This window comes from Trachemys scripta, chromosome 3, assembly GCF_013100865.1.
Source record: "Trachemys scripta elegans isolate TJP31775 chromosome 3, CAS_Tse_1.0, whole genome shotgun sequence".
NCBI classification, from domain to species: Eukaryota; Metazoa; Chordata; order Testudines; family Emydidae; genus Trachemys; species Trachemys scripta.
In genome coordinates, this window is record NC_048300.1 from 194,916,682 (window position 1) to 194,988,501 (window position 71,820).

Genomic DNA, 71,820 nt, shown 5'->3' on the forward strand with positions numbered 1-71,820 from the left:
GTAGTAGGTAAGGTGGAGCTCTTCTTGAGAAGGTTTTTGAGAGCCAGGAAACGGAGACACAGCTTGAAAAGAAATGAGAAGATGACTAAATCAGTCAAAAACCTGATAAGATTCAGCCTTTAAAGTCAGCCGCTGCAAAGTATCAGTTCACCTATGGCAGGTGGGTCTGTCAGTTCAAAGGGAGTAGGCGATATTTGCAGAGTATGGCCTGTGGACTAAGCGGATACATATTTCCCTTGCCATAAAGCACCTCTTCAGCAGATCTGTCCCTCAACCACCTCACCGGCTTGTTCCTGTGTCAATGGCACACAAATGGTAGGAGCACATTCTGAGTCCAAGGCCACTGACAATCTAGTAAGGAGGCAACAACTCTCAGAAACAACTACCAGCCTCCGTAGCCTCCAATACACAATTTTCACACCATAGTAATGACCCTACCAGGAGTTTTCCCTGAGTAAGAACACCAATATTTGGCCCATTGTTCAAGGAGTGGTGTGCTCACATCCCAGAAAGAACATATTCCTATTGCCAAGTGCAGTTGACTTACAGGAGTGCAGTGCCATTGACATTAACGTTGGGGTACATCAGTGCTGAATTTAGCCCTTTCTTCATGGTTTTAAATACAATTAATGGATGAGGTCCTGAGGTTTGCCTGAGTCAGGACTGAATTTAAACTGAATGAAGACCTCAGGTTGGTGTCAGGAGAAGTTACCTGCTGAAAAGAAACTGGTCAAACCTTCCTAAAAAACTAACAGCCTAGGCAGCTGTATGCTGTTCCTTTTACTGAGGGAGATAATTAGGATTGGTTCTCTGCTTATCTTCTCCTTCCCCCATTTCTTTGTTTCTTCCATCGGCTGTTGTCTCGTCTTAAATATAGATTTGATTTGAGAATGGACTGTCTTATTATTATATGTGCGTACAGTGCCTAACACACTGGGCCCTTGATCCCTGGTTGGAATCTGTCAGGATTACCAGGATAGAAATAAGAGTAGTATGTAAAATAAGGTACATCCTATAATTTTATCTGGAAAAGTCTTCTTAGGTCATCTAGTTCATTCGCCGGCTCCACTGAAGGATGGTTTGCTACGGTACAATCAATCAATCGCCAGTATTTTGCCCAATTTAGTTTTAGATGATGCACATGAGGACGTTTCTATCACTTCCTCCTGGAGATTCTTCCTAATGGTGAGGTCTTTGGGCTGTGGAAGAGTCCCCAGATATTGAGCCTAAATTGTCCTTTCCTCCTTGTTACACCATTAGAGGATCATGCCTTCTCTCCAGTTGTCGGTGCTGCACCCTTGAAAAATTTGGCCCTGAGCAATTTTGAAAAATCTGGCCCTAAATCTTGGCCATATCTACTCTGGATATAACTCCACGGCTGCCAAATGGGTTACAGGGATGAATTGGGCCTATTTAGTTCTTTTAATCATTTCTCCGTTTATGGGCATCTTTCTGGTGCTGAGACTCCCAGAACTACACCAAGTATTTCAGGAAGAGTCTCACACAGACAGGGCCTACAGCCTTTCTACCCCAAGACACAATATCTGTGTGAACCACAATTCAGGTGAGAGGAAACTGACGTTTAGGCAGATGAGGCTGTATTTTATTTTCCACCCCTAAGACAGTGGCAGTAACCCAGGATCAAATATACTGTACTAGGAATTTTAATACAGAACCAGCATCACCTACAACTGAATTTCCTCATTCACTTTCAGCCATAGACCAATGAAGGTTTTAATATATTCAAATAATGAGCTTTCAGATCAACCCTTCTCTCCCATCTTTTTTTTGTCCAGTTTTCCTCTGACAGTTTCAGTGCAGAGAAAGTTCACCGGTGACTACAGTTCTTTCTCATTTTACCAGAAGCACCCAGGAAACCCAGAAGCAATCCATGTATAGCAAGCAGAGGCAAAACTAGTGCAAGCTATTCCTGGGCTTGGTGACCTAAACTGGATTAATTTACACACGGGGACTGTTGGTGCAAGATCATGCTGGACCTGCCAACACTCAACACTTTGGCAGCTGAACTAAGGATTTGTATAGTGTGTGCATGCGCAGGGCCGGCACCAGGCACCAGCGGAGGAAGCACGTGCCTGGGGCGGTACCTGCTAAGGGGCGGCATTCTGTCCATTTTGGGGGCGGCACAGTCTGGGTGGCTTTTTTTTTTTTGCTTTGGCAGTTCGAGAGGCCTTTTTTTTTTTTTTTGCTTGGGGCAGCAAAAATGGTAGAGCTGGCCCTGTGCATGGGGGGATGGGTTTTCTCCACCCTGAAAGGGTGCTTGTTTTATGCCTATGAGGGTGGAGGGATAGCTCAGTGTTTTGAGCATTGGCCTGCTAAATCCAGGGTTGTGAGCTCAATCCTTGAGGGGACCACGGTAGGGATCTGGGGTGAAAATCAGGACTTGGCCCTGCTAGTGAAGGCAGGGGCCTGGACTTGATGACCTTTCAGGGTCCCTTCCAATTCTAGGAGATAGGATATCTCCATTTAAATAAAAATAACTTGTCATCAAGCTGTAGATTTTAGTTTTTTCAATTACATTTATTTGCAAAGCATGTTCTGACACTTTCATCTGAGTTTTCCTCCCTCTTACCGTTCTCAGTGGGGAGAATTCTCTTTTGCTTGATGCAGGAAAAGGTATAAAACAGCATTCATTAGCTCCCCCACCTCTAAATATACTATTTAACCCCCCATTACTAAGTTCAGGGAAAGGATTCAATGGAAAAGTCCATTTAAAAAATAGTTAAAAATCCATTCTCTTTAAAAAACAATTGAATTGTGAAAAATGGTTATATTGGTTAACCAATAACAGGAAACACGGTACATAATCTCTCTGCCCTGGTAAGAGGAAAATAAATTATATTATTAGTATTACGGTAGCGCCCAGCAGCCTCCAGCTGAGATCAAGGTCCCATTGTGTCAGGTGCTGTATTATTTGTATTTCTGTAGCATTTAGGGGCTGCAGTCAGAGATCAGGTCCCCATTGTGCTAGGCACTGTGCAAACAGAGTAAAAGCTCCTGCTCTGAAAGCTCCCCGTCTAAATAAAGACAAAGGGCGGGGGGGGGGGGGGGGAGAAGAAGTATTATTTATCTCAACTGAGGCACAGAAAGATTAAATGACTTGACCCCCAGCTCACACACAGGAAATGTGTGGCGGAGCCAGAAACTGAACGCTATTCCCCTGAGCCCAGTGCCTTAACCATTCGACACCTTCAGCCACAAAGCACACCTTTTACACAACGGACATTATTCAGTTAGCGGTAGCATAGCCTTTAACAGTATACGGTCTGTTTTAGATAAAATATAAACACACACAGTGGGGAATTTACTTAATTTTAAACACAGCAGGACTTTAAACATCTTCCACTTATTTCTGCCTTTTTTTATTTTAAACATAAAGACCTTTCTGCAAGAAAGGAAAAATAAAGCCACCCTTCCCATCCACATGCTAGTCAAACTACACCATGTGACAATTTCCTAGCAGGCCAGAATGAGTACAAAACGCTGAGCAGATTATCGCTCTCAAAAGGTGTTGCTGAAAGATATTCACCCTGTCTGCTGCAGAGCTAATCGTTCTCAATTAGAAGCCAGCTGCAATAACCGAGGCATTCTGGGAAACCCTCTGCTTCTCTGCACAGCTCCTGACCTATCTGTCTCTGTATCAGCCCAGAGGCGGGAGAAGGGAAGCTGGTGAAAACCTAACGTCCTTGACTCTGCGGATGCTAAATGCAGTGAGATGATGATGGATCAGGGGAAAGGTCTGATGCTGTTTTCTAGGAAGAGAGATGAGAACCTACCACACTCATACTGACTCAGACACACAAAGACGGGGCTTGGCTGTCCTCTCACTTTCGCCAGCTTAAATCAGGAGTAAACCCTCTTTAAATCAGTGGAGCTACCAAGGGTAAAAAATCAGGTCCCTGATTACTTCAGTGGTGTTGTTCCTGATTTCCACCAATGTAGATCAAAGCAGAAAACTCAGGCCACTCACACACCACCTCTCTCTCATACACTTAGGCAGGGGGCCCCCTTCACTCGTGCTGTGTGGCTATGCTGGCCAAAGGGGCACAGGGCAGGAGAAGAACCCTGCAGCGAATATCCCTGGCGCAGGAGACCATGGTGCCAAGTGCACACCTAGGTCCACCAGGAGTCTTGCAGGGAGGGGTAGGAGCAGAGTAGAAGCATGTCAGGGGCAGGTGGGGGCATGATTACACATGCAGAGTCAAACCATGTGGATTCTGCACCCATGTAGTGGCCTATAGGGGCCATTTTAACAAGGGCATAAGTTGGGCTAGGCCTGGGGTTGCCAACTTTCGAATGGCACAAAATGGAACACCCTAGCCCCGCCCCTTCCCCAAGGCCTCGCCCCCCCGCTCACTACATTCCCCCTCCCTCGGTGGTTTGCTCTCCCCCATCCTCACTCACTTTCACTGGGCTGGGGCAGAGGCTTAGGGTGCAGGAGGGGGTGTTGGCTTCGGCTGGGGGTGCAAGCTCGGGAGGGGGGCCAGGGATGAGGGGTTTGCGGTGCAGGAGGGGGCTCCAGGCTGGAGCCAAGGGATTCAGAATGTGGGAGGGGGTGAGGGTTCTGGGATGGGGCCAGGGATGAGAGGTTCAGGGTGTGGGAGGGGACTCTGGGATGGGGCAGGAGGTTGGGATGCAGGGTGGTGAGGGCTCTGGGCTGGGGGTGCAGGCTCTGGGGTGGGGTCGGGGATGAGGATTTTGGGGTGCAGGAGGGAGCTTGGTTGGGGGGGGGGTCTCAGAGCTGGGACAGGGGGTTGGGGTGTGGGCTTACCTCGGGTGGCTCCCGCTCAGTGGTGCAACGGGGCTAAGGCAGGCTGCCTGCCTCTCCTGACACCGCGTTGTGCGCACCCCAGAAGTGGCCAGCAGGTCCAACGCTAGTAGGTGGGAGGGGCGGGGGAGCAGCACGTGGAGCCACTTGGCCCCCCCACTTAGGAGCTGGACCTGCTGACCACTTCCAGGGTGCAGCGCAGTGCCTCGACAGGTAGGGACTAGCCTGCTTTAGCACCACAGCACCACCGACCGAACCTTTAACGGCCCGCTTGACGGTGCTAACCGGAGTCACCAGAGTCCCATTCTGGTCAAAAACTGGACACCTGATCACCCTAGCCAGGTCTCAGGGATGGCCTTGCCTGCTCCAGGGGATGATCTGGCCCCTGGCAGCCCCTGAATAGGGGAAGGGCAAGTCACCTCCCCTGAGTAAGCTTCCCCAAGCCCAGTACCTATACCCAGCCAGCAGCTACGCAGGTAGAAAGAAAGAGACCCAAATTCCCCCGGGGGAAGAACTGTGAAGAAGCCTGTGAAGAAAGGAAGCTGAGTCCACGCTCTGGCTGCTGGAAGTTCTTCCCCCAGGGCAGATTCGGGTCCCTTGATTGTTTATCCCTGGATCGCAAAGCCCCAGCAAGGCAGGTTGTTGTTGTTGGTTGCCAAGAGGTGATATTTGTTCTGACACATATGAGAAAGCCGGGCCATCCGTGCAGATGTTGCCCGGGGAAGCTGAGGTTCCCACACCGAATAGGAAACAGGGCCTCACGAAGCCTGGACTGGGAGCGAGGAAGTGGCAGTGGGGCTGGATTTGCAGTGGCAGGCTATCCAGGGATGAAGGGAGAAGAGAAGCCAGGCCTTGGCGGGGAGGGAGATGGGGGAATCTATTCTTAGAGAAAAAAGGGGGGGCGGAGGGGGATTTTATTGTGAGACCTTGTTTACACTGAGAAATGAATGAATCAAATGACCTTGTTTATTGTCAGCCGTCTGAATGGACGGCAGAGGGAGAGGGAGGGGTAGTGGGGGGGGGGGGGTTCTTTTTATATTATTGTTAATTTGGCCATTCACAAACTTCTTTTTTCCCAGCATACACGGTGTGTATTGTTGCCAAGATGAAAGAATAAAAGGTGAAACTCTATTCCTTCCTCTCTCTGCCTCCACAATATTCTCCAGATCCCCAGACAGACATCTATTATGATTTCTTAAGTGCCAATCCCACAGCCCCAGGCAAGACACAGAGCCTGATTCTGCTCTCATTTAATCCACTTGTTTGGATTTTTAAACTCTAGAGACTTCAATGGCGTGGCTTCCGGTTGCTAACAGAGCCAGGGACACACCATCCCTTTAATAGCCACGAAGAGATAGGGCCACAGTTTCCCCCGTGGTCTGAAAGTTAGCACAGTGATCCCTAACTCTGTGGTAGGACATGGGTTCATTGCTATCAGGGAAGACGGACCCCTCGGCCAAGATTTTCATGTGGTGACAAATTTGGGGTGCCTAATTTGAAGCAGCTTAAGAGGGCCTGAGGCTCAGAACAAGCTGAGCACCTGCCCTCTGAAAATGAGGCACCTTTAAGGTGTTTCAGGTTGGGCCCCCCACAATCATTGCAAACATCTTGGCCCTAGCTCCTCACCATCACTAAGGGTTCTGCATGTTGTTCCCATCCAAGGACTGAACAGGTTTAATGCTGTTTAGCTTTACAAAGGCAAATAACTTCACTGCCTGAGTTAGCAGACAGGTTACCATGACCACACAGGGTTTGTTGTTCTGATTTAGGTCTCAGAGCCCGGGACATGCATTAGAAAGGGACAGTGGATTAAGTTAGCATCAAGTTGACATAAGCTTTCTCCCCTTTAAGAAAATCCTCACCTGCTTTGGACAGGTGGAGCCAGGAGGGATGTTTCCCAGTTCTCTTCCCTGCATGGCACTCAAGTATTGATCACAACAGCACAGCTCAGTTTCTCACTGGAGTCAGCCCCAGGTGTGACTCACGCAGGAACTCATGACCTCATGTGTCTCCCTAGAACCAGTCTCTTGATGTCTCTCTCTCTGGTTGAATGGCTCAAAGGCATTTCAATTTTGGTAGCATTATGTTCCCAATTCTCAGTGGGTTTTAGACAATCTCCGTGAGTGTCACACCTGACCGGATGCACGACAACCTAGTCTAAGGTTTTCCTCTTACTTAGGGTGACCATATTTCCCTGTGCTGAATACGGGACACCTGGTAAAATTACTCATATTCAAATGAGTTCAGCAGCAATCAATCAGAACTATGCAGTACAAACGATCCAATGAACATCAAGTTGACTGAGCCCCCGGTAAAAAGAAATACTGCATAGTTGGATTCTTTTCATTCACCTTCTTATCTGGAAGGCTTTAGGGTTCACACAGGGAGGGATGACAAACATGCATCTTACCCCCACACACACACACACACGTGTGTGTGTGTGTGTGTGTGTGTGTGTGACTGACTGACCTGACCCTCCCTTCCCGGTGCTCTTTGCCCTCTATGCTTGCCTGGGCCCCCGGGATGGACCCGCCTCTCCTGGTACCATGTCTTCCCAAGGCAACACGTGGGGGGATGCAGGGTCACATGACTCCCCCTCACCAGATTTCTGCCAGGGTTCACACCACAACATGGCCAGCAGCATCCTTTCAGCACTGTGCAGGAGGAAAGGGACAGGAGCTGCTTCCAGCCACAGGGGAGGAGGAGGTGGGGAAGGAATGACCTGGCCCATGTCTTTGCAGAGCTCATCTCTCCTGTCTCCCCCCGCTCCCCTCCCCTGTCTCTTGCTGGCTGCACAGTGTGGAAAGACAGGTAACACCTCCAGGCTGCTGCTGGCCACTGACATAACCCATCCTCCTCTGGCTACAGCTTGGGCAGGAAGGGTTAAGCCCTAAGGCTGCATTGTGCACCAGGGCCCAGGGAACCTGCCTGCAGGGGCTTCAGCGAACCGGGCCAGAGAGGTGGCTCAGAGGGGAGAGTACCTAGGGGATGGAGCGGCAGGGGGGGTTGAAGAGGGTGCTAAGCCCCTGCCCCAGGGGCTACTGTGGAGCCTGCAGGTTCAGGACTCGGCTCCTCCTGGCCTGCGCCCTGTGCTGGTGGGTTTGGGGCTTTCCCGGGGTGCCAGTCCAGCTGGAGGGGGAAGGAAGGAGCCTGCCGGCCAGGCTGTTGGTGAGCTGAGCGCTCTGACCAGGGGCTAGTTCTCCGCACAGCGCTGGGAGCAGGGGGGTATGGAGGAGCAGTGAGGCTGGGTGGGGGGGACAAAGCAGGGAGAGGACAGTGGGAGGGGGAACACACAAAGGGGTGCTGGGTGAGCAGCAGAGGCGACATGTAATGGCTGCCGCCTGGCACCTATCTGCACTCACCGGCCCCTGCAGCACACAGCCAGTGCCGGCCAGAAACGGGGCAGGGCCCTGCTGGCCAAGAGCCGGCACGCAGGGGGGGTTGTGCAGCCGGCCCCGTGTGCTGCCTCTTCACCCCATCACCAGCCTTACACACCCATCCCCATCGTTGGCCACTGGAACCCCCCCCACACACACACACACACTCACTCCTGGTGGGCGGGTGGCTGGCAAGCAGGGATCCGGCCAGCAGCAGGACCTGCCAGTACTGATAGGGGAAGACAGAAAATATGGGACTACAGTATTTGCCCATTTTGAAGAAAAGTCAGGACATCTGCAGGAGGGCTTAAATAAGGGACTGTCCCTTTAAAAACAGGACATCTGGTCACCCTACTCTTACTCCAGCAGCCTTCCTCACAGTCTCATGCACCTTTCACTTGGTGATGGAGTTTTTCCCTAACCAGAAACATTGGTGCCATTGGAATGGCTTTCAGTTGGAGCAGGAACTGTTTGGCCCACGGACCCGGTTTGGCTTTGCCTGTCTCCTCCTTTCCCAGTTCAGACGGGGTGGCCTGAAGAGGCCCCTCTTGGCTCTTTTCTAGCATTATGCTCGCAATGAAACACATCATCTACTTGGATTGCTGCCATCCCCTTACTTGCGGTTGCTTCCAGGTATTCATGGCTTTCTCCTCTCATCCCAACTGTGAAGTACCATTATCCCCATTTTACAAATGGGGAAGCTGAGGCACTAGGCTTTTAAGTGACTTGCCCACAGCACAGAATTACTGGAGATTAAACCCAATTTTTCAGAGTTCCAGTCTAGTGCCTCAGCCACAAGACCATGCTTCCTTTCTGTGTAATTGTTAATTTAACCGAGCTAACAAAGAATGAGGCTGTTTAGGCCTGTAATGTTGCTAACTGTCTGAAGGTTGATACTTAAGTAACTGATTGGTGGTTATCAGTCAAATTCCGAGCGGTTGTGTTCCAAATACCATTTGATGAAGTATCTTTTCATTTTCTCTTGGTTTCATATTGATTGTTTGAACTGTTCTCTGTATAATGAGGAATAGTCTTGGACTGGAAAAAAAGAAGTTTTCTATAACTTTAGTGCCGATTAAACATGCCAGCCCGACACCTGTGGAGACTGAGGGCCTCTAGGCAGAGACAGCAAGAAAGCAAGCTTCCCTACTAACCTGAACCAGGATACCGAGCTGCAACCAACAATGGGAGTTGGACCATGTGAGAATGCACAAAACATCAGGCATGTGGAGGGGAGCAGGGTAATACAGAGCTGGGAGAGAGAGGGACACGTCGCCCTTCTATCCCCAGTTCTCTCAGAGGCTGTAGCTGTAGAGATGGGAAGATACCATCGCTCACCACAACTGATCTCCAACCACCTAGTATTCATCCTCCCATTCCTGAGCAAGGCAGCTGAGAATCGCTCCCAGGTCACATCCAGCTCCCCCAAGCTGGTGCCAGTATCCTGGACCCCTTTCAGTCAGGCTTCAGGCCAAGATGGGAACAGCAATAATGCTCTTGGCCCCGATGGGGGATCTCCTCGTGGCCCCGGACAAGGGCCACACGTCCATGCTCATGATTGGAGCTCTACCCTGGATCTGACACAGCTGACCATGGACTCCTGCTGTCCCTCCTCAGAGATGGGGCAGGCGCTAGGTGGACAGCTCTGAGAGGGTTCAGCTGTTGCTCAGACCCAACCCAGTGAGACGAGCACCTGCTTCTCCTCTTCCAGAGCTCCTGCCCGTAGAGTCCCACAGAGATTCATCCTCCCGCCAAGACGGCTACAGTCTCCATACGGAGCCACCAGGGGAGATTGTGAGAAGACACGGTGGTGACACTCAGCTCCACGGCACCTGCCCATCAGATGCAAACACCATCTCCCAGCTGAGGTCAGCGACTGGATCAAGAGCAGCAGGTTGAAGCCAAAGGAGACATGGGGTGGGGGCTCCCCTTGGTGATAGATAGTTCCAAACTCCCACCCCTTGCCTTGGGATGGAGACCCCTCCTTGTTGCCTTTGGGTAGGCAGGAATTCACCCAGAAATCACCCCACCACTGTGATCAGCAACAGTCACGTCCATCAGCGCCAAGCAGACCCTCAGTCACGGAGGTGGGGCCTCCTTCTGGCTGATCCTCACAGTCACTGTGGTGCAGGCTCATTGGGGCCTCATGGTCAGACTGCTCCCTGGGCCCAGGCCACAGCCCAGAGCTTGGACGCCGGGCCTGCTGGCACTCTTCATGTGTGCTCTCAGCAGCCCATGCAACTGCAGTTCCTTCTCCCATTGCAGGAGAACTCGCAGCAGGAAACAGGACCGGGATTTCCTGCCTGCTCTGTGAGGCTGGATTCTCCTGTCTGGGCAAATCCTGCCAGTAGGGCTCCCTTGGAGTGGGGGACTCTGTAATAATAATCATACAGGTGTTACATAGACCTTTTCATCACTAGATCTCAAAGCACTTCACAATCTTTAATGTATTTACCCTCACCATGCTGCCGGGAGACAGGGCAGTGCTGTTATCCCCACTTTATAGATGGGAAACCGAGGCACAGAATGGCTAAGTGACTTGCCCAAGGTCACACGGGAAGGTTGTGGCAGAGAAGGGACTTGAACATAGCCTCTCACAGGCTAGTGTCCTAACCACTGGCCCGTCCTTCCACCTGCAGTTCACAAGATGACTGTGCCCTGTCTTGGTGAATTTGGACTTGGCTGTGGTGATCATTTGTGACCTCTGGCTCTTATTACTGCACATTATTGAGCTTGACTGTGTTTGCTTAAGGAGAGAGGAAGTATAATTCCCTCCCTGCAGGACTTGCTGGGCGGAATCCCCCTCACCTGTGCTGTGCAGGTGCTCAGACTAGACAACTATCATGAGCCCTTCAGGCCCTAACATCTAGGACTCTATTCCTGCAAATGTAGGAATAAAATTGCCAACCTTAATAATAAATAAATAAGTGACAGCTGGTTCAGATCACAGCAGCAGCACATCTGCTCTGGCTCTGCATAGAATACTGGGTCACATTCAAGGTTTTGGTTCTCAGCTTCCTCATCATACATGGGATTGGCCCAGCAGGTTCTCAGAAGAACCACCATAGCTCTGTTCCACTGTCAGCCACCAGAGTCAAACTCCCCTGTGCAGGAGTAGAGCTTTCTCAGAAGCTAGCTGACAAACCTGGGTCTTGCTCCTGGGAGGCCACGGGATGACCCAAACCTCAGCACCTCTACAGCAAAGTGGAAACCCACCTCTGACAGTCTCAGGAACACCACGTTAGAGGTAAAATAAATCCAGAAAGGTGTGGGGGGGAAATGCATAAAACCAGGTCAAAAATGAAATCCCCGGCTGCCCAGAGAAAAAGAACCCTATACCTCTGGGGGATGTTCAGATACTTTGGAGGCCATGGAAAAGCCCAGGTAGATATTTCATTCGGAATGGCCCATTCACCCCACCAATCTCTGCTGACAAGGCCACTGCTGGTGCTAGCGGTGATGTAGACACTCGCCCACGGGGGAATGGAGCCAACCTCTGAACTCATTTCACAAAGGCCTCCAAACCGCTCTCCTCAACCTGCCCCATGGCACTAAGCCCTGTACAAACAGAGACAGGGACAGTCCCTGCCCGTAAGAATTTACAATCTAAATGGGGTAAGCAATTTCTGCTATAACCTTGGTTTCAAGGTTCTGCGCTTGTCTGTAATTTTCCATAATGAAAGTGAGGGGGTCACCAACTGTAGGTGGAATGCAGGGTACTTTGGCCCTCATATAAAGGACACTTGAGATGTGTGCACTAAACCATCACTCGCTAGCTTAGATCTGGTGAATTAAAGGAGAAAAGACCTCTAACCCCAATAGCAAGCAGCTGAGCCACCTACTCTCAGACTCCATAGATATATATAAAAAAAAAATATCTATTATATCAAACATTCGCTTGCAATAAGCTTAGTTATGCCGAATGGAAGTGAGCAACTGCAGACAATAAAGCACAAAAGAAGGAAACTCTGCCATCTAGAGTTCATATTCCTCAATTACAACCATTAATTAAAAGGGTCACTGCCAGGTGGTTTGCCCTACGTTTATGGATTAAAAAATAAGCGTTTACAAGATGTAAGGCCAATAAAAACATTTATTTGAAATGACCAAATAGACATATTTTTTCAAAAGACAAAATAAACATTCCTGGCAATGAGACTAACCGGAAGGTTGTAGTGTGGAACTAGTAAATAAGAACCTGCAAGAGAAACTGACAAGTCTGTTTTCATTTTCCAGACAGAGGATCGAGAGATTTTAAAATGCTTTCAGTTTGAAAAGAAATGATCGCTAGAATTGTATTAATCTCCGGCCACATTTTGAAGGGTTCAAAACCTACAACTGGGGGCCAGAGTTTGAACAGAATTCAGCTCCCATTTAGACACCTAAATGAGGGCCAGATTTAAAGTGTTGTGCAGCCCACATCTCCTATTGCGGCATGCGATGACCAGATTCTCAAGACAGCTCAGCAGCCAATGGGCCTGCGTGGCATCTATGGCCTGTACTATGCACACGATCAAACTGGATGATCATAATGGTCCCTTCTGCCCTTAAAAATCTCTTCTGCCCTAGCACGGTTGAACATCTGGATTCAGTTGTGATTGCGGAGCCCTTCTGAACATTTCAGCCTCATTGAGTTGGGGACTTGTGCTCTTAACGGAGATGGAATCATCACATCCCGTAGATCACGAGATACAATGCAAAAGATTCCTTTTGTATGTCGTACGAAAGGCCACTAACAAAACAAAATTTCAGGAAGCACTTATGTGGACACATGCCACGTTTTCAGTTCATATTGTTCATATGAATCTCTGGCTGGAATGTATCTAGCAATGTAACCAGTGCATCAAAAGCTACTGCATGTATTCTCATCACATATCATATGGATACTAGAGCAGGAATGGTAGATAGGACATTTAGTCCATATACCAGCCAGCACAGTATATTCGCTAATGCTTTATCCAGCGTAATTTTAAAAACCTCAGGTGATGGAGTTTCTAGTGTTGACAGTCTAATAGCTCTCCTTATTAGAAAGCTTCTTGTGATATACAATTTGAAGTTACTCGTACTCAAGGGATGAAATGGCTTTTCTTCATTTTTAAAAAAAATTTGCAATTTGAAGTTCGATCATCCATCTGCTCTGAGAGCAGATTTTCAAGAGCGCTTTGGCAGCAGATTTTCAAGTGTTCAGCACCCATAATACACGGCTAAAAATCAATAGCTCCCCAAACTGGTAGAAAATTAGCAAGGCTGTCATGATGTTCACACGTGGCTATCGCAGTTGTCTAGAAAGAAAAAGAAATCGCTCCGTGCAGTAGCATTTGTGAGTTACTTGCTGTTAAAAAAAAAAAAAAAAGGTTACAAACGCTTTTTAGCAAGGCACTTAGCAAAGCTTCTCTGGTCTGAGAGCTGCTAGAATGAGCTCTGGGTCAGAGCTAACAGAAAACACCTGAGGGACCAAATGACAGATTTAATGTCTGATGACTGAGCCACCAAAGCAAAAAGTGAATGGCTGATACTACCCGAGAGCAGAGTATCTGAGCTTTCAAGTGGTATAAAGGATGCCACAAGAGGCACTTGATACATCCCTATATAGTAAGTGATGCTGCTCACTGCTGCAGCAACCAAGTTATTTGCACCTGTAACCCTTCTGCCAGATAGAGATGGCAGCAATAGAAGCCAGGTTAAGTAAATCTAGGGGATGTCTTCTAAATGGAATGAAACATGGCTTGCCTTAAGTCTCCTCCCAGAACTGCGCTCCCAGGTCTGGCACCAGGAAACTACAATGCAACCACCCCCCAGTTACCTTTCCAGCTCAGGAATCCCCTGGAATGTGATGTCACCTAAGCCCTTTATTTGGGGAAAACACAGCAAGTGGATATTTACAGAACAATAAAAATCAGCAAAACCCAACTAGGGTACACGGGTAGGGCCTTAGGCACCAGGTTTGTATAATTTTTGGTGGTGCCCAGAATGGGTCCAAGCAGAGCCGTCCCGTCCATAGGACTGACCGGGGCAACTGCCCCGGGCCCCGCGCTTTGGGAGCCCCGCACTTCAGGGGGATGCAGGGTCCAGGGCGGCCTGGAGGGTTAATGGGGGGCCTGGCACTGGCAGCAGCAAGTGACCCGGCCCCAGCCTGCCCTCCTCCGCTCCGCCCCACCAGCATCACTCGGGGGAGGGGGCAGAAGCCAGAAAGAGGCGGGGCAGGGGTTTGGGGGAAGGGGTGGAATGGGGGCAGAACAGGGGTGGGAAGAGGCAGGGTATGGCTCCCCAGGCTATCCTGGATCTCACATTCCCCTGAAGCGTGGGGCCCCCCCAAAGCGCAGGACCCAGGGTGCTTGCCCTGGTCCATCCTATGAACGGGATGGCTCTGATTAAATATAAGCCCAAACATTGGTGGAGCCGGGCCCACATTCCTGCATATTGGTGGAGAAAGGGCACCACGGGCCCATATAATTTGCTGCCTATGGGTAAGGCCCACTATACAAACTCCATCACACCTACAGCTCACTCATAACCCTGAATAGATCTAGTGGTGGTCAAGTGGATGATGGGAGGCAGCTCTCCCAACCTGGGTGCTTTAGTCTAGAGTCCAGCAGCAGAAGCTCCCACTCCACTAGGGCAGTCTTGCAGAGTCAAGTCTATGCCACTGCTAGTGTGGCAAAAGAACATCTCACAGGGTTCCAAAGCTCTGGATAAAAAACCCAGTTCCTAGCAGAACCCAACACAGAACCTGAATCTCTGAATCTTGTCTCCCAGATTGAATCCATCCATTGTCTCTGTTTCCTTGAGTTTGGGCCACTCACTATCTTTTAGAACAGGGTGACCCACTTTTTGCCAGGCTCTACCTTTCATAGTTCTCCCCCATTAAGTACATAGAAATGTAGGACTGGAAGGGACTTTGAGAGGTCTTCTAGTCCAGTCCCCTGCCCTCTTATGTTAATATGCACCATGTCCTATAATTTCCAAAACAGACACAACCAACCTCCAAACAATACACATAAAGCACTGAGCAGGAGTGTGCTGGGGTGAAATTACAATATGTAAATTAAGCCTGCCAGAGCTAGCTTTTCCCTTTTCTTCCACAGGGGGGCAGTAAAGAGGTCTATCCCTCTAGGCCTTGTCGCTCTGAGGCTTACACACCATTATTAGCCTTTTTTCAGTTTCACTGTCTCTCCTGTATTGCCTAGGCTTTTCTATGCCACAACACTCTAGCATGAGTGCCAGATAAACATTGACGGGGTTTAGCTTCACAGCAGGACTCTAAGGTCAGGTCTACACTATAAACTTACATTGGTAAAACTTACATTGCTCAGAGGAGTGAAAAATCCACACGCCTGAGTGACAGAGTTATACCAACCTAAGCGCTGGTGTAGACAGTGCTCTGTTGATGGGAGGGCTTCTCCCCTCAACCTAGCTACCACCTCTCATGGAGATGTATTAATTATGCCAATGGGAGAAGCTCTCACATTGGCATAGGTAGCATCTTCACTGAAGCGTTACAGAGGCGCAGCTGCATCGGTGCAGCATTTTGAGTGTAGATGTGTCCGCAAATAAAGCAGACTTGTTATCCCCATTTTACAGACTGGAAAGTGAAGCAGAGAGAGCTCAAGGTCCATCCAGGATAGTACTTAAGGATATGGATAACTTTGAGCATGAGGGGTCTCATTAGCAGGTACTTGTGTTTAAAGTGATACATGTTTAAGTGCTTTGCTGGACTAAGGCCTTAAGCTTGGTCTATAGTCCCAACTTAAGTCGGTATAACTGTCACTCAGAGGGGTGGAAAATCCACCTTCCTGAAAGACCTAGTTATACTGACCTAACCCCAGTGTGGACAGCTCTAGGTCAACAGGAGGGCTTCTCCCATTAACATAACCTCTTGGCGAGATGCAGTACCTACACTGATGGAGACAGCTCTCCTGTTGGCTTGGTGGCATCTTCACTAAGTGCTACAGCAGCACGGGTGCAGCACTGAAAGTGTAGACAAGCCCTTAGTTACTTGCCCCAGGACCTCTGTGCCAGAGGCAGGAAGAGAATCTAGATCTCTCCAGAGTCCCACACCAGAATTACTAGTAAAGCAAAGCTCCTACATATTTAACATTTATAGAAAGGCCCAAAGCGGAGCATCTTCCACACCAGTTATCAGAAGAACAAACCTGATTCTGCTCTCATTGGCAAGGGTTTTATAGTGGTGTGACCCCATTGTCTTCAGTGGAGGTACTCCAGGTTCACACCAGTATAAGTGAAAAGAGACCTAGTGTTCCGCCAGAAGGTCACTTAGGGAATTGCTGCTGTAGCATGAGGTAGCAAATTGCCCCTTGCAGAAACTTCTTGCCAGCTGATCATTCTAAACACCACCTTGCTGCGAATCCAATTCCCTGGAGTTGCTTGAGCAGCTATGATGAGTGTTTAGAGGTTTCCACACACCTACAGTAACATCAAAATGTACGGCGCTGACTTTCACTTGACCGATGGACGCTGCCTGCACAATCTTCAGCTGCATGTGATAATAGCCGCAGCCCTCTCTGCCCCATCCACCGACCTGCAGCTGCAGGGCTGAAAGGTTTCTCCGTGCTCGCACCCACTTACTGGTCCTTTAATAACCTGGGGCTGAGCTTCTCCAGAGTATACTAGTTTCTCCAGTTACCCAACTGGACTGTCAGGCTGGTATGTTTCTAACGAAATGAGGAACACACGCAACACTACTGCCATTAACGTCTGACTGAGAAAATACCGATGAAGTATAAACACTTGACAGTTGAAACATAAAAGATTGTCCTTGCCACTAAACTAGTTTTTATTGTCTGTAACCCTCAACGTGACCAGGAGTGTTTGGTTCATCCCAGTAGGAGACAGGTGAACTAGATAAGTTCATGGAGGATAGGGCCATCAATGGTTACTAGCCAGCAAGGGCAGGGATGGTGTCCCTAGCCTTGGTTTGCAAGAAGCTGGGAATGGGCAACAGGGGATGGATCACTTGATGATTACCTGTTCTGTTCATTCCCTCTGGGGCACTGGACATTGGCCACTGTTGGAAGACAGGATACTGGGCTAGATGGACCTTTGGTCTGACCCAGTATGGCTCCTCTTATGTTCTAGGTGGGAACAGTGCTGTGCAGGTAACGCAGGAGCAAAAGCTGTTGAAGCACAAGCAATGGGCTCCCAGGCAAATTCTTGCTCTTGGACATGTACGGCCTCGTCCTGCAAGAAACCAGCTGCAGAGGAGAAAGGGAGACCTAACTGAGTTGCAGTGGATTGTGTGTGAGGTCTGCAAAACCTCTGTGCTGTGCTCACCGCAAGGGTGAAGGGAACAAAGTTAGCTGGAGTAGACTGGTAGTTCATCCACACCCCATTCATCCACACTCATCTCATTGACTGGGCATTGCAGGGGGTCGTGCAGTTGGGTCCGACTGCGCCATCTATTATTTGCGATGTACTACTCAGGCATGGCAGGTGCAACAGCATCTAGGAGCCCTGCGCCGGTGGGGCCAGTAAGAATGCCTGCTTTGAAAACTTGCGTTCCTTCCAACTCCGTGCAGCAAAAGGGTGGGCTCCGGTTGGTACGTGTAGCCCTTTGGCTTCCTGATGCACAGTGCATGAGCCATCATTTGCCTTTGCCAAAAGTGCTCTTTATATAGCAACAGAGCCGGCCTGCGCTCATGTAATGTGTGATTAAAGTCAATGTTCCTGCTAAGGAGATGTCGTCATGGTGATACACAAGCGCTATTCTTAGCTCCTCAGGGCTGCTCAGTCAAGTTGGCTGCATCTGAAGTTCTGTTTCTTCCTCTCAACTGCTATTCTTTGGGGAAACTTGGAGGGGAGAGGGGGCATGAAAGGGTAATCTCTTTTTGGCAGGGGGAATTTGCTGTAGAGACTAAGTTCATTAACAGTTTGGGGCAAAGGACTGTTTATCGGCTATAGACGCCCATCAGAGACCCTTAAAACTAGCATGAGAAGAACAGCCTGTTTCCCCCCTTCCCCCTTTCTGTTAATGCATGTGGTTTCTTATGGCTTCCTCTGAAGCAGCAGCAGGTGCTGGCCACTGTCAGAGACAGGATGGAACAAGCATCAGATCCAGTCTGGCAGTCCCTGTGTTCCTTTCAATATCACACAATAGGAAAGCATAACCTTAACTGGGAGGAACAATGCAACATCATCAACAGTAGTGCACCATTGTCAGGAGAGGTACCAGCCGATATTTCCATTGGAACATATGGGTATGGGACTTAGGGTTGCCAACCCTCCAGGTTTCGCTGGAAGTCTGCCGGAATCAGGCCCTATCTCCTGCAGGCTACTGAAGCCAAACCGGGAGATTTTAGGCCGCTAAAAGTCCAGCGGCGCAGCGGGGCTAAGGCAGGCTCCCTACCTGCCCTGGCCCGGAAGCGGTCGGCACGGCTCTGCAGCCCCTGGAAGGAAGTAGGGGTCTCCGCATGCTGCCCCCACCCTGCGTGCCGACTCCACAGCTCTTATTGGCCGGGAACTGCGGCCAATGGGAGCTGTGCGGGCAGTGCTTGCGGCACTGGCAGCACGTGGAGATCCCTGCCACCCCCTGCAGGGGCCGCAGAGACATGCTGGCCACTTCTGGGAGCGGTGCAGGGCCAGGGCAGGCAGGGAGCCTGCCTTAGCCTTGCTGCACCACCGCCCGGGAGCCGCCTGAAGTAAGCACCTCCCAGCCAGAGCCAGCACCCCCTTCTGCACCCCAACCCCATCACAGAGCCCCCTCCAGCACCCAAACTGACTCCCAGAGCCCGCATCCTTCACCCCCTCCTGCACCCCAACCTCGTGCCCCAGCTCAACCTGGAGCCCCCTCCCACACTCTGAACCCCTCGGCCCCAGCCCAGAGTCCGCACTCCCCTCCCACACTCTGACTCTTTGCCCCAGCTCAGTGAAAGCGAGTGAGGGTGGGGGAGAGTGAGCGACAGAAGGAGCGGGGATGGAGTGAGAAGAGCAGGGCCTTGGAGAAGGAGCAGGGCAGGGACAGGGCCTCAGAGAAGTGACGGGGAAAGGGTGTTTGGGTTTGTGTGATTACACAGTTGGCAACCCTATATGGAATGTGCCCCTCGAGCAGAGAGTGGTGGCATCAGGCAAATAAAACTTCACAGGTAAACATTGGACCAAACATCGCAAGCATGGCATGGGGAGGGGAGGAGGACTTTTTTGGCTTCCGTGGGAGTTCTCTGTGCAGAGGGCTTATGGGATCAAGCCCACTGAAACCCTTTGGCCTGGAGGAAGACTGTCTCTTTGGCACACGATACTCACTGATAGAGCCATTATGAGGCATCAGGCCATATAAGTTTTGGGAGCCATGATTCATCTTGAATTCAAATACAGAGTCATACAGTGTGTGGGAGAGAGAGAGAGAGAGAGAGAGATGCTATTGTGCTAGCATGCATCTTCATAGAATCATGGGACTGGAAGGGACCTTGAGAGGTCATCTAGTCCAGTGCCCTGCACTCATGGCAAGATTAAGTATTATCTAGACCTTCCCTGACAGCTGTTTGTCCAACCTGCTCTTAAAAATCTCCGATGTGGAATCTCCATCAACCTCCCTAGGCAATTTATTCCAGTGCTTAATCACCCTGACAGGAAGTTTTTCCCTCATGTCCAACCTAAACCTCCCTTGCTGCAATTGTTCTATCCTCAGAGGTTAAGAAAACAATTTTTCTCACTCCTCTTTGTAACAACCTTTTATGTAATTGAAAACTTATCATGTCCCCCCCAGCATTCTCTTTTCCAGACTAAAACCCCATCTTCCCTCATAGGTCCTGTTTTCTAGACCTTTAATCATTTTTGTTGCTCTTCTCTGGACTGTCTCCAATTTGTCCCCATCTTTTCTGAAATGTGGCACCCAGAACTGGACACACGGGGCCAGTGCAACCCATTGGGTGACCTAGGTGGTTGCCTAGGGCACTAGCATTTGGGGGGGAGCGGCATTTCAGGTCCTTCGGTGGCGACTGTGGCGGCCAGATCTTCGGCCGCCCCGGTCGTCGTCGGCAATTAGGCGGAGGGAGCTGGGGCAGGGGGGTGCAGGGAGGGCCACCTGCAGCAAGCAGGGGGGCGGGAGCGGCATGCAGGGGAACTCCCCACCCCAGCTCACATCTGCTCTGCCTCCTCCCCTGAGCATGCCGCCCCACTCTGCTTCTCTCCCTCCCAGGCTTGCCTGGGAGGTGGGAGAAGTGGAGCAGCGACGGTGTGCTCGGGGAGGAGGCGGAGCAGAGGTGAGCTGGGGCGGGGAGCTGCCACAGGGCTCGGGGGGGGGGGGGGCGCAAGGTGGAAGTTTCGCCTAGGACGCGAAATATCCTTGCACCCTCCCCATGGACACAATACTCCAGTTGAGGCCTAATCAGCACAGAGTAGAGCGTGGATCCTCTGCAGAAGCGACACCTTTGCTCAATGGTTAAAGTAGATTGACAGGGAGGTGGGGGGGGGCCTCTCCCTCTGCTTTAAACAGGAGGAGATGCTATGTCCCCTCCCCACAAAGTCCCCCTTACTTTAACTCCTGCCCTTGTTCTTTCTAATGCTGAGAACTGTGATGCTATCAAAAGGGGATTCTTCTGTCCTTTAGCAAACCTGGGAGAATCGTTTTGGGAAGAGGATGCCATCTGGTCATGCAAGGCCATAGGGCCTCACCCAGGCTGAAATTAGCAGATGCCTTTGGACTCACTGGCAACTGTAACCTCCTCCGTGGAGGCTGCCAAGTCATCAGAGGGTCTTCTATCATGTAGCAAAGAGGCAAGAGAGTTGCCTGTCTTAAAGAGCAATTAAGTGGCTCTATCTATTGGGTTATTAATATAAGGCGTAGTGGTGGTTTTCAAATTCTGGGGCCTGATTCCAAGCGTGGGAGTTATTTCAAAGCCTGGGAGGCAGCTCTCTTCAGCAGGGACCTGTTACGCCTTTTTAAAAAAACAAAAAAAACAAAAAACAAAACAAAAAACACACGAGCATTTAAAGTCACTTTGCAAAGCCCTTAGACGAATTCGTCTCCCGAGTGGGTGCACCAGGCTGGTTGGAGGTTGCTAGCAATGTGCCAGTTACATCTCTGACACGGGGTGAGGTAGCTGTGGAATTCGGGCGGGAACTGGTGTTGTACCAGGCAGGTGAGTGTGATAGCCACCATCTCAGCCAGCGTCAGACAGCTTGAGCTGGAGAGCCGTGTTCTGTGGGTGGGGGCTGTAAGAGTCACATCCTTTGTGGATCAGGCACAGGGGTGATAGAACCCACATTGGCTTACGTTACACAGCCGTGTATATAAGTGCTTTGCAATTCTGTATGTCCCATTATGCAAATAGAGCCAAATCTAGGTTTTACCTCTACTGCAGTGGCTACATTGGTAAATGCAAAGTAATGCACATTAGAAAGAATAATCCCAACTATACATATAAAATGATGGGGTCTAAATTAACTCAAGAAAGAGATCTTGGAGTCGTTGTGGACAGTTCTCTGAAAACATCCACTCGATGTGCAATGGCAGTTGAAAAAGCGAACAGAATGTTGGGAATCATTAGGATAGGGATAGATAACGAGACTGAAAATATCATATTGCCACTATATAAATCCATGGTACGTCCACATCTTGAATGCTGTGTGCAGATGTGGTCACCCCATCTCAAAAAAGATACATTGGAATTGGAAAGGTACAGAAAAGGGCAACAAAAATGATTAGGGGTATGGAACGGTTTCTGTATGAGGAGAGATTAATAAGACTGGGACTTTTCAGCTTGGAAAAGAGACGAGTAAGGGGGGATATGATCGAGGTCTATAAAATCATGACTGGTGTGGAGAAAGTAAATAAAGGAAGTGTTTTTTACTCCTTCTCATAACACAAGAACTAGGAGTCACCAAATGAAATTTATAGGGAGCAGGTTTAAAACAAACAAACATTAGGAAGTATTTCTTCACACAACACAGTCAACCTGTGGAACTCCTTGCCAGAGGATGCTGTGAAGGCCAAGACTATAAAAGTGTTCAAAAAAGAACTAGATAAGTTCATGGAGGATAGGTGCATCAATGGCTATTAGCCAGGATGGGCAGGGATGCACCCCATGATCTTATTGTTCCTAGCCTCTGTTTGCCAGAAGCTGGGAGTGGATGACAGGGGACGGATCACTAGATGATTGCCTGTTCTGTTCATTCCCTCTGAAGACAGGATACTGCACTAGATGGACCATTGGTCTGACCTAGTTTGGCCATTCTTATGTTCTCACTGGCCACACCTCCTTTCCTTGAAGCCGCAACTTCCTCAGCCTTTCTGCCAACCCCTTATGCCACCCCAGCTACGGCACTGTTTTTTGAACCTCCAACAGTCAGAGCGGATGCTGCTGTTCCAGACAGTGCTAGTTCTGAATTAGGTCACAAGCCATCAACTCCAAAACTAAGGCAATTTATTAGTGAACCAAGGAAACCAAAGAACACATAGGCCAAGACCTCAGAGTGCCCACCATGGCACTGTTAGCCAAGGCTTCCATTAGAAGCCTTGCATACAAGAACTCCCTTTCAGTCCGGGTCACAGTCTATCAGTCCTACCTCTCCAGCAGCTTTCTTTAGACTGCTTTAACATTCGGAGCCTTCCCAGGAGGTCTGCAGCTAGCCAGAGTGTAAAAAGCAGCTTCCCTCTCTAAAGTTACTCCCCAGCCAGCCTCTTTCTGGTTTCCTCTTTCCTCTTCCCAGCTGATCTGTGTGGTTCCAGTCCGCCAACTAAGAGTTTACAGTCCTCTGTTCTAACCACCACAATGTGCAGCTGCCTCCTAGCCCATATGGGAGCAGGAGTTAAGGATGGAATGGGGGTGCCATTCAGATCCACAAGGGTAGCCCCTGGATGTCCCAGTCAAGAGCCTATTGTGTTAGGTGCTGTACAAACACAGACAAGATAGACAAAACACAGGAGACAGGGAAGTATTATTATCACCATTTAACAGATTGAGAATTGAAGCACAGAGAGGCTAAGTGCCAGATTCTGACACACCCCCGCGACACCCATCCTACTGATAAGGATTTACTCATGTAAGCTGTCCCATAGACTTCAGTGGGAGTGCTCGTGTGAGGAACTGCTCACCAGTGGGAGTAAGAGATTGACAATCTACCTGTAAGAGATTTGCCGAAGATCACACTGGTAGTCAGTGGCAGAGACAGAAATTGAACTCACACCTTCTGAGTTGATGTCGTTCCCTGGCACAAAACCATCTGCTCCTCTGCCCACGTTGTGCCCCACCTTAGAGACATCGGCGCTGGCTCGCTTTTGCTTAAGTTGTGCCTAATGGCCACAGAGAATTCTCAGAAACAGCACCAATTTTTAATCCTTGAGAGAGACAACATGATTTTTACGTTCCAGTTGCATCCTGAAGTTCAGACTCTACCAGAGATGCCACATGTAATACGTTCCACTGCAACGACCACCTGCTAAATCACTTAGCAGTCAAAGTCACAGTGTGCTGAAGAGCTCTTGAAACAAATGCGTGACATGGCAAAGAGAAAGACCAATTGCAAGAGCAGAGGATGCCAGTAAACACAGCCCTCTCCCAAGGAACAGTGCTTCACTGAGTCACATTAATGGCTGGTACAGTTAAAACAAAGAAAACGAAATATTCAACCTGAGGAACTCCCTCATGCAGGATGCTCTCAAGCAAAATGACATGGGCTGAATAATTGTGCAAACCGTAATAACATTGGTAGTAATATATACCAGTGTTAGAGTAACGGAGAAGCATGGTCTAGAGGATACTGGCCAGAATGTTGATTAAGGACCTTTTAGGTTTGCTCCTTGACTCTGCTATAGATTTACTGAAAGGCCTTAGGCAAGTCACTTAAGCTCTGCATGCTTCAACTGAAAAATGCTAATGCTTTCTTCACAGTGGTGTTTTGAGACTTGCTTCGTAACAAATACAAACATTTTCAGACAAAGCACCTTTGTGCTTTCTACCTTTCTAGGGGGAGGGATGTGCTTTCTAGGGGGAAGGATAGCTCAGTGGTTTGAGCATTGGCTTGCTAAACCCAGGGTTGTGAGCTCAATCCTTGAGGGGGCCACTTAGGGATCTGGGGCAAAATCAGTACTTGGTCCTGCTAGTGAAGGCAGGGGGCTGGACTTGATGACCTTTCAAGGTCCCTTCCAGTTCTAGGAGATAGGATATCTCCATTAAATTAATTTACCACACTGCCCTTCGTAACAGACACATTATCCTGCAGCAAATCCCTGTTTAAGACTCTACTTTGACATGATGCCGCCACAAAATTTGACAACAGTTCAGCTGCTGGTGTGCAGAGACCATTGCCGATCATGCCATTGTCTCTCTCATTGTCTACTTGTATTCCCCTCTCGGTCTGTGTGTATCAGTCTGCTGGCCCATGTTTCATACTTAGATTGTAAGTTCCTTGGGACAGGGACTGTTTTTTGTTCTGTTTGTAAGAGACTAGCACAATGGGATCCTGGTCTGTGACTAGGTGCCATATTAATACAAATTAATAATACTTTATAATGGTTACAAACTGGTTTGCAATTGTCAGCTACAAGGCTCTGTGCAAATGAGTGGTATTAGGGCTCACTGAAAAATTTCAAATGAAACATTTCTCCATCGTACAAGGGGGTTTTGTCAAAATCAAAATATTCTGCTTTTGAAAACTCCATTTGGTGAAATTGTCCATCAAGAAAATCGTAATGTAACATTTAGACATTTCTGAAGCCAAATTTTTCAGGAACTTTTAAATTTAAGAAAAAGTGTGGCTATTTAAGAGTAACAGCCGTGTTAGTCTGTATCCGCAAAAAGAAGTACTTGTGGCACCTTAGAGACTAACAAATTTATTAGAGCATAAGCTTTCGTGGACTACAGCCCACTTCTTCGGATGCATATAGAATGGAACATATATTGAGGAGATATATATACACACATACAGAGAGCATAAACAGGTGGGAGTTGTCTTACCAACTCTGAGAGGCCAATTAATTAAGAGAAAAAAAAACTTTTGAAGTGATAATCAAGCTAGCCCAGTACAGACAGTTTGATAATAAGTGAGAATACTTACAAGGGGAGATAGAGTCAATGTTTGTAATGGCTCAGCCATTCCCAGTCCTTATTCAAACCGGAGTTGATTGTGTCTAGTTTGCATATCAATTCTAGCTCACCAGTCTCTCTTTGGAGTCTGTTTTTGAAGTTTTTCTGTTGTAATATAGCCACCCGCAGGTCTGTCACTGAATGACCAGACAGGTTAAAGTGTTCTCCCACTGGTTTTTGAGTATTTTGATTCCTGATGTCAGATTTGTGTCCATTAATTCTTTTGCGTAGAGACTGTCCGGTTTGGCCAATGTACATGGCAGAGGGGCATTGCTGGCACATGATGGCATATATCACATTGGTAGATGTGCAGGTGAACGAGCCCCTGATGGTATGGCTGATGTGATTAGGTCCTATGATGATGTCACTTGAATAGATATGTGGACAGAGTTGGCATCGGGGTTTGTTACAAGGATAGGTTCCTGGGTTAGTGGTTTTGTTCAGTGATGTGTGGTTGCTGGTGAGTATTTGCTTTAGGTTGGGGGGTTGTCTGTAAGCGAGGACAGGTCTGTCTCCCAAGATCTGAGAGAGTAAAGGATCATCTTTCAGGATAGGTTGTAGATCTCTGATGATGCGCTGGAGAGGTTTTAGTTGGGGGCTGCAAACTAGACACAATCAACTCCGGTTTGAATAAGGACTGGGAATGGCTGAGCCATTACAAACATTGACTCTATCTCCCCTTGTAAGTATTCTCACACTTATTATCAAACTGTCTGTACTGGGCTAGCTTGATTATCACTTCAAAAGTTTTTTTTATTTTTTTTTCTCTTAATTAATTGGTCTCTCAGAGTTGGTAAGACAACTCCCACCTGTTCATGCTCTCTGTATGTGTGTATATATATATCCTCAATATATGTTCCATTCTATATGCATCCGAAGAAGTGGGCTATAGCCCACGAAAGCTTATGCTCTAATAAATTTGTTAGTCTCTAAGGTGCCACAAGTACTCCTGTTCTTCTTTTTGTGGCTATTTAATCATTTCTCCCCAATTCAGCCCCAAAACGAATGTTGCAATTGTGGAATTTCTCCTGGGAGGCCCATTTTGTTTTCCAAGGAGTTCTAATTGATGCACATTACATTTCATGCTTTTGGGTGCAAGATGGGCACTTGCAGGAGCTGTTTATCCCGAGATGTATCATTGCACAACCAACTATAAAAGACATATTGAGCATTTTTGGAGCCTCAGGAATCGACCAATTCTAGGTTATTAGAGTAGAATGGCCAGTTGTCTGATCTATGGCAAACCTTTCATTTTCAACTGGGCCTCCCCCTTTCCGCCAAGATGACACTAAGCATGAGGCAGATACCAGAAATCAGACTGAAAACTATCAATCTGGCAATAGGCAACGAGCATCATTGGTCTGGATCCACATTCAAATTAGCATTCTGGAAGCCTCCCATCCAGATACGAGTCTTCTGAGCTACCTCCAGTGCTGCCAGCGTCCCTACAGCACGGCAGTAACGCAACTAGACAACCAGGACTTGCATTATCCTCTCCAAGGACAGAATGAAGGCGTGCTCAAAGCACCAGTGCAAAACACTGGAATCAGAGCGGCGTGACTTGAGGATGGCCATGACAATTGCTACAATAAGGGCAGCCTCCAAGAGATAAGTGTTAACGGAAGCCAAGCCACTTCTGGGCCAGAAGGCAAAGCCAACACACTTATGCAGTGAAGAATCCCAGGGAAATGCACAGACGCTCCTTACTATTGTGTCTCTGGAAGGATTTATGAATGTGCTTGTTCGGGGTTCGCTAGGAATGCCTCTCTTCCAAAATATGCTCAGTCCCATGTCTGGGACACCTCCAGATTTCAATCCATCCTCCTAAGACAATCAATCCTACAGACTGGCTGTGATGGTGCGCACTCCCCTCTCCTGAGCGCCTCCTGGTGGGTGTGTGCGAACCTGCACTCTCTCTGCTCATGGTGCCCCCCCATCGGCAGTTGGTTCCCTCATCAGGCGAGTCTTTAGTGGCTCAGTCCTTAGGCCAAGTCACCCACAGTCAACATGCACCAACAAACAAGGTCCAACCGAGCTTGTCCCTGTGTCGCTGGTAACATCTGCAGCCCTGTCTCTGGGCTCCGTTCTCAGCCCCTCCTGGGCTAGCTTGAAGTCTGTCCCTGCCCTGGTTTAGAGCTGTGCTCCCAGAGCTTCCTCCCTGGAGACAATTTGTCCTCAGCGGTTCTCACTGACCCTGATTAAACTCTAGTCCTGTGGTTCTCAAACTTTTTGAATTAGTGACCCCTTTCACACTGCAAGCCTCTGAGTGCGACCCTCCCCGCTAAGCATGGCAGGACTGACAGTGCCAGCTCTGCTGGCTGACAGCGCACAACCCCCACGTAAACACCTTGTGACCCCTTGAGGGGTCATGGCACCCAGTTAGAGAACCCCTGTTCTAGCCCTTTCCCCAGGCTCTTGGTACTGAGTCTTATCCCCTTCTTGGGGCTTTGACCGCTTCCCCAGCAACTGGTGGGGGGACCTGGGCCCACCCACTACTCTGGATCCCAACCCAACCTACAAATAGCAGCCACGTGCTGCTTCCTTTAATAGTTGTTGCAGCAGCTGCTGCTGCTATTCCCTGGGCCCACAGAGTCCCTTTCACTTCACCCTTTCCTCATTTCACCCTTACCTCAAGGCTGAAGTTCTCTGTTGAACAGGTCTCTCCCAGGCCTCCTCACCTGAAGGATCTCACAGTCTGCCCCACCCTTCTGGTCCCAACCAGCAACTGGCCTGGGCAATCCCTGCACCTCCTTTTAACTGAGCCTGGTGCACTCTGATTGGCTGCTTCTCTGCAGCCTTTCTAGGCAGGCCTGGAGGACCCAACTTCACTGCTCCTTCTCTGGGGCAGGGTGTGGTAGGACTGTGAAGCCTCCAGCGAGGAGCCTCAAAGGGCCCAATACACCCCGTCACATTGGCATTCTTCATATTGCCTTGCATTGTTAAATATCTACTGCCCTCTGTCCTAGAAGTGGCTTGGCTTCAGTCAGCATCTCTCTGTTTGGTCAGTACATCTTGATGATCATCTCAAGAGAAGTGAATGTCTGGTGATTATTCTCATGCTTACAGATGGGTAAACTGAGGCACTGAGCTGCTAAATGACTTGCCTGTAAGGTCACTCGGCAAGTCAGCGGGCAGACACAGGAATAGAATTTCTCTAGCTCTAACCACTTGACAACATTCCCTCTCACTTTCACCTTAGATTATAAATAAAATACAGGGCTGCCCTATTAGTTTTAATATATGAACATGTGTCCTTTATGATTCGATGACAATAGTCTCGCAAACTGATGGGTTTAAGGAGGGTTGGGGGCAGGGGAGGCATTTTCCTGCTGGAAAGGAATAAGCGCTCTGATATTTGCTCCTGCTGAAATAAAATCTCTATGCTGTGTTCAATCAGCATAGTTCATTTGTTTTATTTGAAAGTACAATGGGAAGCTGCTGTTGAAGAAACAGACTGAGCGTGCTATGGGCTGGCTTTGTGTCTGTGGGGCAGATTAGCGCTCAGAGGAACAGAGAGACATCCGGGAGGGAGGGAGGGGGAATTGGAAAAAGACATTTGTACACAGTCAGGGAAAGAACAGGAGTGTTTCAGTATTTGTCTAAGTGGCTAAGGGCCCAAGCCTGCCAGCGCTGAGCGCGCCCAGTGACTATTACAGAAGGCCCTCAGTATTCATCCTGGTCAGGTTCTGAGGCAGGGTTGGACTGTGTCCTGTCCCTGTGTGGATGTGCAGGGCAGGGAAGAAGTCTCCCCTCTCTCCCACATTCCCTGCACAAGGACAGAGTACAATCACAGCCGCATGCTCTCTCCTAGAACCCCCAGAGCACAGGCTCCCCAGAACGGGGTAGGGAGGAGATGGGGGCCAAGCTCCCCTCCCACTCTGCACTGGCCTATGAAGCTGACCAGATGTGGATAGCCACAGGCGAATTGCCATAAGGGGTCAGGCCATTGGTCCATCCATCCAGTATCCCCATCTCTGGCAGCATCCCTGACCAGCTGCTTCAGAGGCAGGTGGAAGAAACACCACAGTGGACAATTCACCTGCCTGTAAGGGAGGCTTCTTAACACCTGGAAATTCATGGCTGGTAAATCCTTGAAGCACGAGAATTTACATCACTAACAGAAACCTATTACTCCAGCTAACATAATTGTGGCCATTCTCGTTATTCACAGAGATGTCCAATCCTTTTTGGAATCATATTAAGTGCTTGGTCTTCTGGTGATGAGTTCCATAGGCTAATTATACAGTCTGCAAAACAGTATTTTCTTGTCTCCATTTTTAATTTGTTGCCTTTCAGTTTCATTGCCTGTCCTCTTGTTTCTATATTATGAGAAGGAATATAGAGCAGAGCCTGGTTTACCTGCTCTATACTATTCATTATCTTGTATGCCTCTATCAAGTCACTTATAGAAGTGCAATTCATAGAATATCAGGGTTAGAAGGGACCTCAGGAGGTCACCTAGTCCAACCCCCTGCTCAAAACAGAACCAATCCCCAGACAGATTTTTGCCCCAGATGGCCCCCTCAAGGATTGAATTCACAACCCTGGGTTTAGCAAGCCAATGCTCAAACCACTGAGCTATCCCCCCATGGTCTCTTTTTTAAACTAAACAGTCCCACTCCTTTCTAATGAATGCCTCCCCGATCTTCTAAATCATTCTCATCACCTGTCTCTGAATCCTCTGTTTCTGCCATCCACTTTCAGGGATGGGGTGATTGGAATTGAACCTGGTTCCTAGATGGCATGATAATAGAATCATAGAACCATAGGGTTAGAAGGGACCGCAAGGGTCATCTAGTCTAACCCCCTGCCAAGATGCAGGATTTGTTGTGTCTAAACCATCCCAGACAGATGGACATCCAGGCTCCTTTTGAAAACCTCCAGGGAAGGAGCTTCCACAATCTCCTCCCGCCCCCACCCAAGCAGTCTGTTCCATCGTCCTACTGGTCTTACCATTAGGAAGTTTTTCCTGAGATTTAATCTAAATCTGCTATGCTGGAGTTTGGACCCATTGCCTCTGGTCCTGCCCTCTGGGGCAAGAGAGAACAACATCCTTCCATCTTTTTTTTGTGGCAGCCTTTCAAATATCTGAAGACCACTATCATATTCTCCTTAATCTCCTCTTTTCCAAACTAAACATACCCAGTTCCTTCAGCCTTTGCTCGTATGGCTTGAATTCCATCCCTTTGATCATCTCTGTCGCTCACCTCTGGGTCCTTTCCAGTTTCTCTACATCCTGTCTATACATTGGTGACCAAAATGGGACACGGTTTTCCAGCTGAGGCCTAACCAGCACTGTTTAGAGCAGTTCTATCACTCCCCGTGGCTTGCATGCTGCGTCTCTGTTATGCAACCCAAAATTGCATTTGCTTTATTTGCAACAGCATCACATTGTTGACTCATGTGGAGGTTGTGATCCACCCAACTCCCGGATCTTCTCTGCGGTGCTGCTGCCAAGCCAATTTCCCCCCCTTCTGTATTTGTGCATTTGGTTTTTCTTCCCTAAGCGTAGCACCTGACATTTGTCTTTGTTGAATTTCATTTTTCCAATTTATCAAGATCCCACTGAATGTAGCTCTATCCTCCAAAGTGTCGGCAACTCCTCCCCCGCAAACCTTGTGCCATCTGCAAACTTGATCAGTACACTCTCTATACCTACCTCCAGGTCAGTAATAAAGATGTTAAACAACACTGGACCCAGAACAGACCCTGTGGAACCCCACTTGAGATCTCCCTCCAATCCAACATCATTCCATTAATAGTTACTCTTTGTTTGCAGTTGTTTAATCAATTATGTATCCACTTAATGGTATTCTCTCAAGGCTGCATTTCTCCAGCTTACTTATCAGAATGAAATATAGTACTGTGTCAAAAGTCCAGGTATATTATGTCCCCCACAGTCTCCCTATCCACCAAATCAGTTACCCTGTCAAAGAAGGGTAATGATGGCAGGATTGTTCTCCATCCCATTCCTTAGGTACCCTAACTTCCAGGACCACCGTGCCAGCCAATCGCACCAGCCCGCAGGGGCCCCCCAAAGCACAGGGCCCGGAACAGTCGTCCCAATTCGCTGTCCCCTAGCGACAGCTCTGCCTGTGTGAAGAACACATGATCTGGCTCTTGGCGCTCAACCCTGGTAGAGATAGGTCCAAAGCAAAACGCTGGGTCTGACTCTCCCGCTCCTGCAGACTTTGAATCTACCTAGAACTCAGGTGTGCTGGGAGCACTGTGGAGTGATTTAATTGGCCATCTTAATATTTCACCTGCAATGACCAAGAAAAAAAAAAACAGCAGTTGCTTCAGAGCTGGTCGGAAAAAGGATTTTCCATTTGAAATTTGTTTTCGGCCCAAACCAGGATGAAAACTCAAAATCTCGAACAATTGTGTGGAGTGGAAATTCTGAAATATTAAGTCAGAAACAGCAAACCGACCTTATCAAAACATTTCAGTTCGATAATGCCAACGTCCGATAATATGTGTGTAGAAGATTATAATCTATAGATAGCAAAATTACATGTATTAATCTGATACTACAACTAATTAGAAGGCAGAACTTTAAAAAAAAATTAAAAGAATGAAATGAAGTCAAAATGAAATACTCCATTTCTATTTCAAATCAGTAAAAACAAAATTCTATTGAACATTTTTTGACAACACTGCGTTTTCCCATGGAAAATTTCTGTCGAAATTTTTTTCAATCAGTTCTACTTACCACGCAGAGCTATCTGAGATACCCACAGATTTCCCTGATGCTTAGAGCAGGGAACACCAGAGATAACTCAGCCATATCTGTTGGTCAGAGTGAGCTCTGTGATATTATAGACTGAGAAAAGACACCACTACTTACTACCTAAATAGCCATTTTCATCTGTGGAGTTTAACATGTATTGCCAAGGGGCTGAGTATCATCATCTCCACTTTACAAATAGGGAAACAAACGGAGGCATGGGGAGTTGATGTGACTTTCCCAAGGTCTCTCAGTGAATCGGCATCAAAGCCGGGATTAGAACCTTGATTTGCTGTTTCCAAGGGCCCTGCTCTAAACACTGGCTCACATTGCTACATCCTTCATTGTTCTTGTAGTTGCATAGAATTGTAGATGTTAGAGATGGAACGATCTACCGGGTTAGCCAATAGCTCCCTCTAAACAAAGGATTCTTCCATGCGGTGTGCTATAGACTAGCACTTTATGGAACCTCTCCATAGCAATGACACAAGCGATAAGCCTTCCATCATGTCCCTTGGGGAAACAATTCCACAGCTGAACAGACTGCAGCATTAGGAAACATTGCTTGACATCCAACCATGGCTACAGCTTCTATAATCGGCTGATATATTATTAATGGGAAGCAAAATAAATACTGGTATTAATGCTAGTGGACACCACCGTGTACTAATAGCTGTTAGAGTAATGTATTCCCCTTGTTTTTAGCTTCTATTAGTCTTTTTATAGAGTGTTACAAGGCCCTTGTGAATCCATTAGCCAGTCAGCCATGTGAAATTAATGTAGAGCAATTTTCATAAGCGTTACTCAGTACTAATAATAATTAGGCATTATTTTCCCTGCAGATGACACAGAAAATAAAGTCTGACTCTTATGCCAAGATGGGTTTGCATTAGCTTAAGGTGGATGAATTAATTCTCATTTACAAGGCTGCTCGCTAGCGAGCCAGAAAGCACCCAGGTAATTAAAACCAATTTGCTTCCCACAATCCTATTGCAGAGTTTTGTCATGGCTGTAAGTCCTTGGGCTTTTATAGTGTTGCAAAGGGTGGGATATTGAATAGCCATTACTGCATGACTAAGCATTCTCTTTCAAGATAGCTCAAGAGAATCTAAGAAAGGTCTCAACATTGAAAGGACCAGAAATCATTTTGCAACATGCCTCTTTGAGAGGTAAGGGACAGATTGTGTGAGGGTTCTGAATACCTCCTGTCATGTGTTGATGTAACCCACAAACCTCCAGGGTGTGGTGTTCTGTCCCATCTAGTGGCACCGAGACACAATAGTGAGTGAGGTCGTGCAGTAGAGACTCATGCACTAAGCTCTAGAGGTCTTAGGTTCAATCCTGTCCAACAATGACTGGGGTCTGTCGGTGTTACATTGAGCACCTTCAACTCTGATTTGTTTCACTGGGAACTGAGAGAATGCAAATGTGCTTAAGAGAGATCCCTTAATATAAATAAAATGCTATTCACTTTTGCCTTCCTTTGTGCGATGATCTATTTACCTGCAGTAGATTATTCAGCCACTAGATGTCTTGCTGTGTTGCACAGAATTCCCAATAGGGTGTAATCCCTGGTAAACAAAGGAGACAAAGCTGGGATTCAAGGTTTGTTGGTTGAGCTCTTTCTTTGAACCTGCGGTTAGTAACTGTCTTTTTTTTAAATACCATAATGGATGCCTTCTTTATACGGTGACTAATGGGCAAATCGCAGAAAGTTCTCTGCTACCTTAAATTTTTCTACAGCCACCTTGTACCAACTAAGCCCAACATTCGAAAGCAATGAAGGTGAGATTCTGACTGGTTAGTCATAGGCCAAATTTCAAAGCATCGTCAGTGGCTGCAATTGAAAGTCTATTTACCGGCAACTTTTCCTGCCATGATATCTAAGGCACCACTGTATTTCCTGGTAATGTACTTAGACTAGGAAATCACTGCTTGCTCTGATGCAACTGTTTGGGACGTGCTGACTTTTGAAATGGTCAGGACTTTTGTTTTCCAGATTTTCTATGTTTATTGATCTAGTCTTCGTCTGTCTCTCTGCTCTCTCTATTGTATCTCTAATCTATTACCCACCACATTGGCATAAGCTCATATCATTAACATGGAGCTTAACTGGATGATCCCACACAAGAGCATATTGGTAACTGGTAATTCCCAGCTCCTCCACACACTCCCTGTCTGACGTTAAGCAAGTAACTTAGCCTCCTGATGCCTCAGTTTCCCACCAGGGATGTTGTGAGGATAAATCCATTAAAGACTGTGATGTGCTTTGAGAGCTACTGATGAAAAGTCTCTATAAGAGACAGGTGTTATGCAGATTTCTATAAAGGAGAGGAGAGTTGGGATGGTGAAATCGATTTTTATTATGATTTAAAAATCATCACTAGCAAAATAGTAACATAGAAAAACAAAAGGAGTGAAGAAGCCGGAGGTGCAGGCTCCTTCCCAGCGCTGGAGCGAAGCCGCTTGGAAATCATGATGTTATCCAGTCCTTGGGGGATGAAAGGCTTCCCTTCCCTGGCCGTCTCCACCTGGATCCACTCCAAGTAGTTGAAAATGAAGGTGTACATTCCGGGGTGCTGTTTTTCCCTGCAGCCTTCTCCCCAGCTGACTATGCCAAGAGCAAACCACTTCATGACGTCTCCATAGGTGCAAACCAAAGGTCCCCCGCGGTCTCCCTAGAGGTTAAAAAGAGAGCACAATGGGATGATGAACAACATCTTTTACAGCAGCTGGGTCCCAGAGTTAAGCCAGAGGTGGGCTTGACTGGGGAAAATCAGATTTTCTATAAGGTGGATAGAAAGCTGGCTAGATTGTCGGGCTCAACGGGTAGTGATCAATGGCTCCATGTCTAGTTGGCAGCCGGTTTCAAGTGGAGTGCCCCAGGGGTCGGTCCTGGGGCTGGTTTTGTTCAATATCTTCATTAATGATCTGGAGGATGGCGTGGACTGCACTCCCAGCAAGTTTGCAGATGACACTAAACCGGGAGGAATGGTAGATACACTGGAGGGTAGGGATAGGATACAGAGGGACATAGACAAATTAGAGGATTGGGACAAAAGAAACCTGATGAGGTTCAACAAAGACAAGTGCAGAGTCCTACACTTAGGACGGAAGAATCCCATGCACTATTACAGACTAGGGACCGAATGGCTAGGAAGCAGTTCTGCAGAAAAGGACCTAGGGGTTACAGTGGACGAGAAACTGGATATGAATCAACAGTGTGCCCTTGTTGCCAAGAAGGCTAATGGCATTTTGGGCCGTATAAATAAGGGCATTGCCAGCAGATCGAGGGACGTGATCATTCCCCTCTATTCGACATTGGTGAGGCCTCATCTGGAGTACTGTGTCCAGTTTTGGGCCCCACACTACAAGAAGGATGTGGAAAAATTGGAAAGAGTCCAGCGGAGGGCAACAAAAATGATTAGGGGGCTGGAGCACATGACTTATGAGGAGAGGCTGAGGGAACTGGGATTATTTAGTCTGCAGAAGAGAAGAATGAGGGGGGATTTGATAGCTGCTTTCAACTACCTGAAAGGGGGTTCCAAAGAGGATGGATCTAGACTGTTCTCAGTGGTACCTGATGACAGAACAAGGAGTAATGGTCTCAAGTTGCAGTGGGGGAGGTTTAGGTGGGATATTAGGAAAAGCTTTTTCCCTAGGAGGGTGGTGAAGCAGTGGAATTGTGTTACCTAAGGAGGTGGTGGAATCTGCTTCCTTAGAGGTTTCTAAGGTCAGGCTTGACAAAGCCCTGGCTGGGATGATTTAGTTGGGGATTGGTCCTGCTTTGAGCAGGGGGTTGGACTAGATACCTCCTGAGGTCCCTTCCAACCCTGATATTCTATGATTCTATGATTCTAAATACCGAGCCCTTCCAAGGATGAAAATTTCACAGAGCAGGCCCAGCTCTGTGAGATCCCCTGGAGCAATTCAGCAGGGAAGGTGCTTTCTCAGTGTAAGATCAGGATGCCGTTCAAGGATCATGGGCAGCAGGAATTCAAGCTACCCCCACACCACCCCATCAATGTGCTTTAACCTTAAAAGACAACCTCTACGAGAGAGAGAGAGAGAGAGAGAGAGAGAGAGAGAGAGAGTAGCTCAGTGTATGGGAGAGACCATTCAATGCTTGGCCCTTCCACAAAGACTACTAATGAGGCCAGAGGCGGATTAAGGTTTCACGGGTCTCTGGGCCAGAGCAAGTGGGGAGCCCCTCCCCACCCCTTCTGCCTGCAGCCCTGCCCCCATTTCTCCCCTTCCACCTGTGGACCTACCCAAGGCCCCACCCCATTCTTCCCTTTTCCCCTGAGGCCCGCCCCCCCGTTCCACCCACAGTTCCGCCCCATTCCACCCCCCCCACTGGTGTAATGCAACCTATTTGCTCCTTTCTGCCCCCCTCCTCACTGTGGTCCCAAGACTGAAGAAGCTCTGTCTCTCCTCTCCCCAGCCACGGTCCCAGGGCCGCAGTGGGGAGTGAGAGCTCCCCCAGCCCTGAGGCCGTGGCAGGGAGCGAGAGCTCCTCCAATCCCGGGGCCACAGCGGGGGTCTGGGCCCTGTGGCTTCCCCCACCCCGCCCCCCCCCACCCACCCAGTGCTCCTTCCCCCGCCCCGCCTGCTCGGCGCTTCTGCTGGGGAGCGGGTTGGGGTGTCCCTTTTTATGGGCACCCCCAATTGTCCAGGGCCCCTGGGCACGGGCTCAGTCAGCCCATTGGCTAACCCACCATTGAAGGAGTGGGGGCCAGCTAGTGGCCAGTCATGGCTGGTGGGGGTGGGGTTGAAATGCCATTTCAGCAGCTCATTAGCAAACTATGAATAATCAATCCCATCAACCCTTTCTGTAACCCAGCGAAGGGCACGGAGACCAAGCTCCCATTTACAAAGGAGACCAGCTGAAGCACACAAACCTCTACCCTGCATTGCACACAAACCTCTACCCTGCATTATTGACACACTGAAAAGGCAGGTGCCTGGGTTGGCTAGTGTGGCCCGAAAGAGAACGATTTGTTGAGTTTCCAGTACAAATGTAGCCAGACACCCCGGTGTAAGAGAGAGCGAACCACCATGCTGTACTGATCAAAAAGCACCCGATAAGCTACAGCCTCTCTCTTGTAAATTTCATACGACTTCATTTCAGTCTAAGTGCTTTCAAGGCGATGCTGTAAATATTCCAGACGTAGCTCTCTCACCAGGCCCCACCATTTTACTGCCTTGTCTCCAGTAACTGAGGTGGCGTGTAAGGAATGCAATCGGAACATGTTTCCACGGGCAGAGCCGGATTTCCTGGGCAATGCTGTCTCTCGCTTCCATCCCCATTTGAAAAGTATCTCTGACGACGGCACACGCAGCCTCCTCCATATGCAGCTCCCCAGAACCGCTCCCTTGGATTCACTAATGAGCAAGGAAATGGGCTTGCTGCTCCCACCGAAATCTACAGCCGAGATCCTTTCGGCTTCAACGGATGCAGAGTTCAGGCCCACAGGGCGTTTATATATTTTTTTCAGGGTGCCTTTTAACTGCAGGGAAAAATACTGCTAAATGTGGAGTAAATGTTGCATAAACTCATTGTAGTATTTATTCATATTCATATTGCAGTAGCACGTTGGAGCCTCAGTCACAGACCAGGGTCCCATTTGAGCTGGACACTACACAAACATAGAAGCCAAAGACGGGCCTTGTCCTCATTTTCACCATATAGTTCAATGGGTCGTATTGATGCTCTCCTTGCAATGACCTCTGACTCATGCGCTCTTACTAGCCTTAGGCACAATGTCCCATTTGACCACACCTCTTCGAAGGCCCACGCGCTTTGAAATCAATGGGTACTTTGCTAGCGACTTCAGCAGAGGCAGGCTCAGGCCCCGCATGCCTTATGCTGTAGCAATGAGGCGGCAAGTCGTGCATCCTACTGCAGTATGAAAAGCAAAGCTCGTTGAGTGGGTATAATTTACGAGCTATATCGTCTCAGAGGGTGCCTGCTAACAATGGCTTACATTTATGAAGGGTTTTTTACAAGAGACCATCAGAACTGCTTGACCCAGCTTAGCGGGGTAGGTCCCCCTTTTATAGCTGGGAAAACAGAAGCAGAGACATGATCTGGTTTGTACAAACTAGTGCGTCAACGGCAGCATAGGGAATAAAACCCAGGAATCCAGTATTCAAAGTTCTAGGTCACACAGCCAAGGCTGCAGCTCGTAGAGTTTTCATTTTATCCTGTCGCTATTTCCCCCCACGCCCCCAATTAACGATGGTGCATGTTTGTTTCCTTTGCACTGCCTGGTGTGCAGCTGGCATTCAGTCAGTGCTTAGGTAAGGAGAGAGAGCAGGGTACAGCCTGATACATCAACAGCAGAGAGAGGCTCCTGAAAAGCTGCATGTATAGAAAGCTAGGCAATGCCCTGCAAACTCACTGGATGGACACAGATCCGTTTTGCCTTACCTCCTTCCTGAGAGCCAAATCCCGCCTCTAATCCCTTTCCCAGTGGAAAAGGCTCAAGGTACCAGATTTTGAAAGGCATCTAGGCACCTAAAGAGGCAGATAGGGACCTAGCAGGATTTTCAAAAGGCCTAAATGCCTAAAGGTTCTCCACCTAAGGTGCCCCGGTGCTTTTGAAAATCCCACTAGGCACCTATCTGCCTCTTTAGGTGCCTAAATCCCTTTAAACATCTGTCCCAAGGTGCACCCTTCCTATGGGCGTGAGAAGGACCAAGTCCTGCTGAGCAGAACACTGTCCCCAAACCAAGCTCACTGCAACGTGACTCATTCCACGAGTATTTTTGGAGACATCTCTGCCCCTACCAAACTCAGCTCCGGGGGAACTTTCAGCTTCCGGCCTGCTGTGGAGGAGTACATTTGCTGCTGCTAATTAGTTAAAGCACCCAGTCCCAGGGCACTGAGTTAGCTAAAAATAGCCTCTTTGCTTCAGTTGTTCTGCATTCCAGCTTAGGGACGGGTAAAAACAACCACGTTAAATCAGATCTCAGGCTTAATTCATGCACTCCGTGTGAATTCTCTCATTCAAAAACGAGATGGGGATGGCATATTTGCTAGTAAATAATTTTAAGTTTTGGCAGAAATGGCCCTTAAAAATGGCACCTTATTTCTTGGAGGCATCCACCTATTATCTCCTTTGTCCAATGTCCATTGAGGTCAATGGGCTTCCATGAGGCCCCGAGTCACTTTCCCCCTTATTTTTATTCATGCCGGCAACATTGTAATTTATCCAAACAAACACATTCAGGCGTCTTTTTAGGTGGGAGAACAACCCACCTGCTGCTTGTTGGCTGATTTAGTTGGGAATTGTCCTGCTTTGAGAAGGGGGTTGGACTAGATCAGTGGTTCTCAAATTAGGGCCGCCGCTTGTTCAGGGAAAGCCCCTGGCGGGCCGGGCTGGTTTGTTTACCTGCCGCGTCCGCAGGTTCGGCCAATTGCGGCTCCCACCGGCCACGGTTCGCCGCTCCAGGCCAATGAGGGCTGCGGGAAGCAGCGTGGGCCGAGGGATGTGTTGGTCGCCCTTCCTGCAGCCCCCATTGGCCTGGAGCGGCGAACCGCAGCCAGTGGGAGCTGCGATTGGCCGAACCTGCGGACACGGCAGGTAAACAAACCAGCCCAGCCCGCCAGGGGCTTTCCCTGAACAGGTGGTGGCCCTAGTTTGAGAACCACTGGACTAGATGACCTCCTGAGGTCCCTTCCAACCCTGATTTTCTATGATTCTATGCTTCTATGGGTGAATACACAGCCTTTGCAAGTCATAGCTGGTTTCATTTCCGTGTTGGTCTACACATCGACAAGAACCAGCATTTGAAGCAATGACATTTGCCATTGGCAGGGAGGGAGGTAAAGGCCTTTGTGAACAGGTGACTGTCACAATTATTTTGTTTCTGAATGCATCATCTTTAGGGAAAGTTGTGGGGAGGGGAAATCGAACCCGCCACGCAAATGATATTTTGTAACATGTGGACAGGAAGGATTGATCTAGTGGTTAGGGCACTAGCCTGGGGCTCATGCATTCGGGGTTCCTGTCTCAGCCACAAACTCTCTTTGAAAGCCTGGACAAGTCGCTTCGTCTACCATGTGCCTGAATTCCCCATCTGTACAATGGGGCTAATAGCACTGCTCTACTCACGAGGATGTTGTAAGGACAAAATCCACGAGGTGCTCAGAGGCAATGCTTAATTTGTGCCAGGGCTTGCCAGGGTTGAGCCCCGGCACCTCTGGGCTTGACAGTTCCTAGCCCCGGCACCTCTGGGTGTGCTGCATCAGTTATGAATGTAAAAAAATTGCTTGAGTCCCGGCACCTAATTGCTTGACCTCTTTCATTATAAATTAAGCCCTGCTCAGATGCTACAGTAATGAAGATCATGTAAGCTCCTAGACTAGATTTCACAGAGAACACCTGGAGAAAGAGCTCATCTTTGAGTGCTTTAGGATCTAATAATGAAAAGGGCTATGTAAGCGCTTGAGAGTAGCTAGATTCCAAGGCCAGACAGATCATTTCAATCAGCTAGTCTGACCTGCATGACATGCCTCTTATCTGACTTCCCCGAATTAATTCCTGTTTGTACGAGAGCAGATCTTTCAGAACAAACCTCCAGTCTTGATTTGAAAATTTCCAATGATGGAGAATCCACCCCAACCCTTAGTAAGTTGTTTCACTAGTTAATTATCCTCACTGTTAAAAATCTGTGCCTTATTCCCAGTCTGAATGTGTCTAGCTTCAACTTCCAGACGTCGATTCTTGTTATATCTTTGTCTGCAAGACTGAAGAGCCTTCTATTATCAGATTTCTGTTCCCCATGTTGATAGTTGTAGACTGTGATCAAGTTGCCCCTTAACCTCCTCTTAGATAAATTAAATAGATTGTGCTCCTTGAATCTTCCACGATGAGACATGTTTTCCAATCCCTTTATCTTTCTTGTAGCTTTTCTCTGAACCTCTTCAGTTTTTCAAAAGGTATCATTATCATTGGTTCTGGCCCCGACCTGTCATTTGCAGATTTGTTACTTAATGAATATTCCCTCTTTCACAAGACTTTCTGTTCCATTTATGTGCCAGCTCAGTTTGACGCAAGGTGTTGTGGGTCTTTGCCACTTGTGGGAGGGATTAGCACTCATGACCACAAAGCAAGAATGTTAGCGTTAGACCACCAAGCCACCGAACTGTGTGCTGGGGGTAAGAGGGCAGATTAGACTGCTCAGACCTGGGCCTCCCTGCTGACATTGCCAACAGCTGGCCAGCTGTGATGATGCTGTTTGGTGAGCTTGCATTCATCACCAGAGTATCTGACTGCCTGGTCCTGGGGAACTGGACTGAGACCCACCACTTCACATAGACTAGCCACGAGATGGGAACAACATTTGTTATTATAATTTGTATTTCAGTAGTGAGTAGCGGCCCCAGTGTGTCAGGCACTGTAGAGTCAGTCCCTGCCCCCCCCAAGACCTTACACCATAAATCACCAATATAGGAATAGTACCCCCAATTTACAGATAGCAAACTAAGGTACACAGACGTTTGCCCAGAGTCACACTTGGAATCAAACAGTGCTGTCCTGGGTCCCAATCCAATGCCTTATCCATAAGATCATCATTCCTTCAGTTATGATCTGAATAAGATTTGAACTGACGTCAAAGTAAACAGCTCTCTGTTCCATTTGCCAAAGCACTGGCCTATCCAGCTCCTCTCCTTTCCAGAAACCTTCCAAAAATATAACTGGGACATTTCCCAAATCTTCATTGAGGGATAAATCCATCAACAGTTATTAACCAGGATGGTCAGGGACACAACCCTATGCTCTGGGTGTCCCTAAGTTTCTGTTTGCCAGAAGCTCGGACTGGACGACAGGGGATGGATCACTCGACAATTGCTTTGTTCTGGTCATTCCTTCTGAAGCACCTGGCACTGTCCACTGTCAGAAGACAGGCTACTGGGCTAGATGGACCACTGGTCTGACCCAGTCTGGCCATTCTTATGTTCTTATGCTCACTAAATAAGCAAGGAATTTAGCAAGCATTTTCCCTGTGAGTTAAAGCCCTTAAAGACGTTAATTGTTGTTAATGCCTTTCATAGAATCATAGAAGATTAGGGTTGGAAGAGTCCTCAGGAGGTCATCGAGTCCAACCTCTTGCTCAAAGCAGGACCAACCCCAACTAAATCATCCCAGCCAGGGCTTTGTCAAGCCGGGCTGTAAAAACCTCTAAGGAAGGAGATTCCACCACCTCCCTAGGTAACGCATTCCAGTGCTTCACCACCCTCCTAAGTGAAATAGTTTTTCCTAATATCCAACCTAGACCTCCCCCACTGCAACTTGAGACCATTGCTCCTTGTTCTGTCATCTGCCACCACTGAGAGCAGCCGAGCTTCATCCTCTTTGGAACCCCCCTTCAGGTAGTTGAAGGCTGCTATCAAATCCCACCTCACTCTTCTCTTCTGCAGACTAAACAAGCCCAGTTCCCTCAACCTCTCCTCATAAGTCATGTGCCCCAGCCCCCTAATCATTTTCTTTGCTTCAGAATCTAACAAAGGGTGCTTAAGAAAACAGGGAACTAAACCCAATATGTAATTCAGGGGTCATGGAAGAAAAGTAGCACATACGAACCACTCAGGAAATCTGTACAGCCTGTTCTGAAGTGTATGTGTACCTTGATCATCTGTGAATGCCAGTATTTACGGCTAAATAGAGCCAGTCAATTACAGATTCTATTAGCATTCATTCAAAGCCATTCTGTAGATGTCTGAAGAACCTTTAAGTAGCTGGTGTTCAATAGATTTGTTTAATTGAATTGATTTTTTTAAAGGTAAAAATAGTTGGGACATTCACTACTGAATCTTCCCTGGAATATTAGAGAGACACCATCCACAACCCACGGAATAGTTATGCTTCTGTCGCTGCATAACAGATGAGATTCTCTATAGTTTGCCCCGACAAAGCCTGTTACAGTCACATACACTTTCTAGCAGTCAGTAGTGTAAAGGTTTTGTATTAGCATTCGCGGAGGCCCCCTCCTTAAAACGTCCACATTCATGACAGTGATCACGAATAACAAATCGGCCTGTGATGTGTAAGCTGGGGAGGAGGGATAGCTCAGTGGTTTGAGCATTGGCCTACTAAACCTAGGGTTGTGAGTTCAATCCTGGAGAGGGCCACTTGGGGGATCTGGGGCAAAATCAGTACTTGGTCCTGCTAGTGAAGGCAGGGGGCTGGATTCAAGGTCCTTTCCAGTTCTAGGAGATAGGATATATCCATTAATTATTATTATACTATTATGTTGTAACACAAGATGGAGAGCCAGGGTAGTACACGCTTGGGATTATCCATCCAGGAGGGTGCAGGAACATACAACATTGTGAGGAGGCAGACAGAGAAGTGTACCATTTCCTGTGCTACGCATATGTGGCTTTGTTATCTCAGCAGTTGGTATATCCAGACCTGAACATCCCCAATGTGTGGAGGTGTTTGGATCCAGGATTTTGGGTCCAGCCCATCTCTAAATGTGACAGATTAGAGGGCTTCCCTACCGTGCACCTGGACAGCACCCGGAACCCTTTCATGACAATGAGAATGAGTCCATGAGATACCATCCTTTCCCCTCCTCTCTGCTCTAAGTTTACCCATCCATACTGGGGCTCAAAGAACAAAACAAGGTTTAAACACAAATTCCAGATTCATGAGTTCCTACCCCTTTTGGACAGGGGCCAATCCATGTTACTGCAGCGCTGCTGTCCACGTCCTAGTTTAGGTTGCTTCTAGAGCAGAGCAGAGAAAGGCAATTCCATTTGGCAGAAGATTTTGCTAGTTCAAAATTTTCCGCAAAACAGAATGGAGCCCTGGCTCTGGGGCACTCTGCCTGGTGGGCTTCCCTGGAGCCAGGGACCCTAGAAACTCAAGGTGGAGAGAAGCCAGGAGTCCAGGGGCTGGGGTTCCCAGAGATTCCAGGCTCTCATCTCCCCACTGGTTTACCAGCCAGGCAGGCCGGTTGGCCAGAAATCAGGCAGGAACTTCATCGAAACTGAACCATCTCTGCAAAACATTTCAGTTTGGACAAATTGGCAAATTCCAATGTAGAAGCATTTCATCGGATTTTTTGCCACCCGCTCTAGTCCTCACCTAGGGTTTTCCCACAGTTTCAAGCTACAACACATTTCTGCCTGGCCGAGCCACATTAGTAACCTGCCAACCTTGCGCTGAAGATGGGCAGTAGTCAGAACATTGGGCTCATGTTAATCTCCAGACTCCCGGCATTTCACACACATGAGTCAGGGCCTGGGGAACGTTTTCTTGTACGCCGGCACTTTCTGTTCAGTTCCACATTACTAACTCATTTCTCACTAGACTCGAGCGTATTATAGATCAAAATAAAGACCTAGTCAACTTTTTGGCTACATGAGATTCATTATGCTGGTACGGATAGTCTAGCTGTGGCAATAGCATAAATCAAATGCGCAACTTATGGCAAGAATAGACAAGGGCATTATTTAATGATATGAATGCTACCCCACGGCAGTTTTCTTTTTAAAATTTTGAAGGGAATTTCATGGAGGTGAAAGCGGACAGATGAACAGCTCTGGAGACTGCAGTCCTCCGTCTCTCCAAAGAATGATTCCTCAAAGCAAAGCTGACCCATGCGACGCTTTCAATGTGACTCAACCCTGAACTGGAAGCATTGCTTCTACGGATGGCAGAGTCATCCAGTCTCCGTGGCTCTTTCCGTCTTGATACCTCAAACTGGGAGAGCCATCAAGAGGACGGAGGTGGCTGTCTCCCTGTTGCCAGTTGTGCTGGTGTTTTTGTGGTGTCAAAGCCTTGTGCACTCAGAGCTGGACTGACTTCCCTATTAGGAGGGTTGCTGATATTCATCCTGAACTCTCCTTTACTGAATTTCTTCCCATTTCTTCTGCTCTTACCCCCCTACCCCTCCGGACAAACCTAACCAATCCCCACCCCTTGGTGTTTACACCCTTCTGGGATTTAGACACACTTATGTCTTCTGCAGCATTGACCATAGGAGAGGGAGAGGCGTTCTCCATTTGTTACCACTGGTGCAGAAGCCAATTCTCCCCTCACACCTCATTCGCTGTCTTTCTGTATCACAATAAGAGACCGTCATGTCCTGTCTCTGGGAATTGGACTGAGGCCCGGTCTCCACTGCCAAGCTTAGACCCGCTCAGAGGGTGGAAACCAACAACAAGAAAAAACCACCACCCCTTGGCCGACATAGCTACATGACTAAAGCTCCCAGTGTAGATGCAGCTATGCTGACCCAAGAGTACTTTTGTCAGCATAGCTAACGTTGGTCAGGCAGGTTGTGTAGATAGGGCAGGAGGAAAACTCCTTCTGCCAGCATATGCTGCATCTACACTAGGGGCGCTGCTGGCATATAAATATACTGGAATACTAACAGGACCTGAGACCACCACCACACTCCTTGTCACATCAGCCACCGACAAGCCAGCAGATAGTAACAACTCTTGGCCTGAACTTGCTTTTGGTTTGAACCAGCTGCTTTGACACAACCAGCTCCGTCTCACATTCCCAGTCCCCGGAGCCGTCCAAGCTACTCCTCCCCATGTAATATATAATTCTGGGAAGGGGTAGTCTGAGATCATCTCATTTTTTCCTCCTTTCGGTTGTCCATGCCCCTTCCAACACCCTGCAACAAGTCCACCTCTCTTTTTAGCTGAGGAGGGTGAAAACCGCTCCATGAGTTCTGCTCCTGGAGTGACAGATGGGGGATGGCTTAAAAGAATGCAAGGCGCAGTGTCCTCCGTGGAACGGAGCGGGTTGTTTCTGCAGCACTGCAAGCACCTGCTAACCCAAGGAGCCCCGTACCCTGGCTGTCCTGTTCAAAATCCGTTTTTAACTAGGCACCAAGATATTCTGCCACTTCCTTGGCTGCACTCTTTGGAGTCTCATGCCCTGAACACATGCAGTGAAACATCAGCAACCCCAGGGAGCTGCGGAAGGGATCAATGTTCATTACCATAGCAAATCAGCTTCCGTCGTGATTTCTTTCTGCTGACGTCAGCAGCGCGGTCCTGCGGGCGCTTGTTTACTTTACCTGGCAGGCATCCTTCCTTCCTTCCACGGAGCCAGCGCACAGCATGTTCTCCGTTAGCTCCGGGAGCCACTCGGAGCATTGCTTCTTGCTGATCAGCTTCATCTCCATTTTCTTTAGCCTCTTGGTTAATTTCATCTTGTCCCCTAGCCGGAGAAAGAGAGGAGAAAGATTGTGTGTGTAGGGGTTGGGGTGGTTAAGGAACACTCTAAAACAATACAATTCAAATATCTGGAGTCATAACCTAAGAACATAAGAACAGCCGTACCGGGTCAGACCAAAGGTCCATCTAGCCCAGTATCCTGTCTACCGACAGTGGCCAATGCCAGGTGCCCCAGAGGGAGTGGACCAACAGGCAATGATCAAGTGATCTCTCTCCTGCCATCCATCTCCATCCTCTGACAAACAGAGACTAGGGACACCATTCCTTACCCATCATGGCTAATAGGCATTAATGGACTTAACCTCCATGAATTTATCCAGTTCTCTTTTAAACGCTGTTATAGTCCTAGCCTTCACAACCTCCTCAGGAAAGGAGTTCCACAAGTTGACTGTGCGCTGCGTGAAGAAGAACTTCCTTGTGTTTGTTTTAAACCTGCTGCCCATTAATTTCATTTGGTGACCCCTAGTTCTTGTATTATGGGAATAAGTAAATAACTTTTCCTTATTCACTTTCTCCACATCACTCATGATTTTATATAGCTCTATCATATCCCCCCTTAGTCTCCTCTTTTCCAAGCTGAAGAGTCCTAGCCTCTTTAATCTCTCCTCATATGGGACCTGTTCCAAACCCTTAATCATTTTAGTTGCCCTTTTCTGAACCTTTTCTAGTGCCAGTATATCTTTTTTCAGATGAGGAGACCACATCTGTACGCAGTATTCGAGATGTGGGCGTACCATCGATTTATATAAGGGCAATAATATATTCTCAGTCTTATTCTCTATCCCCTTTTTAATGATCCCTAACATCCTGTTTGCTTTTTTGACCGCCTCTGCACACTGCATGGACATTTTCAGAGAACTATCCACGATGACTCCAAGATCTTTTTCCTGACTTGTTGTAGCTAAATTAGCCCCCATCATATTGTATGTATAGTTGGGGTTATTTTTTCCAATGTGCATTACTTTACATTTATCCACATTAAATTTCATTTGCCATTTCGTTGCCCAATCACTTAGTGAGTCAGATCACAGCAAGGGCATATCGACCCTCCGGCTAGACTGTGGGTCTCCAACCACAGCCCCCCAGAGGGGATGCAGAGGCAATCACTGCAGCAGAAATCCTTGGTGGTGATAAGCACCCAGATGAGCAGCCCCATCTATGCCCTTTAACAGGCTGCTGCTATGGGAGGGTTATCCAGCTAGCACTGCTCTGAAGAGGAAGCAAGGGCTGTAAGTACCAGTTAGACAAATAAAAGCAACGCAGGGAGCAGAACAGGCACTCGGGGCAAATGAATACGTAACAAATCTCCATCGACTTAGAACAGGGGTGGGCAAACTACGGCCTGGGGGCCACATCCGGCCCTCCAGATGTTTTAATCCGGCCCCCGAGCTCCTGCCAGGAAGCGGCATCCAGGGCTTGCCCTGCTCTGGCGCTCCAGCCGGGGAGCGGGGTCAGGGTCTTGCCCCACTCTTCATGGCTCCCAGAAGCAGCACCATGTCCCCACTCCAGCTCCTACGCATAGGGGCAGCCATTTAAAGACACAAAACCACACCTGAGCTTATTCACTTAACTGGAGGGAATACACCCTTTCCCTTAAACACCACACTGAGCTGTCAAGTATCAGGGGGTAGCCGTGTTAGTCTGTATCTACAAAAACAACAAGGAGTCTGGTGGCACCAGATGCATCCGAAGCAGTGAGGTTTTTCCCCACGAAAGCTTATGCCCAAATAAACCTGTTAGTCTTTAAGGTGCCACCAGACTCCTTGTTGTTTTCACACTGAGCTGGTTTGTAGTAAAATAAGACAAATCTATTAACAATACGTTAAGCGATGCTAAATAAAAGGAAGCAAGTTAGCAAGGGTTACAAGCAAATCCAAGTGAAAACAAGCATCTAAAAGGCTACGTCTTGATCTACAAAGATACAGGTGGTTCCTTTCACCACTCTTCCTTCTTCCCAGCCAGGGCTGACTTTCCCTCAGTCAGGACCTTGCACAAGAATACACGACGCTGGCTTCCCTTGTCTTCCTAGGGGAAAGATCTTTGCCTAAGCAGGTTTCTCACTTATTTTCAGTTCTAGAGTCTTCAACCTTTCCCCCCTTGATGGAAGGACCCCATCTGTCTCAGCTTGCAAGAGCTCTCTGTTCCCTTGATGGATGCCAAACGTGGCTTCTGTCCTCCCTTATACCTCCCAAAGTTCAATGCCTTGCTGCAGGAGGCAGGAAGCTCTCCTGTGTGCTCAGCTTGCTGTCACCACCAGGAAGCTGGCCTCATGCTATTCTTCCCATGCTGCGGGCTTCCCATCCCTAGGCATGTAAATGGGGCTTCCATTGATTTGATTCTGCCATGCTTATTTTACACAGGAGACAGGTAAATAGCTGCCCCCCTCCTGTCGGGGTGGGAACTGCTCCTTCCTTCCTTTGGCCACACACTTTCAAACATAGTATCAGTGAGTATTCATAATTCCTCACATAGTGTTCCTATGGACATTTCACAGTGATATTAATCACCAGCGTGTCATTAGCTTGCTGAAAAGATCTCACTCTATGCACCCTGATAAGACAGTAATATTGTATACAATCAGTTGCTTATCACTTGAGGTTCAGCCCGCTCTGTCTTTGGGCATGGCTACACTTGCAGACGTAGAGCGCTGGGAGTTAAACCAGCCCTCGGAGAGCGCAGTAGGGAAAGCGCTGCAGTGTGTCCACACTGTCAAATTCAAGCGCACTGGCGTGGCCACATTAGCAGCTCTTGCAATGGCCACAGACAGCAGTGCATTGTGGTAGCTATCCCAGCATGCAAGTGGCTGCAATGTGATTTTCAAATGGGGGTGGGGTGGAATGTGACAGGGAGTGTGTTGTGTGTATGTGGGGGGAGAGAGAGTGGGTTTTGGGGGGCTGAGAGCGTGTCAGCATGCTCTCTGGTAAGTTCAGACAGCAGCAGACCCCCTTCCCCCCCCCCCCCGCCTTGCTCTCTCTCACACACTCACAGCAAACAGCATTCCATAGTAATGGTTTCTTTGTCCCGGAGCAGATAAGCACCCCGTTGTCAGAAACGGAGCTTTGAAAGGGCATATCCGCATTCCTGCAGCCGATTCCAAAATAATGACAAGAGTGGCCACTTGACTCAAAGGGATTATGGGACATTTCCGGAGGCTGATCAGAGCGCAGTAATGCACCACCTCATTCACACTGACGCCCGGGCACTTCAGCCGAGGCACACCAAGCGTTATGCTTCTCGTGGAGGTGGATTACCAGGAGCGCTCCAGCTGCACAGTCCAGGTGCTGTACGTACGTTGCCAGTGTGGACGGGTCGTGAGTTAGGGCGCCTGGGGCTGCTTTAATGCGCTCTAACTGGCAAGTGTAGCCAAGCCCTAAGTATCTCAGAGAAAGAGTCTCTCTTCCCTGCTGGGGTGTAGCCATGGAGTCTCTTGCCCCACACTTCTTAGCTTGATGGTCTGTTTAGTCTCTTTCTATGTAAATTGAGGTAAATACACATTCCTTGGTGGGACAGAACTGTGTAACAACACCCCCGACACACCTTGTTTGCACCCACTTTAGTTCTAGTTCCAGCATCTATTCATAACTCTCAGTACCCACTGCATGCAGACGTCCCACAAGAATAGTAATGATCAGTGAACTATTCGTTTTCAAATGATACCTCGCAAGGCCTATTGTGCACAAAGATTGTTACAATAGTGTGTAGGGTGTGAACACAGGGGGCGTCAGGTGAAATTCACTCATGTGTAGAGGGGGCAGCACAAGCCTTAAGCCACGCAGGTGTGACTTTCACCCTTTCATTATAAAACAGGGAGGAGAGCAGAGCAAGCTTCCCCAAGCCACCCTTTCAATGTTTCCCAGCCCTGAGGGTCTCTGGGGAGATGGCATTTCACTCTCTGTTGTCTATTCAGTCCAGGGATTCTTGGGTGAAACCACAAACCAATGGCACTTGTGCTTTGCCTTCTTAGTGCTGTAGCTAATTTAAAATTCTGCTTGTCTTTTTTTTCTTAGGAACACCAATTTTTCCTGTTTTTGCTGGAGAACGTTTTGGAGGACCATTGACCGGGAACAGGAGATTTCTCAGCACTCGGTGGAAAGGGTAGAAATGCTGAAGCTTTCACAAAGATCCTTTCTTGTGCTTTGTCTTCTTCTTTAGTTATTTGTAGTGCCTTGGAGCCCCGGTCATGGGCCAGGACCGCACTGTGCTAGGTGCTGTACAAACACAGAACAAATGGACTGTCCCTCCCCCGAGGAGCTTCCAAGCTAAGTATAAGAGACAACAGATTGTATTGCACTTGAGTTAAACAGGGATGAAGAAGAAACAAACAAAAATCCATCCTCTTCTACAAAGACGTTTGAGGCCAAGCTTTTATAAGTGCTCATTATTGTTATCGACTCTAAGGCGAATTGAGAGGAGCAGGAGTAAGCGCATGATCCTGTGGCAGGGTCTATTGAGGCTGTCTAGATGTTGGCAGGGAGGGAGTTGAACTTCTGCCTCTGATCTGAAGGAAAACCACAACTGTCTTTTTCTGAGACTAGGGATCTCCAGAGTAACAGGCCTGGGCCAGCTATGCTAATGATGTAACCCTAGAAAAGCCGGGTGATGGTTGGGTAGATTCCTGTGGCTGGCTGCGAACTGGCCATTGGGAAATTCTGGGGTGGTAAGCAGTAGACTCCATTTTGAGGCCTGGCTGAAACAAGCCATGGTTCAACTCTGGACTTTGGCTGAGGAAAGCCTCTTTTGGCCCTTAAAGGGCCAGCACCCTCTTTTCTTCTTTGTGATATTCTGCAATGAATTGCACTTGACTGGTCGCTAAGCCCCAGCTCAGCATCTAGAGTCTATTGTTAGACTCACCACGGGGCTAAGTGGCAGGTCACAGAATCACAAAATAGCAAAGTAAATTGAATGGTCATTATGTTCTCCAAACAAGAGACGATCAAGGTCTAGACATCAGCCCTGCTTGTCCTTTGGTGTCTTCGAGGCATCTCCAAGACCCTGAAGGCCTCATCACCGTTTTCTCTTACTAAGTGGCAAATAGACTTGAAAACCATGTTAGCACACTGTTAGAATCCATGTTAGTAAACTTCCTATTCAAAAAGAAACCAGAAAATGTTTGCATGAACCAAATTCCCAAGGAGCCGTGAAAAGGCCTGAAATATTCATGGCTACAAGAAAAGTAGATTCCTTTAACCCACGTTCGCCTTCAGAACCCATCAGGAGCAAAGGAAGAGAAAGGCCCTTTGAAGATGCCACAGTGGGAGGCATGTCAGCTGTAAGTGACTCACTCAGGGCAGGAGACACATGCCCCTCCTAATTAACTCTTCCCAAGTGCATGCTGGGAGATCTCATAAGTACCTGATTAAAGTTAAAGCTGGGCCCAAAATTGGCCCCCAGGCTGTGAATCCTTCCTCCCCTCCCCACACAACACGGGAACCCAGTGTGGCCAAGGGGCAGTGTGTAGCCCTGAATTTGACCCGGCAGATGTTTGTGCCTCTGTATGATGGAAGGGTCTGATTCAGCTCTCAGTGATGTTGGGGTAAATCAGAGCTCAAGTCAATGGAGTGACACCAGTGTCAAACCAGTCTGAGGAATTTTGCTGGGGGAGGTGGGCAGGAGGTCATCACTACACTATGGCCATTAGCTGCAATGTGGCTACAAGGCTCCCCAGTGAATGTACCCCCACCCCTGTTCCACCTCCCAGTGCAGGGGGCTGTTTGTGGGATAGGCTGGAGATGGAGTGGAGGTGGGGGGAGGATGGAGAGAGTGCTGGGGCAGGTGCTGCTGAAAGCCTCTGCTGCTGAAAGCCTCAGAGAGGTTATCGCAGAGGGAAGCACAATTGAGGGTACCCCTAGAGCTGCCGTAGTTTGCACTGGGGGTGATCCAGACCCCACAGTCCCTGAACAGAGGAGATCACCTCCCTTGAGTCCCAGTGCAGTGAGGAACCTGGGTCTCTTTAGATACTAACATGGCCCTTATCACAATAGTGCAAGTGCCTTACGTCTGCAGAAGCTATACAGTGCTTCTTCCAAGACAAACCTTGCCTCCCTGTGGGAGGGATGGGAGAAGTGGTTTGATACCAGTCTTGTGTCCTTCTGATTCCGGGCTGCTCTTGGGGCCAAAATAGTTTCTGGAATAATTTCAGCTTCCAAGGGACTCTCCAAAGTTACATCAGCCTCCCCAGGCTGATCTATCGGTGGCAGTACCACTGGCAGCACCCAAAGTGCTGGGCACTAGGGGTTGTCCCCAGCAAGCTTCCTACACCGGTGTGTTCACGGGAGAGCCTCCTAGGGCACTGTAACTTCACCTTCTTCATGGACCCCAGTGTGCGCTCAGAGTCCGTATGGGAGCTCAGCTAACTCGGCATTTTGCCAGCCAGGCTGTACAGAGGCTGACTAGCACCCCGCTAGGAGAAATGAGACTGAAAACACTGCCCCCTTCTGGCCATTTTGCGAGGCAGCTGATTAAAGACCTGCTGCTGAAGAAACCTGCTGACACAAGAACAAAACATCGAGGAAGCCCCTATTCCCCAAAACAACAAGTGAATAACCCACAGGGAACTCACCCCCTCTATTTACTACAACTCCCAGAAAACCCCCGTATGTGCCCAACATTTGTCTGCTCTCATGCTCGGCCTTTCTGCTTCTATGCTGCTGTTACCACAGAGGCAGCAAAGTAAAATAGGATAATATGGTTTATGGGGGCAAAAGGGATAGCAAGGAAAATACAGCCCCTCTACTACATAAAGAGGGAGTTCAGAGAGAAGACTTGGCCGGGACAATAGGCTCCAGTAGAGTGTATGGGGTTGTTATAACACCCTGGGTTGGTACCATCCTACCCAAATGGTTTCCTTTCTTGAGTAAGCCTTTCAAATATTTACTCATGATCACTCTTCATCACTGTTTAACTAAGCAAGGAATATTGGGCCAAATTCAGTCCTGATGTAGCTTCTGTTACTTCAGTGGGATTTCACCAGAGAGTAAACTGGGCCATTACGTAGTTTTATCCTGTCCGCCTAAATCAGTCCCTCCCGCTGAAGACGAGCGAAGAGGCTGGAATCCATGGGAACAATCAGCCTGTGAACATATTTTCACCCAGGACGGTCCTAGTGCTCAACTCCCCTTCATTACGAACCACAGCTCACAATTTAGGCCCAGATTTACCTGCATCCCAGCCAAATCTGTTGTGTGTCTAGTTCTTGGGACTGAAAATTGGGGCCTTCGTGGTCTCCAGTTGGAGCTGTCTATCTTCACAAGGAGGGAAGTGTCTCCTGTTGGAGGCGGGGAGGGGGCTGCCCTTTGCACTGGAGAGCAGGGCCTCAAACTGAGGGGAGCTGCTGTATGTGAAGGAACCTTGGTGTCGTAATTTGGAGAGGGGGCTGCGCTTTCTAAGGGTTAGACTGGGTGCCTAGCAGCTTTCACCTTCATCTCCGACCCCCACTCCTCCTGACACACCTACCATGTTATCTCCAGCCTTAGTGAGAGCAGGCTGCCATCACAGCCTCCCTTCCAAACTCACAGGGCCTGTGGGTGCTCCCAAGGTCATGTATATTTGGTTTGGGCCTTGCCCAGCTGAGAGGAATGGCAGCTGCAGGCTGGCTGAAACCAGAGCTTCTTGCCTGGGCTACGTACACCCATCCCTCGTTTCGCTGTAGGGGGGTTATTTTAAAGTAAGTGAACGCAGACTTCATTGGCAAATACTCCCCTTCCCCCACACAGTACAGTACCTGCCGCCGTGGCTCCCCAACCAGCAACCCAGCAGTCCTTCCACGTCTGAAGGTCATGAATGAAAGGCAAGCAGATGGGCATTTTCTGTTCACTGAACTCTATCGGTGAGTCGAGCAGGATCAAGGCGATGTTGTTGTCCATGTTTGCGCTATCGAAGTGCTCATGCAGAATCAGCCTGTCCAGCTTTTTCTTCTCTACTTGGTGGCTTTCCAAGTCAACTGCCCCAAACGCCACGTAAAGATCTGGTGGACTTAGTAACGAAATGGAGACAAAGCGTGAACAAGGGGAGCAAAGGCATTCTGCAAAGATGGGGGAGGGGACACCCTCCTTCGGAGAGGGAGCTCAAAGCACTCTGCATATCGCAGGGTTGGGATAGCCAAAGAGGCCGTGGAAACCCATCCACATTGCTAGAGCTGGCAGCATTGCGAAACTGTTTTCACAAAAGGCTGGATTCTGCCTCCCTCCCTCACAGGGAGTAGCACCTTATTCCAGGAGGAGCCAGACTGATTTCTTTGGGAGTACTTGTGGAGAAAGGGGGTAATTCACCCTTGTTCGAAAATGGGCCTAGTTTTGCTCAAAATGTTTCAGGCTCTGTCAGTAGATGTGTATCATCTGGCACCCATCACCATGGTATCAGAGTGCCTCACAATCTGTAATAGATTTATCCTCCCAACACCCTAGTGAGGACAGGACGTGCTGTCATCCCCACTACACAGATGGGTAACCAATGCACAGAGCGACTAAGGGGCAGGTCTTGTGTTCATTGACTATAGTACAGCAGGACCAGGTATTTAGTGACTTACTCAAGGTCCCAGAGGAAGTTGTGGCAGAAAAGGGAAGTAAACCTCAGTCTCCCAAGTCCCAGGTTAGACCTAACCATTGGACCATCCGTTTTCCTGACCTGCTGTATGAACTTAGACCAAGAGCACCCCCTTTTTATTGCCTCTGTTTCCCCCCTACCCTTTGTTTTGTCCATCTGGTTGGAGGTACTTCGGGGCGGGGACTATCTCTCACTATCTTTTTGCAGCACCTAGCACACTCCTAATTTGTGTGCAGTTATTTGCTCTTTTTCCACTGACAAGGAACCATTTTTGAGTAAACACCATCGTTTTGGTTTTTGTTGGTGCAAGAGCAGAGCCATGTTTGATTTCTCACCAAAGGGCAAAGACACTTCCATTGGGAAGGCGTCCTAATTTTCGTGCAAAGTTTTTGCCCAGCACCGCACATCACGCGCCTCATGTGGAAGCCAGGCAGGCTGCAGGAAGACAGCAGAGCTAACAGTGAAAACAGGGGGGTTGGGAGTAAGGAGTTCTACAGGCAGCTCTGAAACTGATTTTCTTTATGACCTCGGGCTACCTGTAAACTGAGACTGATAGTTGGCTTGTAACGTGCTTTGAGATCCTTGGATGGAAGGGACTTTACAAGCGCAAAGGGCTATCGAGAAACACTGTTACCCTAACAGGGATCATGACGGGATTTGAGGTGGGTGGAGCTAAAGCGCGCTAGCTTGTCCTATTGGCAAGAGTGTGATGATGACAAAAGTAGGGATGTGCACGGGGCCACCACTCAGCCACATCACTGGTATTTGAGGCCAGGGTACTTGGGCTTCTCCGAATCCCACCCTGGTGATCTTTTTCTCCTCTCTGTTTGGATAAGGTGAGAAGCACCAAGAGACCTGCTGCTTCCTCCTCCCAGGAGATAAGAGGCGGTTGGTTGAGGCAGATGCTTCATCCCCGGCTTCCAATGTGGGGCTGGGAAATGTCTCCTCACCAGACCAGATCAGGGGACGAGGGAGAGGATGGATTCTTCTCTCCGAACGTCCCTGACTCCTGAAACACCATCTGCTGGCCGGTGCGCTCACTGCACTCTCCCTTGATTTTGATGGAGGGAAGGGGTGTAAATTACACCGTCCTGTTATTATTACCTAGCTTGATACGTTGCAGGAAAGAGGTGAATCTGGCCTAATAATAGTTGCCCCCTGAGAGCAGCCAGAAGGTAGGGTAGCAAAGGCTTCACGGTTGATTAAGATGAGGTCAGCGTGGTCAGAGATGTGGTCTGGTGGTGCAGTGAGGTTCTACAGCCCTACATCATGGAGCTGGAGGGGGGTGGGGGCTGGAGATGTGGAAAGTTTCTATGTGGCATAAACTTATTTCCTTGTCTCTCCCTAGCTAATGTGACTGACTCACTTTCTTTGAGGACTGCTTCCTGCCTGGTGTTGCCTCTACTCAACAGCTGCAATGAGAACCCCAACCCCAACCCTGCCCCAGCCCCCCAGTACTCACAGTTCATTTGTGAAACAATGTGCCGCAGATAAAATCCACCAGCTGCTTATAATCGACCCGCTGCAAAAATGCTTCTCTTTGGTCTGGATGCTCACTTGCCAGGGGAACTCACCCGTGCCCCCTACGGTCTTTGACTCTTTCAGTGTGGATGGTTTGTAAGAGGGTCTGAGGCCACATTCTAAAAACAAAAGGCAGCGCACTGTGTGTCTGGATACAGTGCACTGTGTGTCTGGATACAGGTCACTTCAAATCAGTCTGCAAAACAGATACAACCACCCACAGAGCCCCATTCTATGTTCACACCAGTTCTACACTGTTGTCTCTTTCTTGGCCTCAGTGGAGTTTTTCCTGACTTACATCATGTAAGAGGGCAATGAAGCCCAGGGTTTATTTTCTGCAGTGACGCACCTAACTCAGAAGGGACAGAATCACTTTGGGTCTTTAGAGATGGACACAAGAAACAACCTTTGGATCGGGATTTCAAGCACCCCAAAGTTACGAGCACTAGGGGAGAGGGTTTGTATCCTGGGGTTTGGCTCATCCTTTATAAAGAGACAGGATATTTGCACATTTTAAATCCAGGATTACATTTTGAATTCCTGAAAAGTTAGGAGGTGTTTGGGTCTGAAATTCTTGGTGTCTTAGATGCCACGTGAGCAGAATGATGGTACAACATGGGATTCACAGATGAACAGACTTTAAGGCCAAAGAAGGGACCACTATGATTATCCACTCTCATCTGCATAACACTGGACATATAATTTCACCAACGGAATCCTGCATCAAGCCTACACTTGTGGCTGAGATAAAGCATCTCTCTTAGAAGTACATCCAGAAGTGCAGCAATTTATATCCAGAAGTACAGCAAGTGTCTCCGATGGTTAATTACTCTAAATTAAAAATGTGCACCTTAGTTCCAATCGGATCTTGCCTAGCTTCAGCTTCCATCCATTGGCCCATGCTCCTTTGTTTGGGACCTATCAGATTTCCCCCCTCATGTAGGCACTTACAAACCCTGATTAAATCTCCCCAGTCTAATCTTTGATAAACAAACTACATTGAGTTGATTCAGTGTATCACTGTAACGCAGGATTTCCAGAACTTGACTCATGCTAGTAGTTTTTTTCCCGACCTCTTTTCAATTTATCAACTTCATTTTTTAAAGTATAGACATCAGAAATTGACACAATATTCCAGAAGTGGCCTCGCTAATGCTGTAGACAGTGGTAATCACACCTCCCTATTTCTGCGTGATATTCCCCTGCATTTACATCACAGAATTTGCATTTGCTCTCTTCCTCGCTGCTTCATACTAGGAGCTCATGTTCAACTGACTATATACCATGATCCCTAAATCCTCTTCTGAGTCACTAGCGTCCAAAATACATTCATTCCTCCATCCTGTGTGACCGAGAGCCTTGGTTCCTACACGTATTACCTAGCATTTAGCTATATTAAAACACATTGTTCCAGTTACCCCAGCTGTCATGAAAATGAAGATGCATGTGAAATCTATGAGTTTAAGAAGCAAACAGCAAATATAATTAATAAGACTATAACTGCTTTGGGGCAGGGTAGCTCAGTGGTTTGAGCATTGGCCTGCTAAACACAGGGTTGTGAGTTCAATCCTTGAGGGGACCGCTTTGGGATCTGGGGCAAAATCAGGACTTGGTCCTGCTAATGAAGGCAGAGGGCTGGACTCGATGACCTTTCAAGGTCCATTCCACTTCTAGGAGATGGGACATCTCCATTAATTTAATTTAAAATTTTTGTTCTATATTTGTACAGCACCTAGCAGACTGGGCTTCTGGGTTTATGGCCGGCACTCTGCGATGCTAACAAAATACAAATAATAATAGACATATGTAGCCAAGAATAAAAAGCTATCAGGTATATTTAGGATATAGAGGTGAAATATAAGTATGTAGCACAGGGCCTACAGACCTCAGGCTTGTTAAGTATTTAGCATAGCCAAATTAGGCCTTAGGATAAATTAGCTATATTATAAAGATAAACTAGCATAAATAAGTGAGTAATAAACTTGCTGAGCTTGTGTGGATGTTTGTGATATGCTGCTGTTTTGAAAATAACGGCTGAGTTTGGCTAGCAATGGCTGCAAGAGATCAGCAGACAATACACGATGACCGTTGGTAGCTGGGGTGAAATGTTAGAGACTTAAGGTAACTGCCTGTTACTATGGTGATCATAGGAGCTGTAAATGTTAATGGGTTTAAGGTGAATGACCAAGTTTGCCTATGAAAAACGGGGCACCCAAAAGTAGTGGGATGTGGAGGTTCAAATAAGCAAAGGGAATTAAAAACCTTCATGAATACATATGAACCCCAGTGGGTGACCAAATGTCCCAATTTTATAGGGATAGTCCCGATATTCGGGGCTTTTTTCTTTTATATCTAGGCGCCTATTACCCCCTTCCCCCCATCCCGATTTTTCACACTTTCTATCTGGTCACCTTAGTGTCAGCTTAACCCGTTATAAAAGCTGTGTCCCAGCCTGCATGCCTTGGTGAGGATGATGATGGTGAGGATGATGATGAGGCTAACTTCCCCACCCCCCCAAAGTCAGTTGTCTTCAAACGCTATAAAGTCAGACTTTGGACCCAGTGGTCTTTACTTCGCTGTCTCATTGTGCCTATGAAAATTGCTCAGTTATTGCACCTATTAAGGCTGTGAACACAGATGTCCTACACTGTGCCCAAGCAGCTGAAATGCTGTTTCTGGCTGAGGCTGGAGAATGACGCTAATGAATTGACAGCCTACAAGGCAGTGCCTAATTCTCCGCTCACTCACGCTGGTGCAAAGCACAGGGACTTATAACACGAGGGCAGAACCAGGCTCCCACGGAGGACAATGCTCAGGGTTTATAATCCACCTACCTGCATGTGTGCTTCTCATTAAGGCAGTTAGAAGCCAGAGGGTAAGGAACAGCATTTTAATCCCATTCTAACTTGATGCTCCTTGTTCATGTTCGAAGAGGTGAGGCTGCGGCAGATACTGAGGGGCAACCTCCCCACACCATATTCTAGCCAAAGGCAACAATTCCCTCTGCCTAGAGGTGACCACAATAGTCCTCATCATCTGCATGTGACCTCACACAATCTATTCACTTGAGGTGACATCACAATGGGATGCTATGCCTGTCTGGGGGGAATCAAAGGAGTTTTCAGCAGGACCAGGGACAGCTAGACCTGAGCTGTAGGGTTGGCAACCAGGTGGGAAATTTCCCAAAGTCTCATAGTCAGTTCAGCTCATGATAGGGATGGAACAGCTTGGAAATTCACTTCTGGATCCTGATCTCAGCTCCAGCTAGGTCTTGGTGTGTTTGACTCCTTTGCTCTGATTCAGGTCCATCTCTAGTAATGGGTGCTGTAGCTTTTCCTCATTCCTGTGCCATTTTGTCTCTCTGTGTAAGTTCCCAGCTCTGCCTTCCTTGCAACAGTTTTTTTCTTTGCCCATGACAGGAGCTGATTCATTCTTCCAAACCTTGGAAGGACTTTCTCTCCCCTCTCTACACCTTCCATGTAGTCTCTGCGGGAAGTGGAAACGTGTTGCTAGGGTAAGTGCTCAATGAGAAATGGGGTCATGGAGATGTCCAAAGAGCTGACTGTCTTCCCCTTGGTCAACTTCAGGGTAAACACAACTTATATGGCCAAAGCCATCCCTAATGTCACTCCATTGAGCTGAGTTCAGTGAAGTTCCACCAGTGAAGAATTTAGCCCAATTTCCATCTTGCACCTTCAACAACAGCTGGAAAGTTGCAGGGCCAAAATTCACCCTGGGGTTAACTCCACAGTGAATTCAGTGGAGCTCAATATTTTTGGGTCAGATTCTCAGCTTGTGTCACTTCAATGGAACTACGCATCTTTACATCATCTGGAGAACCGGACCCCTTAGTTCTATCACAGCAGCCCCCAAGGGCCCCAGCTCAGATCAGAGCTGAGCCCTGCCATGCTCAGATTGGGAGACATATGGAGAAATAGTCCCAGCCCCAAAGAGATTACAGTCTAATTTGAAACAGGGCAAAAAGAGTGAAAACAAACAGGAGGAGGAAAGTGAGGAGGGAGGATGGGGTACCAGTGTTATGAGTGTCTGACGACATGGGCCAACAACGAGCAAGGCTCCAAATCATGTAAATGGTTTTTGTTTTTACTCTTGAGGATCAAAAATGAAATAAACACCCCCAGTAAAGAAATTTGCATCCCAACATGCCATGGATCAGCGAATCAGAACCAGGTTCTCCTCTCGCACACAGGTGCAGACCAGGAGTAATTCCACTGACTTTATGGAGTTACACTGGGGTAAAAGACAAAGAATCCGAAAGGAGAATCAGAACTTTCATTTTCCTCTCCCCTTTGCTTCCATTTCACCCCATGCCCAGAAAATCAGAGAAAAGTGCCAGTTTCCTTGACAGTGAACAACAAAACAATTCAATGGTGTGATATTTAACAAAATGCCTTCTGTTACTATAGCAACTGGAAATTCCAAGCAGGATGCTGGAGCATATGGGAGCATCTCCAGAAAGAGATGCACATTACGATCATACCAGGAGCAGTCTCTTTTACGCCCCCGCCCCAGCATAAATGCGATGACAAACAAAAGAAGTTTCCTCTTGCTTTTGAAACTGGACTGGGATGAGCACAGAATCAGGAGCAAGGAGTTCCTGAGTGCTGATTCCAGTTCTGGCACAGACCCTCTCTGTGGGACCTTGGGCAAATCACTTCTCTCTGTGCCCTAAATCCCCATTCCCTTCCTTCTCCCATCCTAGATCTGTCCTGTCTATTTAGATTGCAAACTCAACAGGGCTGGGACTCTCTCTTACTATGTATTTGTACAGCGCCTAGCACAAGAGGGTTCCAGGCACCTAGGTGCTATTGTGGTATCAAAAATGTCAGTCATAATTATTTTACAATTCATTCGCTTTTAAAGCCAACCTGAAATCTACTCCACTGTACAAGCATACCCAGTAACACAGATGGAACACCAGGTTTTTTTCATAAGCAAGCTGCAACCTTTTATTATATTTGCTACATTTTTCAGCTCTAACCCATCATATATTTCAGATCACAAAACACCCGTGACGTGCTTTATCATAGTGCTGGGTGCCAAACTGAAGCTTTTTGTATTTACACACTTTTTGGCCCAGTAGAAAAAAACGCTTTACATTATAAAACATTGTTTTACTAACATTGTTTCAGGAAATAGGCACGACAGGTCATAATATCTATTGCTGTGAATGTGGAACTGAGAGAGATTAAATTCCCCATCCCCACCAAAGACATCACAGTGCAGCTACTATTGTTAAAATAACCCCATGAATACTTTCTAGAAATCAAAGCTCTGGATTTTCATGCTTAAGTCTAGCAAGTTGATCAGAGAAAGATAATAAACATAAACAAGTATCCGGGGGTAGCCGTGTTAGTCTGTATCTACAAAAACAACAAGGAGTCTGGTGGCACCTTAAAGACTAACAGATTTATTTGGGCATAAGCTTTCGTGAGTAAAAACCTCACTTCTTCGGACAGTAGCTACACAAAGCGGCGGGTAGTCCAGTCACACCCCCTATTTACTCCTATTGCAATATACTGGGTCAAACTTTCAAAAAGCTTTCTCCCAAAATTAACAAGCACAAGATTGCATGTATACCTATTTAAGTGCACAAATTGGGCAACTGCATTTCCAGCCGTGGTACCAGGCACAATTTCAGAAACAACTTTGACCTTTGGCAACTGTGAAATCAAGCAATGCCACCCACTGAATATACAAAATGCTGTACCTTCATTGGTGCACAAATTTCTGTGCAATAGTGCTGCAGGTGTATCATATACTCTGTGACCCTCTGGAGCTTGGGGGGACACCCTACACCCCCATGTTCAGCTTTATAAAATGGTTGTGTGGGATCCAATGAAAAATTTGTCAGGTTGGGTGTCTTCGGAAGGCTCATGATGCACTGAGCATTGTTGTTATAGTAACGTTATAGTAAGGTTATAGGTTATAATTTCATGTATATAGTTATGAGGCTGAAAATGTATCCTCATGGTTTAAGCAAGCCCAGGCAAAAACTCTCCAAGAGCAGAGAGGCAGTTCACACTTCGTCAGGGCATGTATGGGACAAACCCAGCCCAGCCTCACAGGAACAAAGGACACTGGCTTAGGCAGCAACAAAAGAATCTGTTAGATCCTCTAGGGAGTCACCCACTTCCTTTGGTCAGTTTGGGACTGTGATGAGGTAATGCTCACCTGACTCTGAAGGGGGGGGGGGGGACAAAGCCAAGAGGAAAGAAAGGACAAAATAAAAGGGAGAAACGTTTTGCCAAGCACTCCATGCATCTGAAGAAGTGGGTTTTTTAACCATGAAAGCTTATGCCCAAATAAATCTGTTAGTCTTTAAGGTGCCACCGGACTCCTTGTTGATTTTGCCATGCTCTCTCTCTCTCTTCCACCTACATCTACAGACACCACACCAAGCGACTGAAGAGCTGTTCAAAGAGGAGAGCCTGGCTGAAGAGCAGCGAGCCTGTGGTTAGAAGCATCTAAGTTCGTAAGGACACTGAAAGTGTTAAGATCAGCTTAGAATGCGTTTTGCTTTTATTTCATTTGACCAAATCTAACTTGTTATGCTTTGACTTATAACCACTTAAATCTACCTTTATAGTTAATAAACCTATTTGTTTATTCGACCTGAAGCAGTGCATTTGGTTTGCAGTGTGTCAGAGACACCCCTTGGGAGAACAAGCCTGGTACATATCTATTTCTTTGTTAAGCTGACGAGCTCATATAAGCGTGCAGTGTCCAGCGGGCATAACTGGACACTGCAAGATGGAGGTTCCCAGGGTTGTGTCTGGGACTGGAGATATTGGCTGTGTCATTCGCTTGCAGGTAGCTGGAGCAGCTTACATGCCAGAGGCTGTGCGTGAACAGCCCAGGGGTGGGGGTTCTCACAGCAGAGCAGGGTAAGGCTGGCTCCCAGAGTCAAGGATTGGAGAGGCCTAGCAGATCACTGGTACAGATAACACCACAGGGGAATGTCACATACTCCTGTTGGAATTCTGCACCACTGAGCAATGCAGAATTTGGGCAGAATTAATGTTCTCCGCACAATTTTATTTTTGTCACACAGAATTTGTGATTTCCATCAAAATGCTTCCTTTTTCCAGCTTTGCATGTTTAAAATGTATTAGTTATGTACACACATAACGTCTTCTATGTGTATTGTAAGGTTTTTGGGTCCTACCACTGTAGCGGGAGGGGGTTAGTGAGCTAGCAGAGTTTAGTTGTAGTATAGTGGGTGGTTAGCATGGGGAAGGGAGATTGAGGGTAGAGTGTGTTTGTCTTCACACGCACATGAGCACTCTTCACCTTAAACTCCACTCTGCGTGCGTCTGACTCTAGTGGTGCTGCCCTCCCTCTTATATTTCCTGCCAGCCTGAACCTGCCCTCCTCCGCTCCCACCTGTCACCACATCCCTGCAGCACTCCAGGCTGCACCTGGCATGGGGGCGTGCATACTACCTCCGGAGATGAAGGGGTGTCAGCTGGCAAACTATGTACACGACCCAACCCACACAAACACAAACCCACACACCCCGCATGTACACACACACTCGCCCCGACACCCACAGTCTTACCTTGGTCCCCCTTCCCCATGCTAACCACCCATTATACTACAATTAAACTCCGCTAGCTCACTAACCCCCTCCCGCTAGAATAGTGTGACCCAAAAACCTTACAATACACATAGAAGCTTGAACTTGGACAAGACATGACAGACAGACACAAAACAGTCCTTAAGGATGTTAGCGCCCTCTTATGCCAGGTCGTTACAATACTTTTGTGTAACATACATTTGTATAATGACTCTTTTTAAATGAAATATTTAATTTCACTGAACCAGAATATAACTGTCAACAAAGATACATCAAGTTCTTTATTAATATGCCTAGTAAGGAATCTATTTGTCAGAAAACATTTCCTGAATCTTTTCGTTGTCTGTATTGTTACAGACATACTTGCTGACAGGTATTTTGAAATAAATTACCAAAGTAATTGGAACTGGCGTGATTATATTGTGTTCTTTTGACAACTAAAATATGCAGAATTTTGCAGAATTGTAAAATACTGTGCAAAGAATTTTTAATTTTTTGGCAAAGAACTCCCCCGGGAGTAATCATCCAACAACACATCAAGTTGCTTTACTTTATGTTTCTAGCAAAAACATAATACAATGTTGGTGCAGTAGTGTGCGCATGGATTATTTTTTAATACTAACTGGACAGGATACTCCAGTGCCCCCAAGTCCACAGTAGCCATTGGGGTTCTTGCTTAGATACTGCTGATGGTAATCTTCAGCATAATAGAACTCCGGAGCCTCACGGATTTCTGTTGTGATTGTGCCAAAACCGCTCTCCGTCAATACCTGTCAAGACATGGTACAGAATTCCATTAGAGGTTTGTTTGCGTCTGTGTGAGAAATAAACCAACATTAGGAAATCTTATTCAAGAGATGCCCTAGACTTTTACAGTCACTTGTACAACAGTTACAGAACAGCCTTGATTTTACCATGTAGATTACAAAGACATCCTGCTTCATCTGTGCTTTTATATTATTTGGGCAGCTGACACTTCGGGTATCAGTCTGTACACTGAGCAGTGTGCGTGTTTGATCTTACTTCTAACTGGTTACATTTTGAATGGGATGTCCCGGTTCATTAATCTTTTTTTGCGGGGGAGGCGCGCCTCTGATTCTTAGGGTGTGCCTATGCTGCAATTACACACCCACAGCTGGCCCACGTCAGCTGAGTCATGGGGCTTGAGCTATGGGGCTGTTTAATTGCGGTGTAGCTGTTCGGGCTCGGGCTGGAGCCTGGGCTGGGGGACCCTCCCCTACACCGATTAATATGCCATATATTAGTGTGCTTTAGAAATCACATCCCCCTAGGCACATTGTTGCGCCACATACAGACTCCCGTGAGCTCTGATTAGTTCTATCGACAATGGATTCCTTAAGGTCGAGCTACAGTCCTGGGGTGAAATCCTGGCTGGAAGTCTGCTCGGGCAGCCTGAACCCAACTACAGCACAGCTAATCTGAACCCGACCCGAGCCCTAGCGTGTCAGGTTGTTTTCAGACCTGACCCAAACCGGATACTTGTAGTCAGATCGCTTTGGGTTTGGGTTGGGTTGCCAAGGTCTAGCCACCATCCCGGACACCATTTTCTTTACTTTGTTTCCTCCACAGAGATGCTGAGGCTAATTGTCGCCCAGCCCTGCCCAACCTTGAGCTGGCTGTTCCCTGGTCCAGCCAGCACCTGTGCCTGGCATTGTTTTGTAAAAAAAGTGGTCACTGATTTGGAGTGTCTTAATTCGCAGGTGCCAAACTTGACAGCAAGGGCTGGTCCACACTAACCCCCCAGTTCGAACTAAGATACGCAACTTCAGCTACGTGAATAACGTAGCTGAAGTCGAAGTACCTTAGTTCGAACTACAAGGTACTTACCGCGGGTCCACACGCAGCAGGCAAGCTCCCCCGTCGACTCTGCGTACTCCTCTCGCGGAGCAGGAGTACCGGCGTCGACGGCGAGCACTTCCAGGATCGATTTATCATGTCTAGACAAGTCGTGATAAATCCATCCCAGAAGATCGATTGCTTACCGCCAAACCCGGAGGTAAGTATAGACGTACCCTAGAGTCCACACGCAGTCAACAGGAGCAATGGGCACTCAGCACCTCAGTGAATGAACTGCGCCTTTCAGGATTGAGCCTGTAAGCCTGAGCCAAAGAAGTCACTGTTCTCTATTGATATAAAAACCTGAAGGTGACTGAAGATAAATTTGGAAACCTCTTAAAGGTGGAAATACCTGCAGGTGTGGCACTATTCTGGATGACACCGTTAACTCACAGGTATTATTCGCTGGCGAATAAAATGGCCATCAAGACAATTACTTTGACTAATGTGGAAAATACAGAGATGGACCCCAGAGATTTGAAGACCAAACTCTAAAACAAGTTAAGAGCCACATTTGGGTTCCATTCACAGAGCCTCTAGAGTTTCTGCCCCCAAGGCACATAATTCCATTAGGATCAGAAAGATATTTCAAGGCAAATTCCAGCTCATTTCTAAAGTGTGTACATCTGGACGAGAAGATTTGCCAAAGCCCAGGCCAATGGCAATGACGCATAGTTTGCAGATCAGGGAGGTGGGTGTATGGGTGGATATTTTAAATTAGACTTGGAATTCTTCAGGACTGAGCCCCCAAATGAATGTGAAATCCCTCAAAGGCTCCTAAAAGCTGAACGTTTTTCTTTTTAATATTAAGCTGCCATGAAGTTTTAACTATCACATTTTTCTTTTCTAAGCAAATTGACAAGTGCTGACACTTTGGACCCAATTCTCCTCTGATTCAGGGCTTTATTGTATGCTCATTGAAGTCAACAGCAAAGCTCCCATTGACTTCAATAGTGCAGGATAAGGACCTTAAACTGGCGTAGTACAGGAGTAACTCTGGGGAGGCAAATGGAGTTACACCAGCATAAAACAAGTGTGACAGCAGAACCAAGCCCTGGAAGAATGTATGGCCAAAATTTGTATGTGCCTGGGTATATTACTATTGGACTCATTTTACAGACTGGTAAGATGAGACACAGAATCAGGTTAGACATAGTAACCTGCCTGAGATCCCACAGGAAGTCAGTGGCAAACCTGGCACTAGAACTAGGAATCCCAATTCCCAATCCTAAAATCTAAATACAGGGGAATTAGGAGGATCCTGGGGGCTAATCCTAACTAACCCGCTGACTCAATGTGAGGTCCTGGGCAAGTCCCTTCATTGCCTTTCGCTTTAGTCAATGTATGTTGGAACACTGGAGGGCTCAAAGGTAGGTTCTCACTGGGAACTGGATGTTGCATCTGAATTGTGCTTTCCTAGGCAAGAACTTTTCAAACACTGAAAATGGGGACTCTCCGGGGAAGCAAAAAACCGAATCTGTCAGAATTGTGAGTGAACTGTAGAGCAAGCTGAAGGTATATTTCCCCACAGAGCCTGCAACGAGTAACTCACAGAGTCTGCATCCCATAGCCGAGGAATCAAGCACGATGCACTTTAGAAAGCATTATTTTGTTTAGTTTCTTGCACTGAGGTGTTCCGAAGAAGAACTTTTAAATCTGTCTCCACTCCAGAAAGCCTGGCATAAACATTGATCATCACCATGATTATTAATTCATCTAGCACTGTAAATGTACGTGCTACTGCATCACTCCCTGTCTCAGTCAATGGATATACCAGGACTGTATGTAACTATTCTTGTAGCAGATTTCTATCTGGGATGTTTCCATCAATCGCCTGATTTTGTCCATTAGAAAAATCCATCCTGTTCAATATCTTACCACAAGAGGGCATGAGCATCATTTTTCCTTTTTAAAATTACTAACAGGCTATTAAAAGTGGAACAATGCGGAAACGGAGGATCATCCATTACATGGCAACTTCGGTCATTCGTGAAAGATACCAGTAGTGTTGTCAGAAATATGAGAAGTTTTAGATTTCTACACCTGCCAAACTTTACCTTAAATGGTTTGCTTTCAAACTGTGCAAACATTTCCCTAAGACGTACAGTGTTGTTACAGAAACAGCAACGTCACAAGGAAAGATGTGTGGGCTCCAGATCTTTAGCTGGTGTAAACCAGTGGAGTTCCACCAACTTCAGTGCACCCAATACAGCTATAGTCCGACCAAGATTCTGCTCTAACAGGCTCCCAGAGGGACACTGTCGCCAAAAGGGGTAATGAGATCCTTAATGCGGTAACAGGGAAATATCAAGTAGGAGTAGAGAGGTTAAAGCACTTCTGTATTTGGCACTGATGTGACTGCTATTGGAACACTGTGTCCAGTTCTGGTGGCCACAATTAAAGAAGGATGTTGAAAAACTGGAGAGGGTTCAGAGAAGAACCATGAGAATGATTAGAGGATTGGAAAACATGCCCTTGAGTGAAAGACGCAAGGAGCTCAATCTATTTAGTTTATCAAAGAGAAAGTTAATGGGTGACTTGCACACAGTCTATAAGTACTTACACGGGGAATAGAAATTTGATAATACACGGCTCCTCTATCTAACTGACAAAGATGTAAAAAGACTTTCTGTCTGGAAGCGAAGCTGGACAAGTTTAGACTAGAAATGAAGGTATACGTTTTGACCAGTGGGGGTAATCAGTGATCATGAGCTAATTCGGTTTAAACTAAATGGAAGGAGTACCAGAATTAAGTCAAAGACTAGGGTTTATAATTTTAAAAAGGCCAATTTTAACAAATTAAGGGGACTGGTAAGGGAAGTGGATTGGGCAAACGTATTAAGGGATCTAAAGGCAGAAGAAGCCTGGGATTACTTTAAGTTAAAGATGCATGAGCTGTCAGAGGCCTGTATCCCAAAAAAGGGAAAAAGATTACTAAGCAAGAGATTTAGACCGAGCTGGATGAGCGACCAATTGAAAGGGGCGATTAGGAAAAAACAGAAAGCGTACAAAGAGTGGAAGAGGGGAGGGATCAGTAAGGAAACTTACCTTAGTGAAGTCAGAGAATGTAGAGATAGAGTGAGAAAGGCCAAAGGCCATGTAGAGTTGGACTTAGCAAGGGGAATTAAAAGCAATAGCAAGAGGTTTTACAGCCATATAAATAGGAAGAAAGCAAAGAAAGAAGAAGTGGGACCGCTGAAGACTATAGCCGGAGAGGAGATTAAAGATAATCTAGGCATGGCGCAATATCTCAATGAATATTTTGCATCGGTATTTAATAAGGCCAATGAAGGTATTAAGGATACTAGCACCGTTACAGAGGGGCATACAGGATGGGGGATTACCGCATCCGAGGTAGAAACAAAACTAGAACGCCTTAATGGGACTAAGTCGGGTGGATCTTCATCCGAGAATATTGAAGGAATTGGCGTGGGAAATAGCAGGCCCATTAGCAATTATATTTAATGAATCTGTAAACTCGGGGGTGGTCCCGTTAGACTGGAGAATAGCCAATGTGGTTCCTATTTTCAAGAAAGGGAAAAAAAGTGACCCGGGTAACTATAGGCCTGTTAGTTTAACATCAGTAGTGTGCAAGGTGCTGGAGAAGATTCTGAAAGAGAAACTAGTTGAGGACCTTGAGGTTAATGGCAAATGCGATAAATTACAGCATGGTTTTACGAAGGGCAGATCGTGCCAAACGAATCTGATCTCCTTCTTTGAGAAAGTAACGGACTTATTAGATAAGGGAAATGCGGTGGACCTAATATACCTGGATTTCAGTAAAGCGTTTGATACAGTACCCCATGAGGAATTATTGGTTAAAATGAAAAACATGGGGATTGACATGAAAATCCAGAGGTGGATAAGGAATTGGTTAATGGGGAGAATGCAGCGGGTCGTATTAAAGGGTGAATTGTCGGGTTGGAGGGAGGTTACTAGTGGAGTGCCTCAAGGTTCGGTTTTGGGACCCATTTTATTTAATCTATTTATAACTGACCTCGGGACCGATTGCAAGAGTGGGCTGATAAAGTTTGCGGATGATACGAAGGTGGGAGGAGTTGCAAACTCGGAGGAGGATAGGGATATCCTGAAGGGAGACTTGAATGAGCTTGTGAATTGGAGTATCAGAAATAGGATGAAATTTAATAGTGAAAAGTGTAAGGTGATGCACTTGGGGATGAATAATAACAATTTTAGTTACAAGATGGGGACGCATTGGTTAGAAGTAACGGAAGAGGAGAAGGACCTAGGGGTCCTTGTGGACCGCAGGATGACTATGAGTCGACAATGTGACGTGGCGGTGAAAAAAGCCAATGCGGTCTTGGGATGTATTAGGCGAGGTATATCTAGTAGGGATAGGGAGGTCCTGCTTCCGTTGTATAAGGTGCTGGTGAGACCTCATTTGGAGTACTGTGTGCAGTTCTGGTCTCCCATGTTTAAAAAAGATGAACTCAAACTGGAACGGGAGCAGAGAAGGGCGACTAAGATGATCAGAGGAATGGAAAACCTGTCGTATGAAAAGAGATTAGAGGAGCTTGGGTTGTTTAGTCTGACAAAGCGAAGGCTGAGGGGGGATATGATTGCTATCTTCAAATATATCAGAGGGGTTAATACAAGGGAGGGAGAGGAATTATTCCAGCTTAGTACTAATGTGGACACGAGAACGAATGGATATAAACTGGCCGGGGGGAAGTTCAGGCTTGAAATTAGACGAAGGTTTCTGACCGTCAGAGGGGTGAAATATTGGAACGGCCTTCCGAGGGAAACGGTGGGGGCGACGGACCTGTCTGGTTTTAAGATTAAGTTGGATAAGTTTATGGAGGGAATGGTTTAATGGTAAAACATAGTAGCCAAGGAAAACCAAGCAATGGTACATGAATAGCATAATGGCCAACAAGGGTCAGGCTAGAGACTCTTGCCTATATGCTCGGGGTCTTACTGATCGCCATATTTGGGGTCGGGAAGGAATTTTCCTCCAGGGTAGATTGGCTGAGCCTCTGGAGGTTTTTCGCCTTCCTCCGCAGCATGGGGCAGGGATCACTAGCAGGAGGGTCTCAGCCGATTGAAGTCACTAAAACACAGGATTGGGGACTTCAACGGCAGAGTCCAGGGAAGGGTCTTGCGGCCTGCAGCATGCAGGGGGTCAGACCAGATGATCATAATGGTCCCTTCTGACCTTAAAGTCTATGAGTCTATGAGTAATTATTAACAACTGGAACAACTTACAAAGGACTGTGGTGGACTCTCCATCACTGGACATTTTAAAATCAAGATTTGACTTTTGTCTAAGAGATATGCTCTAGTTCAAACAGAAACTAATTCAAGCAAGTCCTATCACCTGTGTTTTATGCAGAAGGTCTGACAAGGTGATCACATTGTTTTTTTCCAGCCTTATAATCTATGAATCCACCCATATACCACAGGGTCACTAGCAGATTCTATTGGAGAGAGGTCCAAACTAAAGCCTGGATCCAAATACCCCTATGCTGGCCAGTGCCACCTCAAAAGTGGGTGATGGTGGCTAGGGAGGGGGCATGGAGGAGCAGCCAAGGGTTGCACTGATTCAGTGCATCTCCTCAGCAGCCTCTGCCAGCCAGGAGACCTCTTATGGAGACCTCTTCAGCTTGATTCTGAGGCAGAGTGATGGCGGAAACACAGCTTGCCTTTCTCCAAAAGCTCTTATATTGCTGCACTCCGTGAGACCATTCCACACTGCTGTGACAGATTATACACGTGGTCATCACACTTCCCCACACTTTACTCTTCTAGTGTGAAGACTGCAATAGCTGTGGCAATACTGGTATTTGTTATGAGGAGCTAGAGAAAGGGTCTCATCTGAAGGCTGCGACAAAACCCCAGGTGCCTCTGGTTTCGGTGAACACTTTCCCTTTGTTTTATATTTGCAATTCCTTTAGATTTTTCTCCTCCTTTTTGTTTATCTTTCCAGGGGCCTACTGCTACTGCTTGTGGAGGAGTTCCTATAATCCCATTTGTATCAAGAATTAAATTCCAACACCACTATGCAATCCTCTGGTAGTGTTGCCACCTATGACTTTTCCAGCTTGCAGGAAATTAAGGGGCATCCATGTAACTTACAGAGCCTACACAAGGACAGCATTGGGTTATGAACTTGCCTCACAACCTGTTGACTTGGCATTGC

At 47.5% G+C, this 71,820-nt stretch overlaps 2 protein-coding genes across 2 annotated transcripts in view; both read right to left on the minus strand.

Annotated features, from left to right (window-relative positions):
* Positions 1-34,292: 34,292 nt before the first annotated feature.
* On the minus strand, positions 34,293-59,184 carry PRSS55 (serine protease 55). The gene is made up of 5 exons (XM_034766927.1): positions 59,038-59,184; positions 56,145-56,322; positions 53,862-54,112; positions 45,982-46,124; positions 34,293-34,607 (listed from the first exon to the last, which is right to left on the minus strand). Exons 1-5 carry the CDS (start codon positions 59,090-59,092, stop codon positions 34,293-34,295), a joined length of 942 nt encoding a protein of 313 aa, XP_034622818.1. The 5' UTR covers positions 59,093-59,184.
* A 4,833-nt stretch (positions 59,185-64,017) lies between these two features.
* The window catches only part of MSRA (methionine sulfoxide reductase A), a 441,610-nt gene continuing 433,807 nt past the window's right edge, over positions 64,018-71,820 (minus strand). Inside the window, exon 6 of the mRNA XM_034766724.1 lies at positions 64,018-64,573. Coding sequence (XP_034622615.1) covers positions 64,409-64,573 — 165 coding nt within the window. The 3' untranslated portion in view covers positions 64,018-64,408. The remainder of the gene's footprint in view (positions 64,574-71,820) is intronic.

Excerpts from the sequence above, each read along its gene's own strand:
- PRSS55 (XM_034766927.1), bottom strand. The coding sequence starts at position 59,092 with ATGCTGTTCCTTACCCTCTGGCTTCTAACTGCCTTAATGAGAAGCACA. Across the intron at positions 56,323-59,037 it reads AATGAGAAGCACACATGCAG|AATGTGGCCTCAGACCCTCT; the intron begins GTAGGTGGATTA and ends TTTTGTTTTTAG. Across the intron at positions 54,113-56,144 it reads CATTGTTTCACAAATGAACT|TCCACCAGATCTTTACGTGG; the intron begins GTGAGTACTGGG and ends TTCGTTACTAAG.